The sequence below is a fragment of the Bos taurus genome, chromosome 24, assembly GCF_002263795.3.
Source record: "Bos taurus isolate L1 Dominette 01449 registration number 42190680 breed Hereford chromosome 24, ARS-UCD2.0, whole genome shotgun sequence".
NCBI classification, from domain to species: Eukaryota; Metazoa; Chordata; class Mammalia; order Artiodactyla; family Bovidae; genus Bos; species Bos taurus.
In genome coordinates this window covers 48,582,827-48,652,886 of record NC_037351.1, presented here as the reverse complement: position 1 = coordinate 48,652,886, position 70,060 = coordinate 48,582,827, and the positions used below count along the sequence as shown (strand labels likewise).

General features: G+C 50.6%; 1 protein-coding gene across 4 annotated transcripts; it reads left to right on the top strand.

Moving 5' to 3' along the window:
• The first annotated feature begins 23,879 nt into the window (after positions 1 to 23,879).
• On the top strand, positions 23,880 to 54,189 carry SMAD7 (SMAD family member 7). 4 transcript variants are annotated; one of them, XM_005224232.5, is made up of 4 exons: positions 23,880 to 26,089; positions 27,430 to 27,483; positions 33,160 to 33,231; positions 52,180 to 54,189. In XM_005224232.5, the coding sequence occupies exons 1-4, from the start codon at positions 25,477 to 25,479 to the stop codon at positions 52,716 to 52,718; spliced, it is 1,278 nt and encodes a 425-aa protein (XP_005224289.1). In that variant the 5' UTR covers positions 23,880 to 25,476; the 3' UTR covers positions 52,719 to 54,189. The 4 variants fall into 4 exon arrangements, with proteins under 4 accessions (XP_005224289.1, XP_005224288.1, XP_010817211.1 ...); XM_005224231.5 differs by having other exon boundaries at positions 33,157 to 33,231; NM_001192865.1 differs by lacking the exon at positions 27,430 to 27,483 and adding an exon at positions 28,038 to 28,076 and having other exon boundaries at positions 25,477 to 26,089; positions 33,130 to 33,231; positions 52,180 to 52,718.
• The last annotated feature ends 15,871 nt before the right edge of the window (positions 54,190 to 70,060 follow it).

Genomic DNA, 70,060 nt, shown 5'->3' with positions numbered 1-70,060 from the left:
GAGGCAAAACAGAAATGAGATTTAAGATTAAAAAAAAAAGGTGAGAGCAGTTTGCTTTTCTGAATGCTGTGCTCTGTGTCTAACTCCAGTTATATTTATCACTCAGTCAAGGTCAAGGTAACCTTCACAGGTCTGTGCAGTTCCATTAATTATTTATTACCCTACTTCCATGGGGAAACCTTCCCCTGAGAACTTTGCTTACCACATGGCTTCAGAGCCTTCGGACATTTGTACAATCCTCCCCTAAAGGGACGTGCTGGGAGGGCCACCAAGGGCCTGAAAAGAGGGACTTTGGCTAGAGGGAGAGAAGAGTGAAGGTGGACAGGTGATGTCACCCTGATGGATCTCATTTCCCGGAGCCGCAAAAGGTTTATGGCCCTGTCCAGGGGAGGCCCTGCCCACTGCACCACCATGGCCGGGTGATGTTAGTGGACATCCTGGGCAGCACCGCCAGGAAGCTTCACTACCTGGCCATGTGCTCTGGGAACCTGTCTGACTCTCCCTGGCCCCTCCCCCCTATCCTCTCTGCTCTGTGGGAGGGGTGGGGGCGGTGATGAGAGCTGGATAGAGTCCTTGTTCATTCTGTGCTAAGCAAAGCTAGCCTCACAGCCCCCCAGCTTCAAACACAGGTAGTGTCACTTCCCGCATGGGCCACAGCAGCACTGGGAGAGAAGCAAAGGGTTTAATTTTAAGTGATGGAATGGTGGGGAAGAGTGAAAGAGAAGACGATTAGTGCTCCACTTTGAAAGAAGGCAGGGGAACAATTACTTTAAAAGGTTTTAATTGGTCCTGTTCAGAAGAACTCACTCCTCTTGTGCTAAAACCCCAGGCCAGCTCAGACCTGCATGCTGGATTGCCCAAGCGCCTCCCTGTTCTTTCCCTTTGAACACCAGCTCTCTGAGCAAAGGCCTCTATTGCCCTCCCTGTGGTGCCTTCCCCCTTCTTGGGTGGGTGGGTAGGTATGTGTGTGTCTGTGTGTGTGTGTGTTTGTGTGTGTGTGTGTTTGTGTGTGTGTGTGTGTGTGTGTGTGTGTGTGTGTGTGGAGGCCTGGCAGGAGGAAGACCTCTCTAATTTATTCTCTCAGCTCTGCATCCTGACTCACTTGGGGCGGGTCTACATCACAGTCTCAGTCAAGTGAGAGAGGAAAGTAGCTTCAAGCAAATTGGAAACCATTTGGGAGAAGAGCTGGTAGGCAAAGAGGTTGAACACATACCCGGACTGTGGCAACAAACCGAAATCAGAGGAATACCCCACAAAACATCAAACTAAGTTTCAAATTATTTGCCAACGGCTAGTTTGTGCCACATAATAAAGCTGGGCTATTTCCAAGCATCTTGAGGGGAAAGGGGGTCAAAACTGGCCGATCTTCTCTTTGAACAAATGGCTGATTCTAAGGCCTGGGCAGGAAATGCTCAGAATAAGTCTAGAGAACTTTGTAGTGCCAGAAAGCAGGAAAGTGCTCAAAGATCAAAAGGATGGGGCATGTGAAAGGGGCGCAGGAGCCACCTGAAAACGCTCCTGACCAATGCTCCTGACGGCCAAGGCTGAAACAATTCGAGCAAAAGAGTAAGCAACGTCACAGAGGATTTTAATACAAAGTGTAAAATAGATATCCGTGAATGAATCCATACTGATACAAAGAAATGATTGGTTTAAGGAATGAATGAATGAAGGAGGAGTCAAATCTCCCACACAGATAACTCCAAATAATTTATGTAGACATTCCCCCCTCAAAGAAGTGGAGCCTCAAACCCTTCCCCATGAATGTGAGCTGCGCTTCGTGACTCGCTTCCGAGGGTACAGTGAGGGCAGGACAGTAGGAGAGAGGTACTGCAGTGCAGAAACCTGGCAGACACAACCTCAGTGAGGTGATCAAGATCAAGGGCACCAGGGGGAAGTTATGCCAATATCGTGGCCTCCTGATTTGCTGTGGTGAGAACACTTCATCTCTGCCATCTTCCGCCCCAAAACCCATCGCCATGAGGAAGACATCGGATAAACCCAGTTGAGTTGCAGTCTACAAAATACCTGACCAATATTTCTCAAAACTGTCAAGGACATCAAAAACAAGGAAAGTTTTGAGAAATTGTCACAGTTCAGAGAGCCTAGGGAGACATGAGGATTAAATGTAATGTATGCCCCATCCTTTTGATCTTTGAGCACTTTCCTGCTCTCTGGCACTACACGGTTCTCTAGGCTTATTTTGAGCATTTCCTGCCCACACCTTAGAATCTGCCATTTGTTCGAAATAAATAAAAAGGACGTTAGGGGAAAACTGTGGAATTAGAATCAAGTATGAGGTTGAATTAATTGTAATATACCAATCCAGTTTCTGAGTTGTGACAGAATGGTGTCATAGTAACGTGAGATGTTAACAATAGGGGAAATTGAGTGCAGGGTGTATGGGAACGGGCAGCTGTATTGTAACTGCACTTAATGTAAAACTATCCTGAAAGGAAGAGGTTTTTGTTCTGTTTTTTAAGTTAGCCTGACTTGGGTCTTAGAATCACAGGATTTGGTGATTCTGAACAGGGGAAAGGACACTAACAAAGGAACCCCAGGGACCTCCAGAGAGACTGCTGAGACTCATTTGGTGAGTTGATCAGGCAGAGTAAAATACTTTGGTTTTCAAATCTCTTCATGGTCCATATAGAGTGAATTTAAAGCAGCTTGCGGGTTGCCCAAATGAAAAACAATGGCATCCCCAAATTCCTTGTCGTGTCAATTTTTAGTTGCTTCGAAAGAAAATGCATTTAAAAACGTGGTGATCCCTTTTACAGAAAATTCAAAAGCAGACCAAAGTAATCCCAGGTGTGAGGAGTCAGGAAAATGGTTAGTGACCATGACTGGGGGTGACTGGGAGGGAAAGAGGAAGGGAGTTTCTAAGTACCAGTGATGTTCTCGTGTTTGACCTGGGAGCTGGGTGTGTTCAGCTGGTGATAGTTGATCAAGATGTATGCTTATGATCCATGCACTTTTCTGTACATAGGTTATATGTCAAGAAAAGGTTTATAAATCAGAAAGTAAGTTGATTTTAAGCATTAAATTTAAAAAAAAATTATTACTATTTTATTTCTTTATTTTTGACTGTGCCGAGTCCTCGTCGCTGTGAGGGCTTGTCTCTGGTTGTGGAGAGCAGGGGCTCCTCTCCAGTTGCAGCGTGTGGGCTCAGTAGTTGTGACTCCCGGGCTCTAGAGCACAAACAGTTCTGGTGCACAGGCTCAGTTGCTCCACGGCAGGTGGGATGGTCCCGACCAGGGATCGAACCCATGTCTCCTGCGTTGGCAGGGGGATTCTTAACCACTGAGCCACCAGGGAAGCCCCAAACTTTAATGCTGGGAGAGACCAACACCCCTCTCGCCACCCTCCAGGAAGCACAATCTAGAAAGTCAAATAGTTTGCTGAAGGGCTGACGCAGCATGCCCTCCCAGAGCCCAGCTGTGTGGATGCCTGCTAACCAGGGCTTTCCTGCTGGACTGCTCTGCGAGGCAGCACGACCCCTTTAACCAGAGCACAGGGCTGGGCACAAGCACATCTGTAGGGAGGGCACTGCAAGGAAGGGCAGCCCCAGCACCGACCCTGGGTGACCTTGACCAAACTTTTGTTCTTCTGTGCCTCAGCTTACCTACTGTACAAGAGGATCTCCCACTGCTGCATCTGTAGATGAGTCAAAAATGTTGCCCTGTCGGAATTCTCTGACCATCCAGGCGTAGGACTCTGCTCTTCCACTGCAGGGGGCACAGGTTCCATCCCCAGGTGGGAAGCTAGGATCCCTCATGCCCTGCAGTGTGGCAAAAAAAAAAAAATGTTGCCCTGTCACTAAGTTAGACTAGTCTTGTTCCATCAGCTCCCTCAGATCCCACTGTGTGCTTAGATCCCTGGAAATTTTGTGCCTGGAAAATAGGGGCATGGTAGAAATGCTGGTGACCGTAGCTGTGTCTCAGGGTGACGACGGAGAGAGATGCTGGACCTGAGCTGAATGCTCTGCTTGGAAAAGCTAATATAATCTGAGGTTGTGATGATAAACCTCTGAGCTTCCCTTGTGGCTCAGACGGTAAGGAATCCACCTGCAGTATGGGAGACCTGGGTTCAATTCCTGGGTTGGGAAAATCCCCTGTAGAAGAAAATGGCAACCCACTCCAGTATTCTTGCCTGGAGAATCCCATGAACGGAGGAGCCTGGCAGGCTACAGTCCACAAAGAGTCAGACACGACTGAGCGACTAACACTTTCACTTTTGTGATGATAAAAGGGAGATGATATTTCTGGTATATTATGGTGCTAGTTGGAGAATTTTGTCCATTCATTCATTCACTCAGCATTCATGTGTGGGACTTTGCAGACCCAAAATGCTGTGATCTGGGTACCAACTTTCAATAGGAACGTTAACCAACTGAGAGCGTCCAGAGCAGTGCTTCAGGACGGTGAGGGATCAGAAATGCTGTTCTGGGTCAATAGCCCAAAAGAACAGGGCATGTTTAGTTACTAGGAGAGAAGGTGAAGGAAGACATGGTAAAATCATCAAGAAGAGCTGGCGTGTAGCGGGAGGTTACATTTGTTACATGACTGCTAAAGCTAGGAGTTGCATGGATGAGGGGAAGTTATAAGAAGGCAAACCAGTTCAGTTTGGTGTCAGCCTTTTAACTAGAAAGTTCACCAAGAGAAGAGCAGGTTTCCTTGAAAACAGGAAATTCACAGTCTCGAACGCCTTCAAACAGGCCAGATGATCTGATCTCCTACTGATCATTTCTAATGTTCTTCCTAATCCTGAGCCTATAATTCCTGAGGAATTATAGGAAAGAGATTTTCCAGCATCTCTTATTTCAGGATGTAAAATTCCATCTTTAACTACAAACGAAGTCATCTACCTCTTAGTATAGGAGGTTTTTTTTAATCTATGAGTCAACTTAAATAACAATAACACTGATGATTGTTATTTTACAGCTAACACGGAGCTACGTGTCAGAGAATTTCTAAATGTTTTGCTACATATACTAATAAAAGTATTAATTTATTTAATTCAGAATGATCCTTGATGAAGGTGCCATGATCATCCTCCCTATTTTACAGATGTGAACACTGAGGCACATTGCTAGCAAGGGGCAAAGCCAAGATTTGAACCCAGGTAATCTGATTCCAGAGTTTGTGCTTCTAATTTATTTATTTATTTGACTGCACACTCAGGATCTTCGAACTTTGTTGTTGCATATGGGATCTAGTTCCCTGACCAGGGACAGAACCCCCCGCCCCCTGCATTGGGAGCACAGAGTCTTGGCCACTGGACCACCAGGGGAGTCCCGAGTTCGTGCTTCTAACCGCTACTTCTCATGCCATATGTTTTTTGTATTTTAATTGAAGGATAATTGCTTTACAGAATTGTGTTGGTTTCTGACAAACATCAGGCTTCCCTTGTGGCTCAGCCTGCAATGCAAGAGGCCTGGTTTGATCCCTGGGTTGGGAAGATCCCCTGGAGAAGGGAAAGGCTACCCACTCCAGTATTCCGGCCTGGAGAATTCCATGGACTGTATAGTCCATGGAGTCACAAAGAGTGGGACATGACTGAGGGGCTTTCACTTTTCTGCCAAACACCAGCATGAATCAGCCATAGATGTGTACATGTATGCTGTCCGTTTTGACAGCTGAGGAGATGGTACCCAGTGGGATTTAGTGATGTGCTCACGGTCACAGGGCTACATGGTGGATCTGGATGGAACCCCAGAGTGCTCAGTGTGGAAGGTTTTTATCACCTATGACCTGCACATCTGATTAGAGTCCTGGACAAAGTATTGCACTGAATGAGAGGAGTCCGCCTTGAAGACCGAAGCAAATGCTTTGTTAACATGGTGAAGTGCTTGCCTGTCCTTACTTCCCAGGATCTGAAATACTTGCCCCACTTCCTATCCATCGAAATCCTACCATTCAAGACCTAGCTATTGGCCATGAAACTTGCCGAGTCCTAAACTCTACCAGTACTTAACTTCTGCTCATATTCCTCCCAGAATATACCCTCTCATCTGTAAGAGCGAGTTTCATGGTAGTTTCAGCCAGCAAAGATTTGAGTATTTTTATGTTCAGTAAATTTATCAATCTTTTAAGGTTAGATTTAGAAGATTTTCCTTACTCTGAAATTTTTAAAGAGTTTCCTCTTATATTTTTCTAATATTATGGCTTTAGTTTTTATGTTGAAATCTTTGATCCATCTGGAATTTCCTTTATTATGTGAAGTGAATAACTGGTGTTTTTGTTTTCCATGTCCCCATTGAGTTGTCCTAATGTTATTTATTGGATATTCATTTTCTTTCAAGTGATTTGAAGTACTATCTTTATGTTTAACTAAATTCCATATATATATTTGAAATAATTCAGAGAATGTTCTCTGACTGCTATGAAATTAAGTTGCAAATAGGGAGCTAGAAAGTCCCCCAAATGTTTGGAAACTAGGCAACACGCTTCTAAAATAAACTATGGGTCAAATGGAAAGTAGAAAATATTTTTAACTAAATGACAATGAAAATACATCAAAGCTTATAGGCTGTAGCTAAAATTATACTGAAAGAAATGTATAGTTTTTATGCATGTGTTATAAAAGAAGGAAGGCTAAAAAATCAATGGTCTAAGTATCTAATTCAGTTAGGGGGAAAGAAACACATCTGAAGTCCAAAGGAAAAAGGACAACAGAACTCAGAACCCAGAAATTAGCAAAATAGAAAACAAACATAAAATATAAAAACTTATCAAAGCCATAAGTAGATTCTTTGAAAAAAAAAATATTTAGACTGCTTTCTGACCTCTCTATTCTGTTGCATGGATCTGTTTATGCATGTGTCAGTAAAAACCTGTTTTAATTACTAAAGCTTTATAGTATCTTTTTAATATTTAGTTGGGCCAGTCCCGATCCCTCTTCTTTTTCAAATTTTACCTAGCATTTGCTTTTCATTTGAACTTCAGTCTTAGTTTTATTAGCTTGGCCAGTTCCCCTGCACATCTTTATCTTAAACCCTATTGACATTTCTATTGGGATTAAGTTAAATTATACATTAATCTGAAAAGGATTGACATCTTTGTAACACTGCCTTCCTATCCAAGAACAGGGTGTACATTTTCATTCATGCAGGTCTTCTTTAGTGTTTGAAAAATGCCTTCCTTTAGATCATGCGTTATTTGTGGAATGCTTTCCCTAAGTATTTTTTGTTTGTTTATTTGGTTGGTTTGTTTGCACTGAAAATGGGAGCTTTTCTTCCATTATATTTTCTCCTTTGTGTTATCAACTTCTAATACTTCTATTTAACATATGATGAAGATTATATTTTGGACATTTTAGCTAAACCCATGTGAATCATACTTGTCAACAACATCCTTCTCAAACATGAAATATACATTTGACCTTATGTTTCGTATTTCTGACATATCTTTAGGCAACTGCTTTGTATAATCCCCCAAATTTCAACAAAACTGCTACTGATTCTCCGAAGCAATAAAGTATTTTTGACCACAGTTACATAATCACAGATATTTATCACAAGTATCTCCACTGTGCCATGAGTATTTTGTAGACAATGTACGTTACAGACCTGATTCACCTTCCAGGAGAGCTTTTTGGAAGTCCACCCTATGAAACATTGCTCTCTGCCTGAGCGTACCCAGATCCATAAGGGATCTAGAGACACGTCTGCAAGCTCTATAGTCCTTTTAATATTGAATTACCATTTTTCTGAAATATAAAAGTAATTAATGCGTACTCACCAAAGAACATTAGGAAACACGAAGAAGAACATAAAAATGTGCCTATAATCCCTACCACCCAGAGGTAACCAACGGTTAGTTTCCTTATGACCTTTTTCCTTTTTCATATAGTGGTATTGTATTCCAAGATTGCGATCACTTTGGGCAGATGGTTTTGAGTCCTGTGTCTCATGAATATTTTGCCATGTCATTATATATTCTTCAAAAGCAAGCTTTTTATTGGCGGCATGGTGTTTCCTAACACAGATATTTTATAATCTGTTTGCTCATTCTGCTATTATTTCGCCTTTGGACTGTCTCCAGTTGTTCCAAAATAAGACTTAAGTCAACATCCTTATACAAACATCTTTGCCCTCTTCTCTTATTATGTCCTTTGAATACATTCCTAGATGGATTACTGGGTCAGAAATGGAAACACGTTTTAAAACTTGTGGTAAAACATACGTTACATAAAGTTTACCATTTACACTATTTTCACATGTACTGTTTAGTGGCATTAAGTATGTTCACATTGTTGCGCGACCATCACCACCATCCACCTCCAGAATTTTCTTCATCTTGCAGAATTGAAACTCCATACCCATTCAGCACTAACTCCTCATCCCCACTGCCCCCTGAGCCTGTTGTAGCCTCTGCTCTTTCTGTCTCTATGAATGTGACTACTCTAGGCACCTCATGTAAGTGAAATCATACAGTATTTGTCCTTTTATGACAGTTTATCTCACTTAGCATGTCCTCAAGTTTCATCCATGTTGTAGTATATGTCAGAATTTCCTTCCTTTTCAAGGCTGAATAATATTCCATTGTATTTCATTATGGTGTTCCATACCACATTTTGTTTATCCACAGAAATATTTTTTAAGGCTCTTGGTCAAACTCTCTACTGCTGGCCAGAAAGATCACACCAATTTATGCCAGGAATGCATAAAATTAAATTTCTGAAGTTTGCATAGGTGACAGTGTATTATAGTTTAAAAAAAAAAAAGGTAAATGTAAAGGTGCATGCTCAGACATGTCCGGCTCTTTGCAGTCCCATAGACTGCAGCCCACTGGGCTCCTCTGTCCATGGGATTTTCCAGGCAAGAATATTGGAGTGGGTTGCCATTTCCTACTCCAGGGGATCTTCCCAACCCAGGGATTAAACCTGCGTCTCTCACGTCTCCTGCACTGGCAGGCAGATTCTCTACCACTGTGCCCCCTGGGAAGCCAAATCATAGCCGTGAAGTGAAATAGTGAAAGTCGCTTAGTTGTGTCCGACTCTTTGTGACCCCATGGACTATACAGTCCATGGAATTTTCCAGGCCACCATAATCTAATTATTCATATCAGGTTTGCATAAGGCTTTCTGTATTTGCAGATATATAGCCACCAGTTATTGCAAAAGGACCCTCAAAGTGTGGTCCTTCCTTCACACCTTCCTAGTGTATCTGTGTGTCATACACATATACATACATATAGCTGAAGATGAATGTATTTAGTATTTATCAAAGGGTAGAGGAGCTTGTCAACAGTTTGGATCACAGCCTCAAAATCTAAACTCATGCCCTATGGCACTTGTCAGATTTTGACCTCCCAGAGTTCCACTCTTTCAAATAGCATTCAATTTTTTGTGTCTATCAAGAAAGGCACTGAAGATTTTATGGGAGGAAATATCTGGCATTTGTATGGCATATGCAACTTTTCAAAGGGCGTCACTTGCATGATCTCATCTGGTTTCTACAGCATCCTCAGCCCCAGGAGGCAGGCAGAGTGATACTGTTGATCATATTTGTGCAGACGCAGATTCAGAGAAGTGTTGCTACCTGCTGGGACTTGCACAGCCCAGTTTGGGACCCCAGGACTCAAGCTCCCATTTCCTGACTACTGTGTACTGCCTCTGTGCCCTCACGTCTTTCCAGCTCACTCTTGGTGTTGCTAGAGGATGTTTTCCCTTTCCTTGGCATGCCAACATTCTTGGGTTGTCCAGGAATGTACTTTCTTGGAGAGGAAAGGGAATAGATATTTTTGCCACACACAACACACTGTGCTTGCCAGGCACCTAATAGGGACACCCAATAAATATTAATTAAAGAATGCAGCCACAGTGGCATTCATGCTGGCCAGATCCTTTAAAGTGTCAAGAATACTCCATGAGGGATCGAGTGTTGGCCTAGAAAACTGGAGGCCAGTGATGTTCTGGACTAATGGAGCATGTTCTCTTGGAAGATGAAAACACTCCCTGGGGGCCCCTGCCTATCACCTGGAGAGAAGGAGGAAGGAAGCTCAACATTTGTTCAGAGCCCCCTGGGACCTGTATTTGTCTAGCTGGGGGGGCCTGCCCCTTCCAGGTGGTGCTAGTGGTAAAGAACCTGCCTGCCAATGCAGGAGGCATAAGAGACTCGGGTTCGATCCTTGGATGGGGAAGATTCCCTGGAGGAGGGTGTGGTAACCCATTCCAGTATGCTTGCCTGGAGAATCCCATGGACAGCAGAGCCTGGTGGGGTGTGGTCCATAGGGTCGCCAAGAGTCCTCTACTTCTATGTCTGTCTCAAGCCAGTGGGAGATCCGGGGAGACAGCTGGCTGGGTAAAGGACAACCGTGACTTGAGAGGTATGGGGGGATGGGTGAAAAACGGAATGGTGTGCCCCTCCTCTGGCATTCTGAGGGGATGTAGTGCCTGTTGAGCATCTCTGGCTTGGCAGAGAAGCGGCAGGAGTCTATTTGGATCAGCAGTTCTGGGCACACAGGCCACTGTTGGAGCCTCTCCCTTGATCTGAGACCATGGTGGCTCCCAGAAGGCAGAGCTGGTGTTCCCTGAAGCCCAGGGTCCGGGAGAGGGGACAGCTGGGCTGGGAATGGGTGAGGCAGAGGCCTGGGTCGTTGAGGAGCCACTCGGGGAGGGCTGTGGCCCAGATGGCTGATGTGCCAGGGGAAGGCCTCCTTCTTCATCCTGGGGGGACCGTAAGGGAGGTGCGGACCTCTAACCCCACCCAGTGCCTGTGACCACCCTCTCTTGGCTTCGGATCTGTTAGATGCAAAAGCACCTGCATGGAACTTGGGGCTCATCTGGAAAAGCAAGCACACAATTCATGGTTTAGGACCCTGGGGTGTTTACCAGTGAGCTTGTTTCTGCTTTCCTTTGCTTCTTTGGGTGGTTTTTCTTTAGTTTTTTCAGAAGTAAGATTTGTGAGTTTGTGCAATTTTAGACAAATTATCAATTTTAGATGATTTTGGTATCAGAGAGCTTCCTCGGCATCTTCATCAACAAATTGTACTTAATATATTCCTGTTAATCAAGGAGAACAAGAGGAATGGACATGAGCCGTGTGTGTGTGTGTGTGTGTGTGTGAACCTGCCTGTCAATGCGGGAGACTCAGAAGATGCAGGTTCGATCCCTGGGTCAGGAAAACCCCCTGGAGGAGGAAATGGCAACCCACTCCAGTATTCTTGCCTGAAAAAACCCATGGACAGAGGAACCTGGCAGGTTACTGTCCTTGCGGTCGCAGAGTCAGACAAGACTGAGCACACACACATACCAACATCTATGCTGCTGCTACTGCTGCGTCGCTTCAGTCGTGTCCGACTCTGTGCGACCCCATAGACAGCAGCCCACCAGGCTCCCCCGTCCCTGGGATTCTCCAGGCAAGAACACTGGAGTGGGTTGCCATTTCCTTCTCCAATGCATGAAAGTGAAAAGTGAAAGTGAAGTCGCTCAGTTGTGTCTGACTCTTAGCGACCCCATGGACTGCAGCCCACCAGGCTCCCCCGTCCCTGGGATTTTCCAAGCAAGAGTACTGGAGTGGGTTGCCACTTCCTTCTCCATGTATATATATACACACAAACATATATATTTCTATGACATAATAACAAACTTAATACACAAATGTTTTCAGCAGCAGTTCCACAAATGGAAGGTTTACTGGTCAACCAACTTGTATAAGTGGACACTTTTAGGGCTTGGGTACCACAGAATTGTTCTATGCTGGGTTCAGAAATGCCTGATTGGGTTTTCTTCTTAAATTACAATTCTGTAGACTCATCTCCACAATATTCTTTGACGTACACTATCTTATTTTTTAGTTTTTATTTTATATTGGAGTATAGCTGATTTACAATGTTGTGTTGGTTTCAGGTGTACAGAAAAGTGATTCAGTTATAAGTGTATACATATAAATTATTTTTCAGATTCCTTTCCCTTATGGGTTATTACAGACTACTGGGTAGAGTTGCCTGTGCTGTACAGTTGGTCCTTGTTGACTGTCTATTTTATGTATCATAGTGTGTCTACGTTAATCCCAACCTTGTAATTTATTCCCCCTACCCCTTTGGTGGGCTTCCCTGGTGGCTCAGAGGTTAAAGCATCTTCCGGCAATGCGGGAGATCTGGGTTCCATCCCTGGGTTGGGAAGATCCCCTGGAGAAGGAAATGGCAACCCACTCCAGTATTCTTGCCTGGAGAATCCCATGGACGGAGGAGCCTGGTGGGCTACAGTCCACAGGGTCGCAAAGAGTCGGACCCTTTGGTAGCCACAGTCTGTTCTCTAAGTCTGTGAGTGCTTCTGTTTTGTAAATAAGTTCATTTGTATCTTTCTTAGAGCCCACATATGACTAATATCGTGTTTGTCTTTCTCTGTCGTCCTCCAAGTCCATTCATGTTGCTACAAATGGCATTATTTCATTCTTTTTATGACTGAGTAATATTCCACTGTGGGCTTCCTTGGTGACTCAGATGGTGAAGAATCTGCCTGCCATGCGGGAGACATGATTTTGATCCCTGGGTTGGCAAGATCCCCTGGCGGAGGGCATGACAACCCACTCCAGTATTCTTGCCTAGAGAATTCCCATGGATAGCGGAGCCTGGCGGGCTATAGTCCATAGGGTCACAAAGAGTCAGACATGACTGAGTGACTAAGCACAGCACAATATTCCTCTGTATATTTTATCATCTCATTTAATCTCAAGACAGCTCTGCACTGGTGAGTATCATTGTTATCCCCATTTATCCATAGGGAAATCAAGGTCTTAGGTGACACTGCTAATGGTAACAGAGATGATATTTGAACATGGCATTTCTGGCTCCTGTGCTGGGTGCTGTGTGTTTCCCCTGAAACTGTAATTGTCTCCATTATTCTGTGTTTGGTGGCGCATTCACTTAACAAGCAGGAACGCCTCGGGGGCTCTGCATGATCAACCCCTCCCCACCCCCCTGCCCAGCAGCTCTCTTTTCCGCAGTTCTGATCACTCTGCCCATGCTGTCACCATGCCAGCCAGGCTGGCCTCCCAGCTGTTCCTGTAACTTGCCAGCTCACCTGTCTCAGGTTCCAGGCCCTGGCTCCCTCCCTTTCCTGGAAGGGTCTTACCTGATCTTTGCTTCTCTCCAGACAGGCCTTCCCTGATCACAGACCTGAAACAGCCATTCTCAGCCCATACCAGCCCTGGTCCCTCACTCTACTTTATGTTTTCCAAAGCTCTTGTAACTATGTGTGAGAGTTGGACTGTGAAGAAGGCTGAGCGCCAAAGAATTGATGCTTTTGAACTGTGGTGTTGGAGAAGACAAACTGCAAGGAGATCCAACCAGTCCATTCTGAAGGAGATCAGCCCTGGGATTTCTTTGGAAGGAATGATGCTAAAGCTGAAACTCCAGTACTTTGGCCACCTGATGCGAAGAGTTGACTCATTGGAAAGGACTCTGATGCTGGGAAGGATTGGGGGCAAGAGGAGAAAGGGACGACAGAGGATGAGATGGCTGGATGGCATCACTGACTTGATGGACGTGAGTCTCAGTGAACTCCGGGAGTTGGTGATGGACAGGGAGGCCTGGCGTGCTGCGATTCATGGGGTCGCAAAGAGTCGGACATGACTGAACGACTGATCTGATCTGATCTGTAACTATGTGAAATCATATTTTTGTGTGTGTATATATTTACTTAGTTCTTCTCTGTCTCCCCCTAGAGTGCAGACTCCCCATTGAAGAGACCATGTGCCTGAGCGATGCTTGGCCCATAGTTGGTATGAAGGAGAGCCAAGGAGTGGTCCTTGTTCATCCAGCCCGCATGATAGCTGGTGACAGGGCTCTGGGGGACTGGGAAGCGTGATCCTGCGACTGTAGGGTTCAGACGGTGAGCCCCAGAAGAAAGTCAGAGTGACCAGGCATTCATGCGTTCGTTCATTCACTCATTGAGCACCAACTTTGTGCAAAGAGCCAGGGTCAGCCAGCCGAGAAGAGCCAGATTGCTTCTTTCTGTTTGTTTTCTTACCTGTGCATTTTAGACAGCTGGGACAGCTACACACTGCTGGGCATAGAGACATGTCGATGGAGGGATAGGTGAGTTCTGGACCTGAAGGTGTTACTAACCAAGTGCGCGGTCTTAGTTGATCTTCTCTTCATCTTCATGGAACTCCGGTTGAGAAAATGCATGAAATAAGCCTCAGACAGGAAAGGGAGGGAAGGAGGGACACAGAATGGGGAGTAACTGAGAGTTTTAACTATGCCCCCCTTGACTTTAGGGCAACTTATTCTTCAGGAAGGTATTTAGACTCCCCCAGGATTTCTGGATCTGAGATTCTTTCCTTGGGCTTTAAGTAGTAGTTTGTCAGCTTTAGGGTTTTGCACATCCCTAAAAGACCCTCCCTTCAATTGTCAACATTTAATTTTTCTAAATAAGTCTTTAAGTAAACACTGTCTATTATCATCGCCTTTCATAAAAAGATAGGGCATATTGATTCCTCGAACTAGGAGGGACAGCATCTCAAAAGAAATGGTTTATGGACTTCCCTGGTGGGAAGGCGGTTAAAAATCTGCCTGTTTATGCAGAGGACACAAATTCCATCCCTGGTCCAAGAAGATTCCACCTTCTGTGGGGCAACTAAGCCAGTGAGCCCCAACTACAGAGCAACTAAGCCCGTGAGCCCCAACTGCAGAGCCTGCTCATCTAGAGCCTGTGCTCCACAAGAGAAGCCAGCACACCGCAACTGGAGAGTAGACCCTGTTCGCTGCAACTAGCGAAAGCCCGTGCAAAGCAAGGAAGACTCAATGCAACCAAAAATTTAAAAAATGAAATGATTTATTCTTTCCTTCTGGGTCAGTCTTTTGTTCAGCCAGTATCAGTGAGTGCTTGCTCCATGCCAGTGTTTGATGTGCTATAATACAGGGCTTCTGCCCTTAAGGAGTCATCTGGGTAGGTGGACATGCCTGCTAAGTTGCTTCAGTCATGTCTGGCTCTGTGTGACCCTATGGACTGTAGCCCACCAAGTTCCTCTCTCCACGGGATTCTCCAGCCAAGAATACTGGAGCAGGTTGCCGTGCCCTCCTCCAGGGGATCTTCCTGACCCAGGGTGGAATCTGCGTCTCTTCTGTTTAGCCTGTATTGGCAGGCGGGTTCTTTACCGCTGGTGTCACCTGGAAAGCCCTGGGTAGGTGGGGAGATAAACATGAAGCAAGGACTTGGAATTAAAGGTGAAATTTCCAGTGTAGTAAATGCTACCGCAAGGAGATGCCTGAGGCTGCCAGAGTGTATAATAATGGGGGTGGGGTGACCTCACTCAAAGATAGAGAGGAGCATCCCAGGCTGAGAGACAGCATGTGCCCAGTCCCCGGGGGCGGAAGGAAGGTCCTGAGGTGACCACTCAGGGCTTACAGGTCACGGAAGGGCTGACCTTGTTCTGAGGGCTGTAGGAAGCCTGCTGGGTGGTGGTGCAGTCAGGCCAGCACTGGGACCAGCCTCAGCAGAAGGGGGTTGGTGGGTCTCAGTGAACCAGATGCACAAGTGGGCAGAGTACTGTGGGCAGTAGTCCCCAGGGAGATGCTGATGGCTTGCGTCCTGCTGGCTGCGGTGAGGGGACCTGCAGAAGAGTGGACAGACTGAGAGGCATCTCAAAGGAAAAACTGATGGGATGCTGAGCCTGGTTTGGATGCGGGATGAAGAAGGAGGAGGTTGCTGGTCTTCTGATTCCCACCACTGGATGGAGATAGGCAAGCTCTCGTTTTAGTTATTTTTTGGCCACACTGTGCAGCATATGGGATCTCAGTTCCCCAGCCAGAAATCGAACCCACGCCCCCTGCATTGGAAGTGCACAGTCTTAACCACTGGACCACCAGCGAGGTCCCTGGGCAAGCTTTCTGAGGGTGGAGACCTGGAGAAGTAGGTTCTGGAAGGAAGATACTGAGATATGCCCTGTTTGGAACATAACGAGTTCAAGGTGCCTTTGAGCCATCCAAGGGGAGGTGTCAAAAAGGCAGGTGGCTGTGGGCTGAAGTTCAAACCCGAGGCCTGTCTTTTCACTTGACTCACCTTCTCTGTTTGGCTGTGATGGGGCCATCTCCTGAGGGAGAAGTCAGTGGCCTGAGTGGAAGCCTTACTTTTCTCTTCATGCCCTTTTGTCCTCTTTAAGCTGCGTAGCACTGTGCGTGTATTACATATTCAAAAATCAATAAAACAAAAAAAGCAAAATTATCTAATAATTTCGCATTTGAGAAAATATATTGCATTACGGAAACTTGACCATGGATCACAGGTTTTGAGGCCTGAACTGCTGAGGACGACTTTAAAATCCCTTCTACCTCTCACTGAATGTTACTGCAATTTTTCTTTATGGGTCTACTAGATGTGAGCAATGCTGAATAACATCGTATTCCACAGACTTTGAAAGCCTGCAAAATAAATGTTTATGGAGAAAGGTGGGATGGAGTCTTCACTGGGCAGCTCCTTGCCCCGTCACCTTCCTCCTCGCTTGTCACCATCAGCAGCAAAATTATTTCTAGGACATAAGAAAATATGACTCAGAGTAATTCTAGCAAAGAACTAGGAACACTAGGTCGTGTTCTCACGTACCCCTCTTTCATTCTAAGAAAAAGATGTCCCAGCCTTACTAGTTGGCTTTTAAACTCTGATGCTGGCCGTGTGCCTTTGACAGTATCTCAACTGATCCTGGTAAAACCCACAAAAAGTCCCAGACACTAGAAAGAGTGGCTTCCTTCTTCATTACCCTGTCACTCGGACACTTATCCCAGCAAAAATCCATTTCCTAGGCTTGGAAGGTTAGGCAAAATTAACTTATTGGGTGGCTCCTGCCGCCAAATCCATGATAATCATGACGATTAGCATCTGTATACCAGCTAGTTTACATAGCACTTGTGCTGGCGGCGTGTCCGGCGTGCCTGCGCTGCGTCCCAGCAACCCCTGGGGTGAAGGCTTTGTTCCTGGAGCCTCTCACCGGGTCTGGCATACACAAGACGTTGTTAATTCAGTGTTTGTTGTATGAGGAAGGCAGACAGATGACGGAAACAGCTTTCCTAAAGCCTTGAGGCTAGTAATGGCAGAAGAATCTATTTGATCCAAAAACTGGGCTGAGGGTCCTGTCTGCTCCCCGGGGTCCTCACAGTGGAAATGCCTCGGCCATCACTCATAGGGATGGGCTTCTTTGGTGGGTCCCACGATGTGCCAGGAGCAGCGTGTGTGGTCACCTATGAGTCTCCGCTCTGCTACAGACAAAACATCACCCCTTCTGCAGGCTGCCCAGTTCTGATTCACCATTAACAGGATGTCTCGTTGCTATGAAGCTATCTGGCACTTACTACGCAGAATTTAGCTCCAAAGTCATCCTTTAATGACTTAGGGGAATGGGAAAGATAAAAATAGCGGGGTATGGGGGGGTGGGATCAGAAAAGAGTGAAGGCTAATTTGGTAGCCCAATATGACCAGGAGCTTGAAGTCCATTTGTTGGTGTCTTGAAGTTCAAATGCAGCCTGGATAATGAGGAATATCAGCAGGGCTCCTGGGGTGCCTCTGAGCAAAGCTCAACATTTATTTTCTTGTTTTGCTGTCTTTAAAATCAATTTTTTTACTGCCCGTGGAAATCAGCCAAATTGTATGTCTCTCTGTCTATACTGCAATGGCGAATCCTAATTTTTCATTGTCGGCATTTGAAGCCATTATCTAAGCAGGTCCATTACTGAGCCATCACAGGCCAGCTTCATGCTGGAGGCACTTCCCTTCTCCTTGTGTTAACAACTGGCGTTGTCTCCTGACATGAAGCAGTTTGCTTCAAGTGAGGCCTGACTGTTGGTTTGAGGACTGGCGATCATGGAGATTTTCCCAGTTATTTGAGAAGAAACTTTTCTGTAGTTATAGATGATGTCGTGTCATGCCTGCAAATTCTTTCTACAGGGAAAAACTTCACTCTGAGGAAGGTGAACTCCCTGAACATCCCTTGCAGGAGCCACACCTCCATCTCTGACCCCCTTGAGGCTTAGGAGTGTTTATAAATGAAGTTATAGACTCAAAGTGACAAGCGCGGCTTGATTTTGAAGACTTAACTCAAAGTGGACAGAAAACAAGCAGTTGTTTCTGTGTCACGTTTTCCGTTTGAATAGAGTCATTCATGTCATGCGCACGTCTGCCTGACTGTCAACTCACCCAATCTAGTTCCAAATATTTATACCTTTAGGAAAATTTCTGAGACGCACCCCCCCGCCCCCCTCCCTGACAGAATCAATCCCTTGATTTTCTGTTTTCCCGATCAGGGGCCTCCATTCTTTTTCTTTTTGGCTGTGCTGGGTCTTCCATTACTGCACGCAGGCTTTCTCCAGCTGCAGCGAGTAGGGGCTGCTTTCTCTTGCTGCGGTGTGCCGGCTTCTCATTGTGGTGGCTTCTCTTGTTGCAGGGTCTAGGCGCGAGGGCTTCAGTAGTTGGGGTTCCCGGCTCCAGAGCACAGGCTTCATGGTTGCTGCTCATAGGATTAGTTGCTCCACAGAATGTGGGATCTTCCCGAATCAGGGATCAGATCCGTGTCTCCTGCATTGGCAGGTGGATTCTTTACCACTGAGCCAGCAGCGAAGCCCGGGGCCTCCATTCTTGCTCGAACTGTTCTTGCTGCATTCTTTTTTTTTCCCTCGCTCCATTCTTGAAGGCTGACCATTTTCCTATTTCTAGCCCTCTCTTAAATTACACCCTTCTTGAGGGCAGAGGCTGTTGAATACACCTTTCTGTGTCTCAGAGGTCACGCCTGGGACCTGGCACCACCTCTTGAACCAGTGCTGGTGAAATGGATCAAGAATCACAAGAACCCCTTTCTATTTCCAAAAGGTGCCACTCTCCTCTTCTCAGATGGGGCAGGCTGCTCCTTCCTGTGCCTCTGTGGTCGGGACGCCAGTGTTTGTGAGACTGTTCTCCCGGTTTAGGACTTGCACCTCACTGATATCTAGAATGACTTTTGATTAGGACTGGTGTGTTTCCTCACCGACTCTTGCCAGGGTCATGACGAGGCAGCCTCCGCCCTTGCCGTCTGGGATGACACATTGGCCTCTGTTGTCATCAGCCTTCCTGTAGGAACTGCCCCACAGAGAGAGACGCTGTCTGCAGCCTCACTTCCACATAGGACCTTGCCAACTCGTCCTTTTCTACAAGAACATCAGAACAGCAAATTTCAGGAAATGAGAAAAGCAGACACAGATTAAAAAAAAAAAAGAGCAAACCTTCAAATTTGTATATTTTTGAATAAGTGGCACATTCACAAGGTGCAAAGTTGAAAAGGTACAGAAAGTTACATGCAGTTAAGTTTCCCTTCCAGCCGTTTTCTTCAGCCATCCAATGGCCATCCCTGGAGGAAATTGTGACTGTATATTTGAATGTCTCTGTTGTCCTAGGTCTTTGCTTTTCCTGGATGTTTCTCTCGACTCCTTCATAAGAACATTCATTTCACCCTGCCCCTCCCCTCTGGCCCCCAGGACCTAGCCGAGAGCCCTGGAGAGTCACCTGGCAAATGTTATGGATCAGTTGACAGCATGCCTGTAACACAAGCATATTTGATGAGTCAGGACTTATAGAATCTTTATTTGATTGTGAATTAGATGCATTTCATTCACTTACCTTCTCGTTCTCCTAAGATAAGCCAAGAAGTGTTGATTGTCACGTCGGCCTCACTCAAGCTGTCTTTCTTTCATGAGCCATCACTTCCAGTTGTATTGTTGCCAGTTCAGGATGGCTGAGGGCGCACACATTTTTCAGGCGACAGTTGCACAAGAAATGTCGATATTTTTTCAACACTTTTTTTTGGTGGTCTCTTCAATTGTTTCTTTTTTGGCTTCTGCAAGGAAAAATCCTCATCCCTGCCTTGGTCCTTGGCCCCAACACCGACACACCCACCTGCCCTTTGGGGCCTCTCTCGACCTTTCTTTTTTCCAAGAACCACTGAACATGAGAAAAGGCCTGAAAGGAGGAATCCTGCCTTCCCCGAGACGAGGTATTTATCTTTTTATTTTAGTGTTTGCTTAGTTGCTTGTAGCTGTAGAGGGTTTGCCAGTTCTCTTTTTCTGTTCTCCTCTTTCTCTTTCATGTCAGTTTCCCCGCTGGCAGTTGTGGACAGTTCACCTGCTTCTCCTCCACTTCCTGTATATACTCTGCTGCCCTCCTTCCTCTCGCACCCTGGGGCTCTGACTGCTCAAGACCACGGGCCTTGGAGCAATTTCCCTCCAGCTTCCTCTCTCCTCTAGATGCTTAGCCAGCGGTCGGTCAAATGGCGGGGTTAGTCAAATGGCGGCCCCCGCAGTCCTTCGGGTGCCAGGGGCCAGTGATTAAGTAGCCAGGTCTTTAGCTGACTCCATCCTTGTTTGTCATAACTCCGCTGCAAGTTATTTTGGTCTCTGTGACTTGTGGCCGCACCATGATTAGGGTTTGATTACTATCACCAAAGTGACTAAAAGATGAAAATAGAAGCCACAACAGGAAATAAACAACTGCAAATGAGATATTTTATTCCATATTCCCTGCCAGCAAGTGATTAGAATCAAACTCATTCACAATAGTTTGGTGAACTCCTAAACTTTTTTTTTAGGGATTAGAATAGTTTGAAACTGGGTGCTTGTTGGTTTCATTTGTGCCCATGGAAAGAAAAGGAAAGGAACTCCCTTTCTAGGCACACTAGCCAGCCAGGAGTTCCTCTACAGTCCAGCTTCTTTCTTGGAAAGGAAAGGAATAAGAATGTGAACGGGGTGGGGCTGGCTCTCAGGAAAGCTTGGGATGTTAACTGATTCAGGGGATGCCAAGGAGCTATAAAGCAGCACCAGCCACTGTAGGTACTTGTCCAGCAACCCACCCACTGTCTACCTAGGGCAGTAAAATGGAGGAGGAAAGCCATGCACAGAGGGTAAGACAGGAGTGACGCCTGAATTAAAGCACCGACAATTACACTATATGGGAACATATCTTTGCAAGTATATGCATGTTCCTCCCAGACAAGTTGTGACGTCAGATTCAACTCCTAAAACACCCACTAAATCTACCTGCCTTGTGTGTGCTCCAGCCTGGCATCCCAGAGTGTGAGCACCACTGGCCACATCTCCCAGAATCATCAGGTTCTCTATTTAGCCAAGAAGCTTAAGCAGAATTATGCCGTTTGCTTTCACTGCTTATTTAAGTCCTTCTTGTCACTTTGCAGCCTGGCCTAGCCTCGCTAGGAAAGTGAACATCTTCTAGCGATGCCCAGAGCAGAGAGTGGGAATAAGACCCTGAGAGGGCAGGAAGCTTACCCAGAAACCTTTTTAAATCTTGCCAAGTGCTCTTCTAATGCGAAGATCACCTCTAGTACAAGTTATTTAACCAGTGAATGGTAGAGACCCAGGGGCTTCCCAGGGATCTCAGTGGTAAAGAATCTACCTGCCAATGCAGGAGACGCAGGAGATGTGGGTTCGATCCCTGGGAGAGGAAGATCCCCTGGAAGAGGAAATGGCAAGCTACTCCAGTATTCTTGCTTGGGAAATCCCATGGACAGAGGAACCTGGCGGGCTACAATCCATGGGGTCACAAAGAGTTGGGCATGACTGAGCACGCACACATGGCAGAGTCCCAGGCAGGAATCACATTTTCTGACTTCTAGTTTGGCATTCTTTCTAAGCCTTTCTGAGGTGAGTGTATCATTTCTCAGATACCTCCAAAATCCCATTTCTACCTCTTTTGCCTATGATGGTAGGATAACCCATTTTCTCCTGGGCTTTCTCGGTTGCTATCTTAGTAGGTTGCTTGTTCAGAAAGTTTCACACACATACACAGGTTACAATGCCCTTTTCAATAAGCAATATATTAAAAAAAAATATTTATGCACTGGGTGTTAGATCCTGCATGTGGGATCTTTCAGTCCTGGAAGGCAAACTCTTAGTTGAGGCATGTTGGATCCAGTTCCCTGGCTAGGGATCAATCGTAGGCCCCCTGCATTGGGACATAGAGTCTTAGCCACTGGACCACCAGGGAAGCCCAGCACTATTTTTAATTGTAACAAAACTATGATCTTATATAATTGCAGCCTATGTGGCTTACAAAGTAAATGTTTAGAATCCCAGCTGCTGCCCTGTTCTACACCCTTCTGCCCTGCTTAGCATTTCTGGCTCTTCTAGGTCAATGAGCTTCAGGGCCCCTTGCTTAGAGATGATAATGATTTTCTCCCTTATATATTATATAATATATAATATTATATTATCACATAATATATCTCCAAAGGTGCTCTTGGTGGGTTGGGGTAGGGGGAGAAGGTCCAAATACCTATCTTTCCAACTCTGTTGATTCCTAAGTAGTTATTAAGCCTCTGTAGCATGTAGACAGCTTTTAAGTTGCTGGAAGGGAAGGGGCCAAGTTGAGGTTCATCAGTGCCTTTTCCTTTTATTACCCCCCCCCTTTTTTATTTTGGTGCTTTTTCCTTTAAAGGGGGCATAATTTAGCTGAGAAAATGAAAATAGTTCATTTCATCTTTTTAAAAAGATTCATTTAAAAAAAAGTCATCAAACTCCCCAGTGAGTTTGATTGTCATCCTGACCTCACAATTCTAAATGACTTAAATATATATATATATATTACTTCACTGAATAAGATGTGAGGTTAGACCACCATGCCAACTAGTGGCCTCGTCGATACTGACGCTTATATGTTTAAATCATGACGCTTCTCAGCACCAACAGCTTTCACGAAGTAAACGCTATCTGGTGCTTTGCCCCATCAACGCCTTACCGTATCTATGCACCAGTCGGCCAGGTGGGTCTATGCTTTCTCTATAGCCCGGGGTAAGGGGATAAACTCGCTGACTCTAAGCGCCACAGAAAGCTACGGGGCCGAGGAAGGCGAAGAAACAGGCCCCGCATGCATATGCATGCAGGTCTGCTCGGAAGGTAACCTTCCCGCGCCGGGAGGCGGAGTGGCGGAGGTCTTCCGGGCTCCGGAGGAAACCTGCCCGCAGCGGGCGGGCGAGCACCCCCCAACACACCCCCGCCACCTCCCGCCAAGATGCTGCCCCTCGCAACTCGTCAGGCAGCCAAATGCATTCCAGAGCTTTGCACAAGACACACTTCTCCAGGCAGTCCTAGAAACCCGAGCCCCGAGCGGGAGAGGGCGGGAGGGAGCGCGCGGCCGCCGCTGAGGTCACATTCGCGCCGCCTCCCCGCCCTCGCGGGCCGGCTGTTCCCTCCAGCGCGCACTTCCCAGGGCCTCGGTCCAGTCCGGTGTAAATGTCTTTTACGCGGAGACAGCGCTCTCCTCCCCCTTCCCTCCCGCGCGGCGGCCAGGGGATCCGTCGCCAGGGCCTTTAAAACAAAACGAATGAATGAAGCGTTAGGGTGAGCGCGCGCGGGACAGCCCCCGCGAGGCTCCGCGGGCTGGGTCTAAATCCGGCCACCAGCCCGCTCGTTTCGCTCCAAAACTCGCCGGCGGTGCCCGATCGGTGCTCTTGGGTCTTCCCATTTCTCCTCTGATTCCTCCAGGTCTCCGTCGACCCCGGGAGCTTCTCTGCTCCCCACCTTTATCCACCCCCGCTCCCGCCCCATATCGGTCCCCCCTCTGCAGACCTGGGCGGGTGGCGGTGGCGGGGGTGGTGAGCGGGGTGGGGGGGGGGGGAGAAATAGCTTTTAGAAACCCGATCTGTTGTTTGCGAAACACAATCGCTTTTTTTTTTTTTTTTTTTAAAGCGACAGGGTGTCTAGACGGCCACGTGACGAGGCCGGAGCCGGGCGCGCCACTGCGCAGTGGAACCAGCAGAGCAGAGGGCCCGGGGGGGGGGGGGGGGGGGGAGGCGGGGAGGAGGCGGCGGCGGCGGCTGGGGGGCGGGGGAGGGAAGGGGGAGGAAGGGGGAGGGAAGGGGGCGGGGGCGGGAGGCCTTGCGGGAGGCGGCGAGCCCCGGGCACACTCGCTCGCCTGCTCGGCGCACGGAGGAGCCTGTCCCCGAGCCGCGCCAGCCGAGCCAGCCGGGCGCCGTGCTCGGTCCGCTCGCCGCGCCGGAGAGAGCTGCCCGAGACGAGAGCCAGCCCGCCGGCGCCGAGCTGCCGAGCGCCCGGCCCAGGAGCCCCTGAGTGCGGCGCGGCGAACCCCGGGCGGCGGCAGAAGGACCCGAGTGCCAGGAGAGGGCGGACGGGGGGACAAGGAGGCTCCCGGCCGCGACGAGGAGAGTCTCTCGGAGAAGGCGGCGTGAGGGACAACCGGGGCCTCCAGCCGCCGCAGCCGAGTCGGGGCGAGCAGCCTTTTACGGGGAGCCCCGGCGGCCAGCCGCAACCCGGGGAGGGGGCGCCGGTGGCCCCCGCGCTAGAGAGCAGAGGGCGACAGCGCGCCGCCCGCCAGGGGCCCGCCGCGGCCGCCGCGCCGCCCTCCCCCGCGCTGTCAGCCCCGCGGGGCGCAGCCGCCGCCGCCGCAGCATCTTCTGCCCCTGCGCCCCCGCCAGCCCCAAGGAAGTCCCCGCCGACGACCGGGGCCCCCGGGAACGCAAGAGGAAAGGCCAGAGACTCCCCTGAACCACCCAGATGCGAAGGATTGAAGCAGCCTAGCCAAAGCTTTCTGTGGATTAAAAAATATATATATAGGATTTTTTTTTTTTTCTTGGCAGAAGAAAAGGAGAGGAAGATCAGCGGGGCTCTGCAAGGAAAAAAGGGGGATGTAACTCGTGGATACGTTTTTTTTCCACCCCTCAAACGTCTCATTCTACTTTGTAAACATTTTCTTTTTTTAAACCCCAGCTCCAGCCGGACGCCCCCAGACCTCCGGGGTGCGAGGAGGTGGTGTTTTTCATTTGGGGCTTTGCATGTTTGGTTCTTAGATTTTGAGAGAGCCTCCTTATTTCGCCAGACATCTCATGTGGGGTGAAGTCCACTCAGCCCCCTCCCCCGAGTCTTCGTGTGCACGGAATTCAAGGAGATCCGGTTACTAAGGATATAGAGGAAAAAAATAAATCGCGTGCCTGCTTTTTTTTTTTTAATTGCTTCTCCCCACCCCCAAATTAAGTTGCTTAGCAAGGGGGAAAGAGGTTTTTTCCTCCTTCCAGCAGCCCTGCCGAACGCCTTTCGTTTTTTGCCGCCGCGGATCTTTCATGTAGGCAGCCGAGGCTGGCGAGCCCGACACTCGGGAGCCACTGCGGGGGGGCCTCTTTTTGGGGAGGCGCCGACCCGGGTAGGCTTCGCCGCCCCCAGGGAAGCGGCGGCCGCGTTCCTCCGGGGTGCGCCGGGGCCCGAGAGCGGCGCACGGCGCGGGCCGCGCGGGGTGGGGCAGCCGGAGCGCAGGCCCCCGAGCCCCGGCGGGCGCCCCCGGGCCCCCGCGCGCGCTCCGGCCTCCGGGAGACTGGCGCATGCCACGGAGCGCCCCTCGGGCCGCCGCCGCTCCTGCCAGGGCCCCTGCTGCTGCTGCTGTCGCCTGCGCCTGCTGCCCCAACTCGGCGCCCGACTTCTTCATGGTGTGCGGAGGTCATGTTCGCTCCTTAGCCGGCCAACGACTTTTCTCCTCGCCTCCTCGCCCCGCATGTTCAGGACCAAACGATCTGCGCTCGTCCGGCGTCTCTGGAGGAGCCGTGCGCCCGGCGGCGAGGACGAGGAGGAGGGCGCGGGGGGAGGCGGAGGAGGAGGCGAGCTGCGGGGAGAAGGGGCGACGGACGGCCGGGCGCATGGGGCCGGCGGCGGCGGCGCAGGCAGGGCTGTCTGCTGCCTGGGCAAGGCGGTGCGAGGTGCCAAAGGTCACAACCATCCCCACCCCCCAGCCGCGGGCGCCGGCGCGGCCGGGGGTGGCGAGGCGGATCTGAAAGCGCTCACGCACTCGGTGCTCAAGAAACTGAAGGAACGGCAGCTGGAGCTGCTGCTCCAGGCCGTGGAGTCCCGCGGCGGTACGCGCACCGCGTGCCTCTTGCTGCCCGGCCGCTTGGACTGCAGGCTGGGCCTGGGGGCGCCTGCCGGCTCGCAGCCGGCGCAGCCGCCCTCCACCTACTCGCTCCCCCTCCTGCTGTGCAAAGTGTTCAGGTGGCCGGATCTCAGGCATTCCTCGGAAGTCAAGAGGCTGTGTTGCTGTGAATCTTACGGGAAGATCAACCCCGAGCTGGTGTGCTGCAACCCCCATCACCTTAGCCGACTCTGCGAACTAGGTAAGAAGTTGATCCACGCCCACCCGCCGGTGCCCCCCCTTCCCCCCGGCACTCAGGTGGGGGGAAGAAAAGCCCGATTGGGCTGTGGGTTAGTGCAGCCACCACGCCGGAGGGGTGTGTGTACATTTCCTCCTGGGAGGAGATTTGGGGGACAAAGGTGTAGAGAGGGGACCCGGGGAAACTGGAAAGGCATTCCCTCGGGGTTCCCTTCCAGTTTTCTCTCCTCGGTGGCCCCAAGGGCGGGGGGGTGGTGCCTCTGGGCCCTACTCATTCATGCCCATATTCTGCAGACATGGGGTTATTTCCGGATCAGCCAAGGGGGTGCAGAGAGAAGTGTGTGGGGGGGTCACGCCTCCCCCGCACGGCGAGAGGCGTTGAGGTGTGTGGCCGACTTGGATTCGGTCCAAGCCCGCCAAGGAAGGCTCGGAGAAGAGGTAGTAAAGGCTGGAGAGGAAGGCTCCCCTTTAGGAAGGAAGGGGGAGCGTCACGTCGGGCGCAAGGGGCCAGGAAGCCTACCCTGGCCGGCGCAGCTTTGGGTTTTGAGGCAGAGAGAGCAGGATAGGAGGCCGAGCTGGATACCTGCTCCCAGCTCCGCCAGCCCGGGGTGAGAGAGAACAGGCAGTCAGGGGAAGTTGGGTGTCTCCTACTTTCTTCCAGCGCAGGAGAGAGAGCAGTGTAACCGACTGTTGGATGGTTTGCCCCCAGACTACTGAGTTGGGCCCTGGGCTCCTCCGTTGAGACCCCGGGGTCCTTCTCCTTTATGCTCCCAGCCTTCTCCATTGCATCCCTTTTCTCTGCTTCTTTGTGCGGGGGCGGGGTGCATCTCGGGCGCCCACCGATTCAAGTTCCCCAGCGCCCTTGGGGTGCACCTTCCGGGGAAGCTGGGCAAGGGGGAAGCCCGTGTTCCCCGCGCGGGTGCTGGGCGCAGCGGCGGTGGCGGAGATGAACTGCGCCCCGGGGGGACGGGTCGGGGCGGGGGGTGGCGGAGGGATCAGGGTCTGAAGTTCTCGGACGCTAAGTAGGGGAAGAGGGGGGGCTTCGCCGCCCCCCGCCCCGTGAACTGCGACGTGAGGCGGCCGAGCCGGCGGTTTGCAGCCGGGCCGGCCGAGCGCGGCGGCGGCGGCCGCAGACGTGGAGGAGCGCCGCGCCGAGGCTGGCGCCAGGCGGCCTCTTTTGTTTATCTGACAGCTAAATATCAAGGCAATCACCGCCTCGCGGCCCTGCCTCCAACCCCCACAGCTAAGACAAACAGTTGGGCTAAAAGAATGCCTCTGTTATCATAAGTTTCTATCTCTCTCTCAGGGCTCAGCCTTTATTTTCTCTTTCTTTTTTAATTCCAGAGTCTCCCCCTCCTCCTTACTCCAGATACCCGATGGATTTTCTCAAACCAACTGGTGAGTAGCTGATTTTAAAAATATCCTTCCTGTCTTAAGTTAGAAATGGAGGCTGTAGAACGCGGATTTGTGTGTCTAGGCAGCGGCTTGGGGAGACTCTGGACTTGCCCTGAGGTGGTTATAGGTTTCCTCTGTTGGCAATTTGGTGGATTTTTTTTTTTTCTTTTTCTTTTCTTGTTGTGACTGGAGCTGGAGGTAATGTGTGTGTGTGTGTGTGTGTGTGTGTGTGTGTGTGTGTGTGTGTGTGTGTCTACATATATGTCTTTCTTTTTGCAAAGATGTTTCTTAGGTATGCTTTCCATTTTGTTCATTTTTTTCTTGTATTTGTACTCCATAACCCAAGCTGGCTCAACTCAGAGCGTGGACTCTGGCGCATGCAGGTCTAGGGAGGCAAATGGGACAGGGTGATGGGAAACGTGGGAGACTCTGTGAGTGCCAGAAGTATCAGTGGGGAGATTGGAGAGCCCGATGGGAGAGAAGACTGTTTAGAAAAGTGTAGAGATGACCTCGGTTTGGGGCAAGAGAATAGAAAATTTAAGGAGTAAAGGCAACAGCCCCCTCCCCCCCTCCTAGTTTTCTCAGAATTCCTAGTGGGGGCCATAAAAGTGTTTAGCATAGCTCTGGCCTGCCTGTCGCTTTGTCACTGGATGGCATTCGGCCAGGGCAGAAGCCCCACTTGAGGCTGGCACCAGCCCTGTTGCGTTTGTCTGCATTCAACTTCTGGCTGGCAGTGCAGGGGAGAAGAGAGGAGGGACCACAGAGCTGGGAGGCAGCTCCGATGGGCCCTTGTTTCCTGGAGCCCTTTCTTACAGCGGGGAGGTTCCTGTGCCTGCAAGTCTGAGTTGTAACTGTGGTCTCTGCCGGTGCCTGAGAAATGCAGTGCTTGTGACAGTCTTATTTTGCCAGGGTTCTGGGAGAAGGAGAAATGAAGGGTTGGGCCCCATTTCCCTCTTGGAATTCTACAGGTCCTTCCGCCTCATGAGTTTTGGCTGTTGGGCCTTTCCCCCCACTAATTAAAAGTTTTGCTGGGGCGTTGTCCTAAATTAAATACTTTAATGAATGGTGTAAGCGAAGCCCATGGTCTCCAGCCAGCCCTCCCTGACTCCACACTCCCTCCAGTCGGAAGGCGTTGCTGCTTGCCTGGTGCCTGTCTAATAAGTGGCCTGCGAAGCATATGATATTTTGCTTTCGATTTACAAAACACCAGATAAATGGTCATTAATGAGGAGATAAACCAGCTCTGTATTTGTAACAAACGTTAACTGAGATTACCAAGGTCTGTTTTCTCCAAGAATGTAACTTGACTGGGTTTTTGGCATCAAGGCTCAAGAATTCTTTTATGAGCTTAGTTCTCCAAGGGGCCCTCTCTCTCCTGCTTTTTGTTTTTCCTTCTGTAGTCTTCAAATGTGGAGGTTTTCCTTAAAAGAGAGAAGAGAGAGGCCAGTCATCTTGGCCCCAGGGTTAAAGACGACTGGGGGAACTGTTCCGAGAGAAACTTCCTATCACCATAGGAAAGAAGGCCCACGTTCTTTGGGGTTTCCTGCAGAGATAGTGGGAGGCTCTGTCCACCGGATTCAAGCAGTGACCATCTCAGGCCAGGACCTCATTTTCAGCAAATGGAGTGATATATTTATTCATTAGCAAGTGTTGACATTAGGTAGCAGAATGTGTGTAAACAAGAGAAGCCACAAAGACAGGAATGCGCCATTTCCAAGGGGGAGAAGAGTTCTCCGGATCAGCCAATAGGAAGTGATTAACCTGCCAATCGGAAACTCAGACAGCTGGTTACTCACCCAAAATGTTTGTGTAAAACAAAACAACAACAAAAGAACAAACAAAAAAGTAGGTTCCCCCCCCCAGCCCTGCAAACTCAGAAAACCCTGAAATTAAAAAAAAGCGTAACGAAAAGTAGCATCCTGCTGTAAGGACATGAGGGTGCTAGTAGGTGAAGCCCCCGTGTCTCCTGACGCACTGGAGGACAGCCAGGGCTGGCTGTGCTGGCTGCTGTGGCCAGGGGCACAGATGCGATGCTGCCCCAGGTTTCTCTTTGCCTTGCACATTGCGGAGAGTATTTGGCTGGGGATTTAGATCAGCTGCTCACACTAAAGTTTCCGAGTCCAGGTTGAATTTTCGGCCTTGGGTTACTAGGTGAGAAGCAGCCGTAAGGTTTACAATGGAACGTTATTAAAATCTTAACCAGTTGCACAACTAAGGGAATCTCTTCTGCAAAGTCTCCAGCATGGGCAGAGGCGGTGGGAAGGGGCTGGGGCCTGGTCTCCCTGCAGCCTTTGGAGGAACTGGTGGTCCTGGTTTAGTCATTAAGTCGTGTCCAACTCTCGGCGATCCCACAGACTGTAGCCCACCAGGCTCCTCTGTCCATGGGATTTCCCAGGCAAGCATACTGGAGTGGGTTGCCAGTTCCTTCTCCAGGGGATCTTCCTGACCCAGGGATCGAACCTGGGTCTCCTGCATTGTAGGCGAACTCTTTATGGAGTGAGCCACCAGGGAAGCCTTTGGAGGAATGCCAGGGCTAAAAGTTGGGAGTTCCATTTTGCTATGGTTCAAGCCGTTCCACTGCGGCCTCTGGGATGGCCCGGCTTTGGTAGACCTGATTGCTAGGTGGTTCGAAGTCAGCAGGATCTTCTGAGAAGGGGCGCTCGCCATGGCTAAAGGAAGGAGCACGGTGTCTGTGACATGAGGCTTTCAGAAGTCATGGCACCTATCCACCCTTATCACACCAGGGGTGAGAGCAGGTTATTAGAATGAGATCGCAGTTTATGGAGTGGGAATGCTGTGTGGGCTCTACTTCCTGTTTCCTCTGTATCTGAAGGTCTGAACTATTTGAAGAATGTCTTGGGGTGGGAGGGGGGCTGATGTTGCTGGGTATATGCTCCTTGCTTAGGCCAGGGACCCTGGTGACCAGTGCCTCTTGGCAGATCAGGCCTCCAAAGCCTAGTTGAGAAGTCTGAGACCTTGCTCTGCACTTATTTTTTCAACTCAGGCCGCTCTTTTTCAGGCCTGTTTTTAAATCTAGAAATGATCGAAGCAATTAGATGATGCATTCATTCACTCATTTGTTGGTTTGTTCATTCATTCAGTCATTCTACAGGCCTGATGATATGCCTGCCTAAAATGCACTGCTGATTCCGATGCACCGGTTTCTCCTTCTGTAACCAGGGCTGTGGGTTGGGGCAGAGCTTAGGGTATAGTGGTGGGCGGGGGAACTCCTCTGTGCCAGATGGTACTTAGGAAGCTCAGAACTAAGTTGACAAGACGATGCTGGCTGTCGGGAAACCATTCTTTGAGAGAAGAGGGCGTCCCCAGCTTTGTCACCTTGTATCCCTTGCAGCAGCTCATTCGAGGCCCACGTCTTCAAGGGCTCTCTTGCTGCTGGGACAGGGAAATGAGTCTCCCACAGAACCCAGCACTTCTGGGGAGCAGGTGACACAGCAGAAGCTGACACCCTGACTTGGGAGAGCTATCGCAGCGAAGCTCTTTTTTTTGTGGGTGAGAGACGGAGGTGTGGCCTCTTGGCCCTTTACTAGCCTGGCAGGACCTAGATGATGCTGAAGACTGTCTCAGCCCGACTACCCGCAGGGAAGAGAGTGAGGCCTGCTGGGGAGGAGAGGGCTGAACCCTTGGGTAGGGCCCCGCTCACCGGGTGGCCCCTTGGGCTACTCAGTGACGCCTCAGTTTACCTAGGTACGTGTCAAACAGGTATACCTTGCTCCTTCACAGAGGTGGTAGGGAGACCTAATTAATGTTTGTAAATCCCTCCCGAGATCAAAGGCGCTGCACAAAGGGCAGAGCACCATTTCATAGAAACGCTTGTGGTTGCTGGTGTGGAGCTGGCTTACCTTTGATCTGAGACCGGCTGACAGCCCTGTTCGCGGTCCCAGCTCTACCCCGAGATGCCGGGCCCTTCCTTTGAAACACACCTTGCCCCTGGGATTCAGCCAGCCAGAGTTGGGGGCAGTGGGGGCTGGCCAAAATCATCGTGTTTAAATGTGGGGGTGTCTTCCGTTTCACGGGGAGCCTGTCTCTCCTTCAGGGTGAAGGCCATTGGAGTAGTTTGGAAAGTGCAGGGTATACACTCTTTAAGCAGCAACTCCATTTCCTGCCTGCCCCTATTGTTTTCCATTTGATTAAGTGTATCCTGTAACACTGTATATTCCTGTTAGGAATTAAACTTTACCCTGATACAATGAGATTACCCACATGGTCTTTTCTGTCTCCCCTGCCTGATGCTGCCACTCCTCGGCCCACCCTTCCCCTGTGGAGGAGAATTCTTGGAAAGTTGTTCTTGCACCTGAGGGAGAATGCAAGAGCGGGATTAGAGAGAGAACCTGAGACTGGGGGTGGGGTGGGAGGGTGGCAAGCCCAGCCCCATCCCCTTTTTACCCAGGGAATGGACACAGCTGCTAGGTCTCTAGAGAGCTCCATGGCTCCTTGCCTCTGGGCTCCTCTTTCCCTTGGCTTCCTATTTGCCGTCTTGGCTAAGCGGTTCCAGTGGGAAACTGGTAATGCACACTCCATGGACATCCTGCTAGTGACCTGGAGAAGGAGGGTCTGGGATTTGCACCATCTGACCCGGTGTGACTGCTTTGGAGCCAGGATGCTCCTTTCCTGAGCTGGCCTTTCTCTGGATTTCCTAAGTTTGGCATTGGCAGTAATGCCCGATACACTTATGGGGTCTTGTGTGTTTTTGTTTCATGGGACTAATTAGTTGTGGTTCGTAGCCATTATTTTTTGTTTTAATTGCTTGGAGGGAGGTTGTGGAGTCTATTTCTCAGCTGGAATCGTCATTATCCTCATTAACATTTAGGTCACTATGCTGAGCACCTGAGGGTGACACAGACATTGAAGAGAAGGTTATAGACTAGTTCAGGCAGACAGGATCTGAAGGTAAAAGATCAGGAAAGACATCGGAAGGCAACTCCGCAAGTGCTGGGTGCCAGAAAGATTTTATAGGGATGGAGGGCAGGGAGCCTTGCAGGTCTGGGGTTGCCCAGGAAAGTTTCCACCCATGGGGAGTTTTTGGATTAGGTCTGGAAGGAGCTGGGAGCCTTGCTGAGAATGTCCTCTGTTCTCTTGACTTGAGGGGGCTTCACCCAGGCGCGTACATGAATAAGATTATTTGAGTCGTACTTGAGATTTTCTTGCACTTACTCTACCTCTGTTAGAAAGGGAAACGCAGTCCCTTCAGCCCAACACCCGTTTCTTCTTAAAGAACTGGGAAGTCTGTCTGTAAACAGGTGAGAGTGGTGGCGAGGGCCACTGGATCCAAGCAAAGAGGCCGTGCCCTTGATCTTGCCCCGAGAAAGGTGGCTGGGAGAGAACACGGGCCTCCTTTGACCTTGGGAACTACCTGGTTTCCTCAATGGGGGACTTGCAATAAAAGAAAAAAATTCCAGCAGTCTGTGATCGAGTCTGACTTGACGAATGATTAACTGGCTGCCGGGAGCCCAGACGGGTGACAAGGTGCTGTGGTCTGTCTCATGATGGGTAGCAAAGCCTGAGCAGCACATTAATAATCAGCATCGTGGCTGGGAGTTAGCCGTTTGGAATGTGTGGTTTCTCTTTAATGCTGCTTAGAATGTGCTTAAAAATTAATCTTGGTGTACTTATTTATTTATTTGTGTATTTATTTCTCTCTCCTTCTCAAATCCACAGCAGACTGTCCAGATGCTGTGCCTTCCTCCGCTGAAACAGGGGGAACGAATTATCTGGCCCCTGGGGGGCTTTCAGGTGAGACGCTTTTCTCTTATTTTCCCGGGGATTCCAAGGCCTCCTGAAATGACTGGAGATTTTGGAGGACCAGAGGTGGCCTTCTGCCACCCCAGCTGGTCTAGAGTTAATCCACGTTTTTATGTGCATTAAACTGGACGTTTCTGCGCTGACTCCCGTCGCCCTTCAGCTCGAGGTTCTTGGCCTGCCCCATAGATGTGGAAATGGGGGCCACCTGGGTGTGGGCTGTGTTTCTGAGTTGTTGTTAAGCAGCCCCCTGCTGGAGGGGCTTCGCTTGGTGACTCTGGTGTTCTTAGTTCTTGGGTTTAAGCTCTTCTCTTGCTCTCAGTGCATCAGGTGCCTTGAAGGGAAGGGATCCACCTTTTGGAAACTTGTAGAAGATAGATCCTGGGTGTAGGATGGGAGTTTAGAGAAGACAACCTCGGTGCTTCTCTGCCCATCCTGCCTCCCGGTCGAGCTTCCGGCTGGAGTCTACAGTGTGTGTTGGGGATGGATGGATGGATGGGTCACTGCAGATAGCAGGCGCTGACACTGAGCCAGCAGGGAAGGTGTCCCTCAGGGCCCACAGGTGTGAGCGAGGGGCCTGAAATTTGCCCCGGCTAGAGGGTTATGGAATTGGGTGAGGGGCACTGGGTAGCCCGAGCATCCTTGTCACTGAGAGACGGGAGAAGAGAGTGATAAACTTGGAGATGCTCATTACCTATGTAAGTGGGAGACATTTCCATTTTGTTCTAAAGATGTCCTGTTTCCACCTGCTTTTCCCACCCCAGTATGCATGCCATCACAGGATTTTCTAACAACTAGCTAAAACAAGAGGGGAAGTAACCTGGGGGAGAAAAGAGAAGATCCAGTAGAGTCCTGGGCATTTGCCTTTGGGACATTCGTGTAGGTGGGATCATGGCAGTGCAGATGGAAGCTGTAAAGCGCTTCTGAGAGGGGACTTCTAACTGGTCAAGTGTCAGTCAGTCTTGGTTCCTCCCAGCCAGTTCCCGCTGCAGGAATTGATCTTGCCGAGAATGTCTTCAGGGAGACCCTTGTTTGTTTTGATTTCAGCACAGTATATACTCTGGCTGTTATCTGAGACAGAGGGTATTGTTTACTCAAAGCTCCTAATGAGAGCTGAGCAGGAAAAAAGAGGAACCCAGAGAGGGCAGGGGGCTAGGGGGCGTGAGGATGAGCGTGGACCATGGTGGCGGAGGAGGAAAGAACATACAGGGATGTGTGAGTTGTGTCTCTTCTGCTTTCTAAGGCTGAGAGGGTTCCGGAAAGAAAGAAGGCCAAGGAGGAGGAAGGGGTCTGGGCGAAATCGTGCACTCAGGATGTTGTTAGACGGTTTTATTTTTTAAATCCTGAATGTGCAGGAGGAGTCCCAGCCCCTCCGAACCACATGAAATAAGCAAGGGAAGTGGTAGCTTTTGAAAGGGGGCTTTTCGGAAGGTTTATCTCCTTGATAACATCTTGTCTGTCTCCTCTGCTGGAGGAAGTGACGACACCAGCCTCCTTTCCCGGCCCCAGAGCCAAACGGTGTGACAGTGTTGCCCCTTCTGAGATGGGTGGGCTTCCGAGAGTTTTTCTAGTCCTGGAAAGACACTGGGGGTAAAGCAATGATGAACCCCCAACCCCCATAGTAACTGCAGTCAATGAATGAGGAGCTGCTAGGAAGGAGTGCTTGTCTCTGAAGGGCTAGCATGGTTCAAGGGAACTGCAGAAAGAAAAAAAAAAGTGATGGGGGGGGCTCCACATGAAGGAGCATTTGTTTTGAATTTTAGCTCTTGATTTACTAATTCCCAAGGCTTCAAAGTTTGAGCTCTTTCTTCTTTCCGTTCAGAGTTGGAGCGGTTTATTAATAATGTGCTGTGGGGGGAAATTGAAGAAACTGTTTCTTGGGTTGTTGCCAGTGGTTTGGGGGTATCTGGAGGGGAGGCAATGGGCGCTGAGAAAACCCAGGGCTCCCATCTCTGCAGTGAGAATGTCCCCCCACCCCCCGCAAAAGATGACTAGTGGCCCAGGTCCAAGGTGGAGGGTTTTGCAAATGGAGAATGCCCAAACCTCCTCCTTTCAAAGAAGTTGATCTTTCCATGGGGGGTGGTAGGGTGGGGGTGGCCAGGATGAGGCCAGTTGAGGGGGGGTGCATTAGCTGAATGAGGCAGGGCTGGGTAGGGGAAGAAAGAAGGCTGGAGGGGGTGTGCCTGCCGTGCTGAGGGCCAGGCCAAGTGGGCATCAAGGTGGGGAGCAGGGAAAGCGCCCACACGCCCCTGCCCCCACCTCCCCCTGGAAATCACCTCTCTGAGTGTCTCTTTCACAGGCCCCCGCGTGCTGTTTTCCTTCCTGTCCTGCCCTGGCTGAGAGCGGGCCTAATGAATGGGGCTCAGTTTAGGGTGGGAGGAAGGTCGGCAGCAGGAGCCAGGGCTTGATTCTCTTGGCAGGGGAAGAAGGGAAAGAAAAAACAGTGGTGTGAAAACCTGGTGTCTCGGAGGTGGGGGTGGGGGTGTGCTTGAAGGCACGCCCCTCCTGAGATGCCGGGGTGACTCCAAGGCTGGCCCTTCCCTTTCCTGCGAGGAAGGGGAGTGGGCGGGCAGGCGCTCTGGGAGCCGGCCCGCTGGCTGCAGGTTGGAATTCCAGCCGCGCAGCGCGGGACTGGCCGGTGAGACACAGGCCCGAGCCTCTGGGACTCAGTGAAACAGACCCCACCCCTGCAAGTTTCCTCAGTCTGGGAAAACGGCACACATTTTTAGAAGGCTGTGACTCGGTTCCAGGAGATTGTACTTTCATTTCTGACAGCCGGCTCTTCGAGACAGATGGATTGCTCGGTGCCTGGTTGTGTGTGTGTGTGTGTGTGCGCGCGCGCGTGCGTGTACACGCATGCATGCGTGTGTGCGGGCTGCAGACGTACAGATAGACAGTCCCGTGCACGCACACATGAATGGGCAGATGCCCGTGGGCAGGCTCTGGGTAGGCCTGGGTCCCTCTCACGCGGGTGTCGGTGAATGACAGACAGCTCCTCCTTGAGGATGTGTGCTTGGGGCCCGGGGAGTGTTTATGGACTGGTTCTGAATCGTGATCGTAGGTGTCGTACTTCTTGAAAGACGTGTAGAACAAATCCTGTTGTTGGCATGCATCCTGGGCCAGGCGTCCCCACCTTGGAGAGGTCTGACATCGATGGGAAGCTTCTGGGTTCAGCTTGGTGGTGGAAATGGAAAAGATTTACTTGCAGAGCTTTCTCTGTATCACTGGTAATTGAAAGCATGCGTTTGAAACTGTCATCTTTGCAGCCTCCATCTGCAGTTTGGGGGCGGTGGGGGAGCTTTCATTCAGCTTGTCTGCTGTCCTGATTTGGGGCGGGGGAGGTGGGGGTGTTGAAGGAGTACCGCCTCACTTGTGAGTTGGGGTTGTTCAGCTGCAGAACCTTCATATATTGATGTCTGAAGCTGGTTGGGCCTCCCTGGTGAAGGGCAGGGATTAGAGGCCAGCGTCGTTCATTGTCATTTAAATTTCAAAATGGGGCTTCCCAGGTGGCACTTGTGGTAAAAGAACCCACCTGCCAATGCAAGAGGCATAAGAGATGCTGGTTTGATCCTTGGAAGAGGAAGTGGCAACCCACTCCAGTATTCTTGCTTGGAGAATCCCATGGACAGAGAAGCCTGGCAGGCTACAGCCCATGGGGTCACAGAGAGTCGGACACGACTGAAACAACTTAGCAAGCAAGCAGAACTTCAAAAACGGTGCCACTTTCGAGGAGGGCTTCCCTGATAGCTCAGTTGGTAAAGAATCTGCCTGCAATGCAGAAAACTCCTGGTTTGATTCCTGGGTCGGGAAGATCCGCTATAGAAGGGTTAGGCTACCCACTCCAGTATTCTGGGCTTCCCTTGTGGCTCAGCTGGTAAAGAATCCACCTGCAGTGTGGGAGACCTGGGTTCGATCCCTGGGTTGGGAAGATCCCCTGGAGAAGGGAAAGGCTACCCACTCCAGTATTCTGGCCTGGAGAATTCCATGGACTGTACAGTCCATGGGGTTGCAAAGAGTCGGACACGACTGAGCAACCTTGACTTGGAGGGTGGTGGGAGGCAGTGGAGACCTAGTATGGATGTGTCTGGTGGAGGGGGCTGAGCCAGCCCTCTCTTGCCTGTGCAAAACCATGCTCGTTGGAGACACGGTTCTACCAGCCCAGGGGAGGCCTGCTTCTTTGCCAAGGTCTTCAGATCCATGTATCACTTCTAGTTCTGGGTGATGGGAGTGCCCTTAGGCCAGCATCCATTCCAGGAACGGTTCTTTCCTCTTCTTTGATGCCTGCTGGTGTCTCTGAGAGCCTCAGAGGAGAGTCTTCAAGAACACCTGCATGATATGAAACCGTGGTCCTGGCTCCGTCCACCGTCAACTTGGGCCCAAACCCAAGGAGCTTAGGCAAGAGCGTTCCATCCTGTTTTTAAGGAACGTTATTCAGCTGCGTTTGTTGTCTGGTTGGGAACAGTGATGGCAAACTGGGGATTTGGCCTGGGTGCCTATGTGTGTGTGTGTTTTAATGTCCCCTTCCTGTGCCTGGTAACAGGCAACTTGTGGTTTCTCTGGTATCTGCCATGGGGAGTGGGGTGGGGGTGGGTTGAGTTCATCTAAGTGGCCAAGAGCGCGGGCTTTGGGGTTGTCAGACGGAGCAGCCCATGTGACCGTGAGCAAGCCCCTTATCTACCCACTCCCTTTCCTTCACGCCACTGTGAAGAGTGACAGTCTGGATCTCTGGGGACCCACACATCCCCTAGTGCCAACCTGATGACTCAGGCCCAGGCCAGCTCACCTGGTGCACACCCACTGAAGACCAGTCACAGACAGCAGCTTAGACTCTTGGCCTCTTCTGCAAGCCTTGAGGTCATGCACTCAACCCTGGAGAAGGGCTCACTGTTAAACTCCCTTTGTCCTGAAAAGAATGAGGCAGTCAGGCAGGAGTTAAATGCAGGGTGACAGCATTTAAAGGCTCTGGAGCAAATTGGGGCTGCCCTGCCGGCCAGACTAGATGGGCTGCTGCCTCATGCATCCTGTCACCGAGACAGAACCTGGCCAGCTGTGGAGGGGGAGGGGGTCAGGTGAGGGTCAGGTTTTGGTGTGTCTCTTGCCACAGTCTGGGACACTAACTCCCCCTCCCCAGGTAGGCTTTGCCTTAGCAGAGCCCAGCTGTTGGCCTCTGGACCTGAAGAAATGTCAAAAGAGTCACGATCCAGTTGGGCTCCCTGGGCTACTTCCTTGCTGCTGTTACTGTCCCACGACGCTGCTCCTGCATACAGTGCTCGAATTAACGCTCCCTTCACAGCCGGTGTCTGAAGCCAGTGGGAGAAAAAAAAAAAGCACAGGCGGGGGTCTCCAGACCTGCCTGCACGTTAGGACCCCTGGGGTCTTTCACCTCATGGTCTGCTGGCACGATCCCAGCATCAAGTGTTTTTTGAGGCCTGCCGGGTGATTTCAAGGTGCAGACAAGTTGGGGAGCCTCTGATGTAGGGGGTAAAAGGATCTCTGTTCCCATGGGGAGTATCTCTGGTAGCTTCTCTTGGTGGCTGTGCACAGATTCTGTCTGTGCTCCTATGGTGAAGAATTCAAGTGTCTTGCTTGTTGAGCCTCTTCTCAGCTAAGACATTTGCTCGGTTGTAGGGGTTTCCCTGGTGGCTCAGCGGTACAGGATCTGCCTGCCAATGCAGGAGACGTAGGCTCAATCGCTGGGTCGGGAAGAACCCCTGGAGAAGGAAATGGCAACCCACTCCAGTGTTCTTGCCTGGAGAATCCCAGGGACGGGGGAGCCTGGTGGGCTGCCGTCTATGGGGTCGCACAGAGTCGGACACAACTGAAGCGACTTAGCAGCAGCAGCAGCAGCAGGGGGTTTCTCTGGTGGCTCAGCGGTACAGGATCTGCCTGCCGATGCAGGAGATGTAGGCTCAATCACTGGGTCGGGAAGAACCCGTGGAGAAGGAAATGGCAACCACTCTAGTATTCTTGCCTGGAAAATCCCACGGACAGAGGAGTCTGGCAGGCTACAGTCCATGGGGTCACAAAGAGTCGGTCCTGATGTAGCAACTAAACAACCGCAAGAAATTTGACAAGATGTATTAACTCTGCCCCTTCCTCCTGTTGGCTTTGCTGTAGTGAAGGACATTATAAAAGTGACCCTGAGACAGGGTTTCCTTTCAGGATGATGAAGGTGTTCTGGAACGTGGTAATGATGTTGCTCAGCTCTGCAGGTGCTGTCAGTGTCGTTAATGGTAAATGTTATGTGATGTGTATCTTGCCACAATCTTAAAAAATAGTGACCTGCGGTAGCTTTTAAATACATGCAGGTATTTAGATAGTGCCTAAGAAACACCGGCTCTGAAGGATAAAACACTGGGAGCTATTGGAGGCAGACACTTATTTCCAAAGCATCTCTGAGGTCTCACAGGGTGGGGGAGTGGGGTGCAGGGAGTGGGAGGGATTGATCAAGGGCCTGTCTCTGTGATTTTTCAGCCTTTCCTTTTCCATGCTGGTGGCAGAAAGGAGAGACAGGAAGGTTCCCTGTGGCTCATTTTCCATGGCTGACCTTTCAGCAGGGGAATAGGTCCCCTTCTTCCCTCTGCCCCGGACGCTGTTTTCCTCTGGGCAGCCCAGGGTCTAGTAAGCAGCCCTGCAGGGGCTATCTCCCAAAGCCTGGGGTCCTCCTGGCTCCCGCTGGGCAGTCTGGACCCCTCCTCTGGTCCTGCTGCCCGAGCCTCTGGTCCATGTGAGGTCTTTGCTGAGGCTGTAGGGCTGCAGAGCAGGCTAGTGACTCGTGGGAGCCCTGCCTTTGCAGGAGCCCTGTGAAAGGATACTGTACAGTGTGACCACTGGGAGGTCACCACTGGCCCAGCCATCTCTCTCGCTCAGTACTGAATGGCTAGCCCAGTCTGGCTGTGTGCCTACTGTCACAGACAGGCTTCCTCTCTGGGCTATTTTCAGCGGGAAGATATTATTAACTGCTGAGGCACAGTTCTCAATTTAGTGGCTAACACACCAAGAAAGCAACATTCCCTTGGTGGCGGCCGCTCTACCTAAACACATTGGCTCACGGCGGGGTGCTTCTCCCCGTGGGGATCTGCACCTCTAGCCCACTTTCTGGGGCAGCTGGGACTGTAGATTCAGCAGCTGCCATAGAGAAAAACGAGGCTTTTTCTTAAAGCTGACTCAGTTAGAGGTGTAGACAGTGATTGTGGTTTATCTTCTAAGATGAGGAGTTCTTTGTGACTGGCATGGGGCACTGCACGGAAATAGGAACTTTCTATGGAGTTTAGGGCAGTTGTTTAAACCAGGGTGATAACTTTCACCTTGGAAGTGAACAGGAAATATTGGGACAAGACAGGAAATTGCATCATTCCTTTTATGAGAAGAACTCCAGAAAAAAGTGGTTCATGAAAGGTAGTGGCTGCGAGGAGGCCAGCCGGGTTCTGTTTTGGTTTGTTTCTTTCCTAGCCCCTTCTTTTCCTTCCACTCTCCGAAGAACTTTTAGGCCATTTTCATTTAAGAAAGAGGCTGTTTGAGAACTTTATGTTATTTTTATTATTAAAAAAAAATTTTTTTTTTAACCAGAAGGGTCACCTTCAGTTGAAATGTTAACGGCAGCCTTATTTCCCGGTTTACTAAAGAATCTTTCATGACTTTTTCAGCTTCCTTCCCCAAGTGGTGAAGCTGAGCAGCTCTTGGCTGGAAGCGAATTTTGGTTTGGCTACACAGTCTTCTTCCATGCTGAGCCCCACCCTGTGTCATTAGCTCAGTTTTAACTTGCAAAAAAAAACAACACACACACACACACACACACACACAAACAAACATATTTTGGGGGGCAGGGGGGTAGGTAGAAATCTACTGATGCCCATAGCCTTTTCACCCCAGCGTGGGGTCCCCTTGACCACGGTGCCTGACACCTGGAAGGCTGGGGCTGTCTTTATTTACAAGCTCTGAGCCTCCTTTTGCTCAGGGAGTCCCTGCCTTAGCTTCCTGAGTGTCTAGTGCTGGGGTTCTGGTGAAAAGAGGTGGCAGACAACAGTTCCCCTGGTGCAGCTGTGCCCGGGAGCTGTGCTTTGCCCTGGGGCACGGGGGTATCGTGGCCCTCAGACACCCAGTAGCTTCCCCCAGAAAGAGGGCTTGTGCAGCCCCTTAGTGGAGAAGGTGGGGTTGTGCCGGGTGTGAAAACAGTTGTCATTTTACTCATCTCTGGGTTTCTAAGTCCCCTCTTTGACAGAGTCATTGTTCTCTGACGGGGGTGGGACATGGGACAGGACCCTGACCCGGGCTGCCAAGGAGCCATCTTTAGGATGGAGACCAGGAAGAAAGAAGTTTGTGTGTGGCCGGCTTGCTCCTTCCCCCCCCAGCTTTTTTTTTTTTTTTTTTTCTTTTTCCTTATTGGGCTTTGTTTTGTTTTCATAACACAACAAGGGCCCTGGGGGTGTGTAAAAGCATTGTGGAATACTTGGTGGGGGTAGCGTGTCCAGACCGAGCAGGACGCCAAGGCAGAAGGCTGTGGGCAGGTGGTGAGCCCACAGAGGTGGCCTGGCCGGCGCCTGGCTTGGAAACACCTCCCGGGATCAGCCGCAGCCGGCTGGCAAGGAGCTGAGGACAGGGGCTCTCTTCCTGCCTGCGCAGGGAGCCTGGGGCCAGGCCTCAGCCTTTCTGGCTGACCCCTGCCTGGAAGGCACCCTCCCAAATAGGTGGGTTCACACGGGCCACCTCCTGCCAGTTGGAAGCTGGGGTGGTGGTGGGGGTGGTTGGTGGGGGACCAACTGCTTTGGGAGAAGCCAGCGTGTCCCTGTGGTACAATCACTTAGCAGTAATTTATTGAGCACCTACTGTGTGCCAGGCTCTGCTGAGCACCTACTGTGTGCCAGGCTCTGCCAGGCACAAAGGCTGTGTAGTTCTTGGACTCTGCAAAGGGTTACAGTTCGTCTGAGGGTGTTAGGGGGTCAGTGAGGTGGAGGGTCCTTGGAGCAGAATTTGGCAGCTTCCGAGCTGTGGGGTGAGCTGTTGTTGTAAGACACAGCTGAGGTGCAGGGGCGGGCCTGGGGCTGTGCTTTGCTTGTGAAGTCTGTTGAGAGCCGAGATAAAACAAAAGCTTGTTGATAAACAGAGGTCTGTCTCCCCTGTTCCTGTGTCTGTCCCTGCTCCCCATTATCTTGATGGTGAGATAACAGCCCGTAATAGCAGGAGGTAGGGTTGTAGTCCAGACCCTGGCCGTACCTGGGAGCACAGCTGAGCACGCAGTGGGGGCAGGGGCCATCTGGAATGGTAGCATTTATGTCTTTACAGCCACAGGGGAGGTGGGACGTTTCCAAAGCCCGGGAGTTTGACTTTTCTAACTCTGGGGGGCTTGATTCTCTAGAAGGCCATCTGGGGAAGCAACACTTGGTTTTTAATTTAAAATCTGACGGTCAAGTCCATTTTTGAGTTCCCAGATGATCTGAGAGTTGAGTTCCCAGATGATCTGAGAGGCTCTGACCCGCCTGCGGGTGGGGTTCCACGAGGTAATCTAACACCTAGTTACCAAAGGGTTTCATGTTCGCATGCATCCTGCTCTGGCTGTCCCCCTGAGGCCGACTGACGGCTTCTTGGGAGTTCACTGGTTTCATTCATTCGTTCTTGCTCCTGTGTCAAGTCCGAAGAGCTGTTTTGCCCTAGGGTTTGTTCCCGGACAGTAAGGGAAGGGTGGATTTCAACTCCAGCTTCCCTCTTGCAAAATGTGGAGTTTCTATCTTTTAGACTCAGGTCACCAAGCCCGAACTGGTGGCTCTCGTGTTTACTCATTTCTGTGTTGCTTTTTTTTTTTTACTTTTTAACTTGGGGTTAACAGGAACAAAAAAGGACTAAGCCCAGAAAGGACTGTGCTGTCAGTAAACTCGCCTTTCTGCCTTTGCCCCCTGGAGTTTAAATCTCCATCGCCCTTTCCCACCTTGCGGTTGGTCTGCTGAAGTTGGCAGGTCTCCTTCTCCAGTAGGCTCAGCGAGCTTCTGGGGCTCGAGAGGGCCTGGAAGAGCTGCTCTGCTCAGAAAGTGCCTGGGGACCTTGCCAGCCCCAGGGCAGCCTCCCAGCCAGCGCGGCCCCTCCCCCTCATTAATCAGTAACCCAGAGGGAAAAGCAAGAGATGCGTTCTTCCTATGATCTGGGTGCACAGTACAGTTCTTAAAAACAGATGGGCCCCATCTCCAGCTCAATGGGATCAGAGTCAAAGCCCCGCTGGGGATGTTTCCTAGGGAAGAGACCTGGCATTGAGGGGCTTGCAGAGATTCAGAAGCTGCCCTCGTCCCCCAGCCCAATGTTTGTCAGATGCCCAGGATGGGTTTGGAGAGGTTACAGTGGGAGGGAAAGTGCCCACTCTCCAGGTTTCCGTCCTCTGGGCTGAGGTTGGAGGCACAGCCACCAGCTGGCTGCATGGCCTTTGTGGAGCCATTTTTGTCCTGGACCTTAGTTTTTTCCTCTACAAAATAAGCCAGTGGACTTGGTTCTCACGCCCCTTGCAGCACCGAATGGCATCCTGTGATCTGTGATTTTTGGTTCTTGGATTGGAAGGTGTGTGAGAATGAAACCTCTGTTGCTGAGGTGGTGGGTAGCTCATGGGCTCTTCCTTTGGTGAAGAAAAAGACTGCCGTTCTTCAGGTTTTTTGTTTGCAGACTCTTTCAAGAACGAGTGAAAGCAGAAGGATCATTTCCCCCAGAAAAATGCATATGCATACCAATATTTGCAGGTATTTCCTGGGGTCCTTCCCCCAGCAGCCCCCACCGAGGAATCCACTGTACTCAAGAAGGCAGGGTGAACTGGAGAGGATTAGGAGAAGCCGAGCCTTTTCCCCCAGAAGTGGAATTGCCGGGCACGTGGTCATTCTGTGTTGGGTTTTTGGAGGCAGGGCCAATCCTGACTTGTGTGTCTGTATAGATGGATCACAGATCACTTGAGGCAACCAGGTGGGCTTGAGGCTGAGTTCTGGGGCAGGGGGGTGGGGGGTGGAGTGAGGGGTGCAGTGGAGGAGGAGGGGTGGCCTGGCTCTGCGGTTATCCCCGCCAGACTGGAACCCACATTTATGCGAGGCCCAGAGTCTTCTGAAATGTGGGGCACACAGCACAGAGCCACAGGGGGGCCTTGAGAAGGGTGGTCCAGAGTGGGGGGACTGGAGACTTAAGGGTGGGAGGGCCTGCGAGGAGTGGAGGGTGGGGGGCTCAGGCCCAGGAGGTATACTGGGTGCTTTGGGGGTGAAAGGGCTGAGATCGCTGAACAGTGAGTGTGCCAAAGCCAGGGAGATTAGATTACGGGGCAGACAGAAGTAATGATTAACTTTCCCTGTCTGCACACCGGCTCCTCTCTGTCGAACTGTTGTTTTTCCCTGCAAGTACAGTGCGGCCCTGGCCTGGCCCTGCTGTGGGGTTGTAAAGAAAGAAGGAATGAGGGCTGGGAGTGAGTGGGGGGCGGGGAGCCAGGGAGCTGGCCGGAGAGGAAGGCTTTTCCATCAGATCCAGCATTGGAATTTATTGGCCGGAATGCAGTAAATGTTCAAAATGCCATCCCGTCCAACAGTTTTCATAATTGTTATGGAACAAGGGGAGCTGGGGGAGGGGAGGGATGAAAAGGACTTTTGTTTCTCGCTGGATTTTTCCACATCTTCGGACGGTTTCTCTACCCTCTAGAAAAAAAAAAAATCGAGAGTTGAGCTGAAGGAGGGTGGGGGACGGGGTGGGGGCAGGGCCAGCATCTGGGGCTGGAATACCTTGCAGGGAGCCTAGAGGGTCACTGCGGGCTCCCCGGGCTTTATTAAATCGAGGACCACAGCAAAAGCAGCTCCAGCAGAGCCTCCAGACACGCAGAATCAGACCAAAGAACTGCCCTGCACCTCTGGGGGTTGCGTCCTTTCGGAAAATTGGCTTATTCTGCATCTGTGTTTAAGATTCTTGAATGTGTTAGCCAGCGAAACTTACAAGTGGTCTGCAACAAGAAGAAAATGCAGGGCTTTCTGGTGGTTTAAGAAGAGGTTCTTTATTTGTTGGGCTGCACACCCCCAGTTGAGAATCTTCCTGCGGAATTTGGGGGCGATTTCAGGACCCATTGCAGGTGGGGATGGGGGTGGGTGAGAGTTGTGGGGTATTCCCCTCCTTTTCATGTCTTCGTGGAAGTGGCCAGGATCCTCCCCCCAGGGGAGCAGGTCGGAGAGCAGGTGACAACCGTGCAGGTCTGGGGGGCTCTGTGTGTGCAAGTGTGTGAACCCCCTTTCTGAAGGGAGCTGCTGAGTTATGTGAGGAGGGGGGTGATGGTGGGGATGTGGGCGTTGCACCATGGGGTGGAAGAGACTTGAAATTCAGACTTGCAGGATAAGGCTGGATGCACACTAACCAACCGCCGGGGAGGCCCATTTACTGTAAATATTATGAATGGAGTTGGCCGGGCTGGGAGTCCACACCCTTCCTCTGAGGCCTCTGGGAGCCCAGCAGAGCTGGCCTCCTCAGAAGGCAGGCAGCCGGGTACACGCTATAATTTGCATGGCTGAAGGCTGGGGCACAGGAAGCCGAGTCAGCCGGCTGGCGAGACAGATGGGAGCTTTTGATATGTGTGGCTTCCCGCCCCTGCCCGGCGCTACCCTCAATTATATCCTCTGATGGCAAAACACTGCTCTTAGGAGGGACCCCTGGGCTGGGGGGCCTCTGACTTGGGCCATCTGAGGGGCTCTGGGGGGTGGGGCTGGGGCCCATCGTGGGGGAGCAAGGAAGTACATTTTACCTCTAGTAACGGATTACTCATCACAATTTTTAAGGCACAGTCACGAAATCTTCAAGACTAGCAGGATCTGCCAAGTGTGTAAGCTCGGGGAGTTTGCAGGAGGAAGGAGGGTGACGATGAGTGAGAAGCTTCAGGGCACCAAGCCCGGTGGGCATTGGAAATAAAATAGCAATACAGGCCACCCTCCCCTGAGGACTCACTTCTTCCTGGGGGCCAGGCGTGATGGGAGACAGGAAGAACACAAGTTTGTAACTCTTTGCAGTTAGGGGGAAAAAAAAATTGGATTAGAGATGGACCCAGCCAAATCTGACTCCCATCTCCTTTTCCTTCCAATTTTGTTTTGTTTTTGTTTTATTGTTGCAAATGAAATGCAAAAATGTGCCCCGCTCCTCAAAGTTATTTTCTTAACTCTCCGGAAGGTAGTAAAAATAAAGGGAACCAGTGTTGTTTAATACTGAATCTCCCCGAGTGGAGCCGGAGCCTAGCAGAGCCAAAAGGGGGCCCCTCACCCACCTTCCGGTTAGCTGTGGGCAGGTCACACTGCGACTCTTGACGGGGCAAAGCCACTTGACCAAGGTCACAGAGCAGCGGCTTATAGGCAAAGAAGTCTTTTCACTCCTGGCTTCTTGGTGCAAGGGAGCCGGACCCCACACTTGGGGACAGAGTAGGCATAGCAGTTCCAAAGTGGGCTCTGAAGGACACTTGTTTTCCCCTCTGGCGTTTGGAGAGGACTGGTGTGGCTTTAGAGGCCTGAGGTGGCTGCCCACCCACAGCTCACACAAGCTGTATTCTGGCCTTGAACCCAGCTCTGCTCTTCAGCAGGTGATAGGTGTCTCCACCTGCCTCGTTCCCCCTCCATTAACATCAGGATGCTAACACCATGCAGCTTCACGGGGTCCCCTATCTGTGAGCCCCTTTCCAGTGGGTGTAAAGTGTCACCCTAGAACCCTTCTCCGATTTGGGGTGAGGTGGGGGTGGGGTGGGGTGCGGTCTGCATTTTCTGAGCACTTGGAGAGCCTCCGAGACGATACGCCCCCTAAAAGTTGAGAACCTTCAGTGTGGCTGCTGGCCAGGCCCCGGCCTCTCACGGACTTCTAGCAAATTGTCATAACACCAGTGAAGCCACTACTGGGAGCTCCGTTTTAGGGAGCCTCTGTAGGCAGATTTGAAGGGAGATGTCTGACTCCATAGCTGGGAGATTGGGCCCAGGGATCTGAAGAAGCGCCCTGGCCTTTGAAGGAGAGCCGTTGGGACCCCCTGCCATCCCCAAGTCCAGCCACCTTGGTGGAGAACCTCATTGCCAAGCTCTGGGAAGGGAAAAAAAAAGAAATCCAACCTTTTTTTTCTGCCTTCTTCCAGCCAGAATTCATTCTTGATCCCTCTGATGCAAGAGCTTGGAGGGGTGGTGATGCGTCTCGTCTCAGCATTTGTTGGGTACCTGAGAGTTAACCTGAAGCATTTTGAATTGGTTTCAGCCCCCATGGGGAGCTTGTGCTAACCCCCAGAGCTGTCTTTGCTGCCCCTGGAGTCTAGGGGAGCAGCTCTGGCGTCATCTTTCGAGTTGCAGATGAAGCTGTAAACGTGGCCGATTAGAGCCACCCCAGAACCCAGACTGAGCTCAGATGGCGCAGTAAGCCCTTATGTATTTGTTTTAGTTTGGGGCCATTTGCTTCCCGAAAACTGAAAACCAGTGAGAAACTTTTCGTTAATTGTGTTGGGGGTGAGATTGGATGCGACGGGTTGGCACTATTATCTCAGTCCCTGTCCCTGGAGTGGGCTGGCTGCTCTCAGAACAGCCAGTTTCCTGCCCAGGGTGGGGACCCAGGCTGACGGGAGCTGTTAACCTTTGGGACGACTGCTCAGGGGGAGGACAGGATGAGGCAGCCCTCGGCGGCGCCGGGAGTCCCGAGGAGGGAGGACCCTGGACCTGAGAGGCGAGGCGTGGCCATGTTTGCATCCCAGGGTTGCCGGGTGTACTGCTGGGCCTGCATGGGTGCCCTCCCGTTGCCCTCCTCGGCCTGGGTTCCATCCCTAACCGCCGGGGAGGGTGGTGGCTCGAAGACCCATCCCACTGTTGGCAATGAGAATGTTGGATAAGAGAGGTTAGTTTCTTTATCATCCAAGTGCCTCTCAGAGAAGAGCATTCCAGCTCCCTGCGGCCCCTGGCAGTGGGCACGTAGGGCTCAGTGGGTGCCTGCTGCTGAGACTCTGTGCTATCTCGGTTTCCCAAGAGCATCCTTGTGAAAAGTCGGACCCCCGCCTCCCCCACCCCATCAGCACCCCTTCTGTGTGTGGATCCAGCTTGCATGCAGTGGCCTCACTTCAGATGTTCGCAGAATCCTCCTAGGTGCTTTGGAACAGCTCTGCCTCTCTGGCCTTATGGTCACCTTCCTAAACTGGAAACGACATGGTACCATCAAGGCCCTGACCTTGGCCTTTTCTCTGTCCCTCCAGTTTTTTCTTTTCTTCATCATTTCCTCACATCTTCAATTAAAAAAAAAAAAATTCCCCTCTTACCTACAGTGTGGCCTTGAGGTCTGGTCACCCTGTGCCATTGCCATTCCAGGCATGAGATTCATTCATGAGCCTCTGGTCTTCTAGAAGGGTCTGGTCTGTTCATTCATGACCAGGGTAATTAAATAACTCTTTGTGCGAGGCAGGGAGCTCCTTGTTAAGTGGTCTTCCCTAATGCAAGTGCAAACACGAGGCAAAGTCCTTCCCCTTCTCCACACGGCCTCCCCCCTTTTCCTCTTAAACGGTAGATTTTTATGCTTTAAGGGAAATTGGGAAGTGGAGGGGGGAACAACCTTAAAGGAATTTTAGGCCGATTCAGCACTTTTCTGGGGTTGCTCCAAAAATTCCCTGCACTGTAATAAAAAGAAAAAATTGTGAGCAGGCATCTGATTAGTTCGCTTTTTACAACACAGCTTTTCTTTTGGATGCTTTAAAAGGCACAAATACGGTTTTAAGACAAGCCCCTGTACAGTTTTCTGAGGAGGGAGAAGTTGTTGAAAATACCGGAAAAGGTTATAAAAGCTGAGGGAAATTAACAAGGGATGGAGAGTTGTGCCTTTGGAGGTTAAGTATCAGCCCCCAGGATACGAAGACCCTTCCTCGGTCCTTCTAACGAGGTGGGGGGACTTGTTTTTCTGTGCGCGGCCCTCCTGGCTCCTCACCTTGAAACCTGGGAAGCCCCAGGAGCTGTCTGCACAGACCTTTGTTGGGAGACGCTTGTGGGCTGCGGGCCTGGTTCAGGGAACTGTGTTTCTCTGAAGATGCTGCTGAGGGCTTCCCAGAAATGTGCCCAGACACCAGGAGTCGAATCCGAAGTGGCAATTTGGGGCATTGCACTGCGCCCCTCGACATGTGCTGCGTCCCCTCTGGCGAAGGGTTTGCGTGAGAGCCTGTTTTTGTGCTCAGAGCTAGAGTTCAGGAGCAGCAAGGAGAAGAGGTATCAGGGTACCAGGGGACTGCAAGGTGACATGGGAGGGTTGGTGAGGGTCCTCCTACCCCCCACTTAGGGCACTTTCTGTGGGCTTTCGGGGGGCCTTGTTCACATCCAGGGACACCTGCACGCTGCCGTTTCTCTGGGCTGGGCCATTCACCTCCACAGAAAGAAGCTCTTTGCAGGGGATGTCTGGAAGCAAATTGCTGGGTGGACTGGCGGGCTGCACAGATGAAAGAGAAACCCACCAGAATGCACCCCCCCCCCCCGCCGCCTACTGTCCATACATCAGGCCCCAGCCCCCAACCAACTTCCCCTGCCGCCCTGAGGCCCAGCAGGCAGATGAGGCCCCCACCCAGCTTCTCCTGGCCCCGGGGGGCCTGGTACAGGGGTCACTTGATCTTCAGCCCCCTGTCCTCCTCTTACTCCTCCCCCCACCCCCCACAAGCCCTCTGCTGGAGAGGGTGCCAGGTTTCAGGGGAGCCACGCCAAGGGTCTCCTCAGCCTCCCTCCCAGCAACTCCTTCCTTTCCAGGCCAGTTTGTTGTCCCCAGTTGGGATAATAGCACTTCTTTCGGTTTGAAACACTCTCCCAGCTGCGACAAGCAGGAGGGGAGGGCAAGCGCCCCGGGCCTTGCAGAGGAGTGCCTTCTCCTCCCCAGCAAACTTGGACGCCAGAGCGCTTTTATTTACGTGGCTGTTCTGGGGCTTTGGTGTAGCAGCCGTCAGAGCCCAGCTCCCTCGGCAAGAGGGTTCAAAGATTGCCAGCGCTCACGAGTTTATTAGCAGTTGATGGATACTTTGCAGAAACAAGTTAATGCCTGATGACTCACCTTCTGCTCCGAGCCCTTGTCCCTCTCTTGTTTTTCCATATGTTCCCGTGTGTGTGCACGCAAACACACACTCAAAACACACAGTTGAAACGCACTCACATTCAGGCACATAGCCTCTCTCATGCTTGTAGTTCAGAAAGGCCAGTGAGGGTGGGAGCGGACGGGCCAGGTTTCTGGTGTTGATTTCAGGGGTGGGGGTCGCAGGGAGGCTGGACCCTTAGTCTCCCCATTTTGTGTAGCTGGGGGGGCAGGCCTTTGAGAAGGCTGGGTGGGGTATCTTGGGGACCTCTGCTCAGGCTGTCCCAGGGGGTCACCAAACACATTTGTACAGACTTATTCACGGGACAGCATGCAAGGCAGGCTGCTGCTTTAACAAAAAAAAAGGTAGTGGAGCTGACTGGTTCCCAGGTCCTGACATGCCTGTGAACGTTGGAGGCAGTTGATGTACTGAGCTGCGCTGGTTACCCAGCCTGCCGGGCAGCAGGACACGGGCCCCATCCCTGCTCCAGCCCTGGCCTCTGTCCTGATACCCCGGCATCACCCAGGTGCTAAAACCCAGGGGTTCCACAATCAAAGAGGCCCAAACCAATCCAGAGATGTCTCACACCACCCCCAACCTTGGTGTCCCAAGCCCCCCACCCCAGTAAGTGAGAGGCGAGGACTGCAGGGAGGGCGGGAGGAGGAGGCCGCCTGCCCGGCCTTTCCCCGTTTTTGTTAACAAATACAAGACTTCCGGTCTCCGCCCTGCCACCACAAACCACAGCGTTCCTGCAGCCTGGCCGGGCTGGGGGAGATTTATGGTTCCCAGTCTGAGGCCTGCCCCGCCGGCTCCAGCTTAAGGAGGAAGGAGGAGTTGGAATGCCAGCCGCTGGAGGCCCCCATTCCCTTCCATGGATCCCCCTTTTAAAGACACCCACCCCTACCCCCAACGCCTGTTCAGGAAAAATCACCTTGCCTGAATCACCCCAGTCTCCCCTGCTGCCTGTGGGTAGAAGCACCGTCTAGGAAGGCAGGGGTTGGGCCTCCAGGGGAGGAGGGGGATGGGAGGGGGCAGGGCACAGGGTTGGGTTGCTTCTCGGGAGGGAGGGGGAAGGGGGTGATGCCGGCAAGAAGGGCCTGCAAGCGTGGCTGAACCCACTGTAGACGTGCTGTCTTCTGTCTGGGCTGTGACACCAGGGTGCATGCTGTGATTTGGCGTGGAGACGTGAACTCAGCCTTTGTGTACAGATCTGCTGCTGATGGACACTCTGAGAGTTGCTTTTCTATTAAGAAGCTAGGGTTTTTTTTTGTTTTGTTTTTTTACCCCAAACCACCTCCATTAAAGTTTTTCCTGACAGTGGTCCCTTATGACCAAGGCACTGATCTGAGAACCGGGTGACAAGCTCAGAGACTGTCTAGCAGGTGTTCCTGGCGTCCAAGTCTGGCTCTTTCATCCCTGGAGCCTGAGGAAAAAAAAGCTTTCTGAGTCCAGGTTTTCTCACAAGGATGACTTGAGGCTGGAGCCACTGGCCTTCAAGGTTCCATCCCGTTTAAAAGAACTGAAATTCTAGCCCTAAAACCAGGGCCAGTCAACTTACTGAGTGATCTTGGCTTCTGAGCTCTGCAAGGATGGGGCTTTACCTTTGGCCAGGTGGGCACATGTCCTGTGTTCTTGATAGAGTCGGGGAGGTGGGGGGAATGGAGGGAAGAGACTCCCCAGAGAGCCCCGCGCCTAGAGGCAAGGCTCTTCCATCACGGGGTCGAGCTTTCCAGACTCCCCGTAGGAGGACTGTCCAGCCTGCATCACAGCCAGCCACCTCATACCTCCTTCTGTCTTGCATCGAGAGACAGACCAATCGTGGAGGTGTATGTATGTGTGTGTCTTGGTTTTGGGAGGAAAATGAGAAGGCCAGTTTCCATCACCATTGATCATGTCCGCCTTTTGTTTTCCAGATTCCCAACTTCTTCTGGAGCCTGGGGATCGGTCACACTGGTGCGTGGTGGCATACTGGGAGGAGAAGACGAGAGTGGGGAGGCTCTACTGTGTCCAGGAGCCTTCCCTGGACATCTTCTATGATCTACCTCAGGGGAATGGCTTTTGCCTCGGACAGCTCAATTCGGACAACAAGAGTCAGCTGGTGCAGAAAGTACGGAGCAAAATCGGCTGTGGCATCCAGCTCACGCGGGAAGTGGACGGCGTGTGGGTGTACAACCGCAGCAGTTACCCCATCTTCATCAAGTCGGCCACACTGGACAACCCGGACTCCAGGACGCTGTTGGTACACAAAGTGTTCCCCGGTTTCTCCATCAAGGCTTTTGACTACGAGAAGGCGTACAGCCTGCAGCGGCCCAACGACCACGAGTTCATGCAGCAGCCGTGGACTGGCTTCACCGTGCAGATCAGCTTCGTGAAGGGCTGGGGCCAGTGCTACACTCGCCAGTTCATCAGCAGCTGCCCGTGCTGGCTGGAGGTCATCTTCAACAGCCGGTAGCCACGTGGGGAGAGGGCAAGCGGGAGCCGAGCGGGCCCAGTCCAAACTACTTTGCTGCTAATATTTCCCTCCTGAGTGCTTGCTTTTCATGCAAACTCTTTGGTCATTATTTCCCCCCCACCGCCCACCCTCCTTCTTCTCGTCGTCCTTGTTTATGTTCTGTTTTGTTCTTTGAGAAATAGCTTATGAAAAGAATTCTTGGGGTTTGGAGGGGCGGAGAGTGGTATGGTTGGCAGAACAGTGCGATACGAAAAAGAGGAAGCAAAAAAATCAGTACCACCAAACACTGCGTAAGTGGGGAGCAGGCCCCACCCTTGGTGCCATCACTGCCCTTGTCAGGGGTGTGTGTGTGTGTGTGTGTGTGTGTGCGCATCAGTGCGTGCATGCGTGTGTGTAGACGAGGGAAAGTGGTGTGCTCTGTTTCCTATGCATGTTGCCTGCTGAGAGGTTTGTGTCTCCCTTGCCCTTTGGACACGCTCAGTGGGGCAGCGGGTGTCCCAGCAGAAGGCTCTGTCCCCAGAGCCTGGGGAAGCCCCCACCCCGCCTCGCCCCTTCTCGGACATTGGCCTGTCCGAAGGCTTCTCTGAAGCCACCCCGCCAGAGGCCGGACCAGAACCCGTTTCCCCGTGCTGCCTCACTCCCCTCTGGCCACCCCGCTGCCATCGTCACAGCTGTCTGTCTTGGCCATCTGCTCCTGGACATCTCTGAGATGGGCTTCCCAAGGGTTGCCGGGGCAGCCCCGTCACAGTATTGCTCACCAAGCGCCCTCTCAGTCCCCTCCACCTCTCCCCTGCCCTGGTTACATCAGGTTTTTCCTGGACTCACAAAGCCAGCTCAGCACTTTCCTCCCCTCCGCAGCCTGTGTGTTGAGCTCTGCTGTTAGACCAGCGAGGGGAGCAGCCCTCCACCCCCCACCCCCCACCCCTTCCCACCAAGAAGGATTCGGTCCATCTTAACCCAAGGTACCATCCTGAGCTGACACCTAACCCTATCATTTCTTCTACAACTCATACACTCGTATGATACGTTGACACTGCTCTTAGCTCAATGAGCATGTTTAGACTTTAACATAAGCTATTTTTCTAACTACAAAGGTTTAAATGAACAAGAGAAGCATTCTCATTGGAAATTTAGCATTGTAGTGCTTTGAGAGAGAAAGGACTCCTGAAAAAAAAAAAACAAAACCTGAGATTTATTAAAGAAAAAATGTATTTTATGTTATATATAAATATATTATTACTTGTAAATATAAAGACGTTTTATAAGCATCATTATTTATGTATTGTGCAATGTGTATAAACAAAATAAAGAAAAGATGCACTTTGCTTTAATATAAATGCAAATAACAAATGCCAAATTAAAAAAGATAAACACAAGATTGGTGTTTTTTTCTATGGGTGTTATCACCTGGCTGAATGTTTTTCTAAAGGAGTTTATGTTCCATTAAACAATTTTTAAAATGTATACTTGATTCCATGTTGTCCTCCAGCTCCTTTTTCTTCTGACGAGAGGAGGGTGGGATGCAGCCATCAGAATCCAGGACACTTGGGGGTCTCCCAGAGCTTGGTGGGGGAGGAAGCTGGGTCGGGGGAACCAGAGAAGGGAGAGACATCCAAAACCGCTTGGTCTTCCTCAGATCCTTAGGCAGGTGTCCTCAATTTGTAACGGGCAACCTTGGGGACCCCTCAGTTGCAAGGGCAGCTGATTTTTTAAAGCCTGAAGAGTTGAGAAAAGGGGATGTCATCTCAGATGACAGGGAGGCGGTTGCCCTGAGAGAGGTAAAGCCCCAAGCACTCGGGCCCCTTGCTTCCTACTTGTTAACTTCTCGATTCACATTAAATCCCGAAACTAGTGCAAGTTTCCCAGAGGAAAGTCACTGCCACCCTGGGTTCCAGGACAGATTCCCTGAGGGCTGAAGCCCTGGGGTTGAGATGAGGCGGGGGCTGAATGTTGGTGGGTGGAGGTCTCCCCAAGGTCTGCCAAGTCCTGTACTGGGCACTTGGGGAGCTGGAGTTGGCCGGAAGGAGTGCCAGTCCCACTCTGCCTCTGCAAACACTCTTCCAGATCTCTAATCCCTCGGCCCAGACCAGCTTAGCCATAGTGGCATCTGCTGGTCAACTGCCCCTTCGGGACTGCCCCCTGGATTTCCACTGCTTGATCTAAGCCACATTTTAGGTCTCTCGCACAAGAAATAGTCCAAATCAGGCACCAAACGAGGCTGTTTTCGTGTCTCTGAGACTCTTGAACCTTAAGATTTTGGATATTGCAAACTGATACAGTTTCAGAAAAAAAGTTTTTGGAGGGCCAAAATAGGATGGCCAAGTTTTCCTTTTGCCAAATGACACAAAGCATTACAGCCTACTGGCACCGCTACTTTAATTCAAGGGAATTCTACAATTGTGTAGCGAGAAGTGTGTGTGTGTGTGTGTGTGTGTGTGTGCGCGCACGCGCGCGCGTGCTTAGTAGCTCAGACACGTCAGATTCTTTGCGACCACCAGGCTCTTCTGTCCATGGGATTCTCCAAGCAAGAATACCAGAGTGGGTAGCCAGTCCCTTCTCCAGGGGATCTTTCCGACCCAAGGATCGAACCCAGGTCTCCTGCATTGCAAGCAGATTCTTTACCCTCTGAGCCACCAGGGAAGCCAAATGGTCATCTGGGCCAGCTTGTTCCATGAGGTGATGGGGAACTCACCACCACTTGAGGCAGCTCTTTATCAGTTGAACTGAAACCTGCCTCCGTTTATTCTCGTTCTGCAACCTGGAATAAGTGTAAAATCCCATGTCTGGAAAACACCCAAGGAGGGCTCTAATTAACTCCCGGGTGGTAGTGGTGGAGGAGGGGTGGGGTGGAAGGTGTTACATTAGGGAGCTGTCAAAGGCATTTTTGTTTGCTCTTAACTTGCATCAGCATGCCAGGAAGCTCTTTAATAATAATAATAGCTACCATTTATTGAATGCTTAGCTGGTTGCCAGCCATGATGTTAAGCATTTAAGAGAATTATTTAATCCTCACTAGGACCCCCTGCAAAACTGAAGGCTCTGAGAGGTTAAAAGACTCGCCCAAGGTCACCTGGTGAGGAAGTGCTTGGGGCGGGGGTCAGGGCCCAACTCTGGCCCTACTTTTTAGTCCATACTCTGTAGAGATGTTATTTGGGGTGCCTCAAAGCAGGCGGAGGTGGGCCCCTTGCTGCGGGCCAGGCAAGCTGCATGGTCAGGGCCTCTGGGTCCAGAGGAAAGAGCTGTGGCATCACCTTCACGCCCTCCTCTGTCACCTGGACTTGACTTTCAGCCCATCAGGCTGGAACTGGACTGCTGGCAAGTGGACCCCCGTGGGATTGCTGACTCTGAGTCAGGGAAAGAGGGGTACTTAGGGGAGACCCCATAAGTGCCCCATAGTGCTTCGTTTCTAGTACGAAGCACTGAGCGGCCGTCACCAGAACCAGCCCCTGGGCACCTGCCGTGTGCCAGGATGTTCAGGGGGCACGTGGCCTTGATGGGGCTGGAGGACAAGATGCCTGCACCTGAGGGTGGTCAGCAACACGGGCGGAATGTGTTGAGCGAGGAGCTAGGACCTCCAGCCCAGATGGAGTTCAGATTCGTGGAGGGAAGGACCAGACCAGACGCTCCCTAGAAGGAACGTTTTCCTGCTGCCTGATTCTCCTTCCTTTCTCAGCCCACCAGTCAGATTTGGGGTGCATCACAGGTCTGCCCTCTGCTCTCTTCTCAGGCCACATCCTGTCCCGAGGTGGCAACACCACTCAGGTACCTTCATCTCCCCCAACCTGCGAGGCCTCAGCTGCCCACTCCCATCATGAAGAAACAAACCAGATCCTGTCCTCCCTGCCTCAGTCCGTCCATGGTTAGAAGATGCAAACCTTTCTCACGTATGTTCCCTTGCTCTGTCCCCACTAGCACGATTTAGTTCAGGGCTGTCTAGAGTCTCCTTGGCCTTTCTTCCTCTGCTCCAAGTTCCCCTTCAGCGTCTGCCCCACCAATCTCGTGCTTTAACCCCTCAACACACACACACACCCTCGGTCTTGGTACCCGCATGCAGGGTAACTTGCAGTTCCTCAAATACACCTTACTTGCGTGTTTCTAAGCAAGAGCTTTCCAGTTCATTCTTCAATTGACTTCTTATCCTTCAAGATGCAACTCAAACTAAACCTCCTTCAGGAAAACTCTCCCTTAAAAATTTCTGCTCTAAAGAGACATCAGTGGTATAGGAGCCTCTCTTCCCTATTGAACAGTAAGTTTTTGTCACTCTGGGATCTCAGTTAGGGCCCCTTTTAGGATCCAGTGCCCTAAAAATTTCTGGTATGGTGTTCAGACAGGGCTTGTCCCAACGAGGGAGGGAGAGGCAGAATTGTGGGCTCAGCTTGGAATGGAAATAATAATACCCAGCACTGACTGTGTTCTGATTATGCGTTAAATAGTGTCCCAGGCATTTTACATTGGTATCGTCCCTTATAATTCTTACAGTCATCCTAAAAGGAGCTACATTATCATGAAGCCCTGTTCGACATGAAGAAATGGAGGTTAGAGAACTGCCCAGGTCCCCCAGGTGGTAAGTGATGGTGTCAGCTTTCATCACTTCTATGCTGTCTCATCTCCATGGGCAGGCTTGGGTCAAGAGTGATGGAATAGGGCTGATATTTTTTTTCTAAAACGAGGTCCAGTTGAAAGGACCAGGCTGATCTAATTGCTGAGCACCTGAGTTCTGTACCGGTACAGATCAGTGTTCACCAAGGGTCTTCCCAGTGCGTGCCCTGCCAGGGCCCCACTGTGGCAACCCAGAAGCAGACGTTGGCCAAGCTCTGGAAGAGGCGGCCCTCCCACAGGTGAGTGACTTGCCCAGGACACCCACATATACAGTCTGGGGGTAGGGAAGGATGGAACTTCACCCAGGCTCACAGCAAGCAGACTTCCTGATGGTGAGGCCCCACCCTCAGCCTCCAGAGGATCTTTCTCTCCGCCTGCGTGTTGTCAGAGCAGCTGCCCTGGAAGCACGGCTCTAGACAGTGACCGCACGAGTGCCGGGGCAGGTGGGTGTGGGGTCTGACTCATGGGATGTGACTCAGGGTCCTGGGTGTTGGAGTCAGAGAGACCGTGGCGGGGGTGCTCACTTGGGTAAGTCACTTAATCTCTCTGAACCCCAGTTTCTGAAACATCAAATGGGCATTATACCTGCCTCATGGGACTGGGGGGGCAGTGGGGAATTAGTAAGGAAATGCATTGAAGAGCCAGCCATCGGGTGGTTACACTGAACCAGGTGGGGTTGCTACTATCTGATGGTTTAGACCTCCCCAAAATGGCAATTTCATATCATTTAATCTACTGGATGCTCAATTCAAAGCAGTGGCAGTTAGGAGTCCCCAACCTTCTTTTTCCCTAGGAGCTACAGGCAGGGGCTGTGCAACCAGAGGGCTGAGAAAAGGCAGCGGGGGTGATCAATACTGAGGCCATTCCCTGCTCCTCAGGGTGCCAGCGAACTGCCAAGTCCAGGTCAGAGCAGGCAGTGAGGGCCGGTAGGAGCCCAGGGAGGGGGCCTGGGGTGCCCCAGGCTCCAGAGAAGGGGGCGTGGGCCCCGGGCAGCGCCCATTGATCTGAGCAGCCCGCATTGCCCTGGGTTTCCTGGAGCTGGAGCAGCAGGCTTGAGTTGCCAACTCAGCAGTTTTCCCAACCAGAAGCGCCCCCCTCTCTCTTTCTGAAAGTAATGATTTTCTAAAAATGGATTCCCTCCCCTCCCCCCCAGCTGCAATTAATCCAGTGAATGTGAAGTAGCCGCTGGAGGAGGCCCTCGTGAGTTCAGACCAGCACAAGCGCTTTGATTCAGGAACGACTCATGGCTAGGGACGAGGGGAGGGAGAGGGCGCATGTCCCGGGTACCAGATTGGGCTCACTCTGGGGTTTGTCTAGTGCCCTTTGGAGCCTCAGAGATAAGAGCTGCGGGCCTCTTTCTAGGGAGACTGTGTGAGGAGACTTCCTCGGGATTTGAGAGTGGAAGAATCTCAGTCCCAGGCTCCGAGGTCATCCCATAGACACGCATGCCCGCCCCAGGCCAGCCAGACGAAGTTGATAAATAAACCTGGGCACTTGTCTGGAGCTGCCTTTAAAAAAAAAAGAATTAAGTTGAAGTATTGCAAAGAGTTGGACATGACTGAGTGAGCGACTTTCACACACACACACACACACACAGTTGATTTATAATATTGTGTTCATTTCTGCTGTACAGCAAAGTGATTAAGTCATACACATATACACATCCTTTTAAAAATATTATTTTCAGTAGGAGCTGCCTTTTTAAGGAGCTTGGGGGTAGAAAGAATGTGATTGTCTTAAGACAAGCCCGAGTGTGTTATGTAGAACAATGCAAACGACAAGACACTGGGAGGATGTGTCTTTGTTCCCAGTGTTGCTTTTAGCATGGGTCCAGGCCTGCATGGGCACTTCAGTGGAGAAGGATAAGACGGAATTTATGCCCTGGATTTACAGGTGGGACACAAAGACCCTGGAGGTAAAAACAGAATGTGTCTCTTAGGGCTGCACTGAACTAAAAGAAAATACAGCTGATCTGTAGACAGAGATATTACATTTGTTCTCAACAGTGCAGAGATCCCTTTCACACACATTCTCTTAAGAGAGTCCAGATGGGACCTTCTGGAAGAAGGAACAGAGGTTGGACTTGAGACACCCAGCCAAGAAGTAGCAAGAACACACCTGGCAGTCCTCATGAAGTCTCTCCCAGGGCTTTTCCCCACCCCCCGAACATGGCACTTGCCTGCTCTGTGCAATACCCCTTTAAAACTCCTTTCACTCCATCAGCCTTCGTGGTCCTGGTATCAATAAGTGGTTGTGGCAGAGACATTCCATTCTCAGACATTTTCTCCGTACCCCTGTGGCCCCCATTTCCCAGCCTCCCTTGCAGTTTGTCTGTGGCCATGTGACTAGTTCTGGCCAATGAGCCTCAAGGGGAGGTACCCCGTGCCCACTCTGGGCTAAAGCCCTGAAGAACTAGTGAGTGGTGATCCAGCGTCTCTCTCTCTCTCTCTCCCTCTGTCACCTGGAAGAGGGAGGCATGAGATGAAATCACTGGATCCCTGAATCACTGGCCTGGAAGCCGCTGCGCCTGCAACAGGCTGTGTGAAGGTACTTTTTTGTGTCTCTGACTGAGATTGAGCGGCTTGCCATCCAAATGAACCCATGGCCCATTCCACCCACGCAGACACTGCACCCAACCTGTCTTGCTTTCCTCTTTTCGTGGAGATTCGTCCTGTATCTCTAACAGCACTGGAGTTCCTTGAGGTCAGGCAGCAGCTTACATTCTTACTTGAATCACATCTTTTATCACCCCAAGCCCAGGTTTGGGTGCATAGTAGGTGCTTAGTAATTGCTATGATTGATATGAACTGAGGGGCTTTCCCCACTCGTGTCCCTGGAGGGATTGCTGGTTGCCCTCCAAGGGCACAGTCTCCCCAGGCTCTCCAAAGCTGCATGGAAATTCCCCCTTGCTCACCCTTAACCTCCTAAAACCAGCTGGAAGCCCCTCCCCACCCTCCTCCTCAAACCACTCATCTCCACAGGAGCAAGAAACAGTTCTAGCTCAGGCCACTGTCAGTGTAGATCCTGCCAAGGCCAGAGCCTCCTGGGCTCCCTCACTCAGCCAAGAAGACAGAAATTTCCAGAGCTCAGCTGAATGCATCAGAGAGCATTCCCAGCACACAGTTCCTCAGCCCTAGTCTGCATTATCTGTGCTGTGTGAATTACATGTCTGGGGCTTCCTTGGTAGCCCAGATGGTAAAAGATCTGCCTGCAATGCAGGAGACACGGGTTTGATCCCTGGGTCAGGAAGATCCCCTGGAGAAGGAAATGACTACCCACTCCAGTATTCTTGCCTGGAGAATCCCATGCACAGAGGAGCCTAGAAAGCTACAGTCCATGGGGTCCCAAAGAATTGGACATGACTGAGTGACTAACGCTTTCAATTCCACTTGTCATTTACATATTTAACATTTTGTTATCTATCTGTTAGTTTGGTTGTTGTCTGACTCCCTCGGCAGACTGTAAGCTCTGTCCTGCCACATCCCCAGTGTCCAGTACAGTACCTTGGACATAGTAGGCACTTCACAAATGTTCCTTGGATGAATCAGTGTGGAATGATTAGTCAACTTTCCAAATGAAATACATTCGAGTTTCAGATGAATTCAGTTTTCCCCCAAGAAAAGTAGGTTTGTACTGTACTTGCGTCATAATATTTGTGAAAAGAAAGAGTACATTCTTATATTTTTTCCCAAAAAGGTATATGCAAAACTTTTGCCTCTTGGGGACTTCCCTGGTGGTCCAGTGGTTAAGAATTTGCCTGCCACTGCAGGCAGGCAATGCAACTGTTTCGTCAGGAGTCTGGGAAGATTCCACATGCCACGGGGCAACTCAGCCCAGGCACCCCAACTACTGAAGCCCTCATGCCCTGGAGCCTGTGCTCTGCAACAAGAAAAGCCACCGTAATGAGAAGCCCAAGGACCACAACTAGAAAAACCTACAAGCAGCAACGAAGACCCAGTGCAGTCATAAATAAATAAAAACTCTGCCTCTTCGGTAATGGTAACAGCTGCCACCACAATCATAATAATAACAGCAGCCTGTATATAGAGTTTTTGTACCAGGCACTCTGAGCAGAGCGCTTGGTGTTGTCTCTAAGGTTGTCATTAGCCCATTTTACAGGTGAGGAAATGGAGAACCAGGGAGGAATAGGGCAGGAATCCCTGTCTGCTTAACTCCACAGTTCTTGTTCTGAGTCCTGAGCCCCCATGGGAGGCTGCAACTTTGAAAGAGCAGTTTTTCTGGTTTCTTTCCTTGAGGTTAAGATACATCCTGAGGCCAAGGTTCTGCAACTGGAGACTCCAGGGGTGTCTCTCCCAGGAGACCTGCTATGTAGTCAGGCTGTCCCATCCCATCAGGGTCTGGAATCTTTGCTGCGTCAAGGCCCCATGTCATCAGCACCAGATCTTCTAATGACACACTGCAGCCTGGGAAATTACAGTGCCCAGGAGACTTGTCCCAGAGGCCTTGCTCAGGGTAATTCCAGAGCAGGAGAGAATGCTGGGAATAACAAGAAAAACAGAGTCAGGCTGCCAGCCTTAGGTAATGGAATGGTGTGTTGTGGCCATGGAGCATGGGGGATGGAGAATTTTATTTTCTAAAACAGATTTTTCTCCCTAAATTTTAAAAATACTGAAAAATGCAAAATCAAAAGTAAAAATGATACTCAGTCTTATCATTTAAAATTATGCCTTTCAATGCCACTCCCCAGAAATGATGACTGTTACAGGAGGCTTTGATTCATCTCCTTCTGAAGTTGGCCTCTGCTTCTACATATGCACATGGACAATTTTCATGAATGGAGTCAAGTTTTGCATGTTGGCCTGCAAGCTGCTTCTGTCACTTAATGATGCGTCAGATATTTCTTGCTTGACTAGTATAGGAGCTGAACTTAGAGGATGCTAATATTCATTTAAAAGGTGAGTACCACTTGACACAGAACCGGAGTGAAGGTATGGAGCAACTGGAACTCTCTTCTGAGGATGGTGGGGATAACAAACAATTGGTTTAACCATTTTTGGAAAACTGCTTGCCACTGTCTACTAAAGCTAATCGTACCCGCATCAGAAATGCATACACACATTCACCAAAAGGCCTGGGCAAGAACATTCCCAGCAGCACTATTCAAATAGCCGCAATTCAAAAGTCCATCAAAAATAGAGTGAGTTTTTAAAAATGTGATTTATTTATACAGTGGACGTCATATACCAATGGAAAGGAAAGAACCATAACTGCACACAAGAGCAAATCTCACAGGTGTGGTGCTCAGCTAAGAAGCCAGACACACAAAACCCATACGGCATGATTCCATTTGTATAAAGCTCAATGTCAGGCCAAATGAGTCTATGGTTTTAGACGTCAGGAAGGGGCACAAGAGGAACTTCTGGGGGCTAAAGTGCTGTTTCTTAATCTTAGTCTACTGGCTATTTACATGGGATGTTCCATTTGTCAGAATTCACTGAGCTGTGCGCTTACACTGAAGATCTGTGTACTTTTCTGTATGTGTCATACTTCAGTTAGAGTCTATTTTCTAAAGAGAGGCTCAATGGCATTCAGTCCCTTCCCCTGAAATCAGTCCTGTTTCCCCTAGGTTTGCCCCTTTCTCTCTCTCTTCCAGAACCTTCGGAGCGCACACAGCAGGTGTGGCATATTGCCATCGGTCCTGTGGGGCAGAGAGAGGAAAAGTCGACCTTCAGGTCCTGGAAGCCCTGGTGGGACCCAGTGGCCAGCCTTGGGAGAGCACTCAGGCCGCACCGCCCCCCAGGCTTGCTCCGAAGGTCAGTGGGTAGCAGGGGGAGGAGGAAGCGGAGGAGGGAGAGCTGTGGGAGGAGGAAAAGGGGTTACTGTCCTCGTGACTGTTTTGGGGTCTGACAAAGAGCCTTGTGGCTTGGCAGCATCCTGAGTGCTGGAATTTCTGGGGTCCAAGGTATCATCACAACAAGGTAACTACTTCTACTACTGTTATCATTACAAACAGTAGCTAACACTTCTTGAGCACTTAAAAAGTGCCAAGTGCTTTATATACGTCTCTCCTTTCAATCCCCTCCTTTTTTTTTTCCCATGCCACGTGGCATGTGAAGTCTTGGTTCCCTGACCAGGGGTCAAACTCATGCCCTCTGCAGAGGAAGCACGGCGTCTTAACCCCTGAACCACCAGGAAAGCCCCCCTTTTAATCCTTTCAGTGTAGAGTTATGTGTACCCCATGTACATGTGAGAGGCTCACATATGTGCAGTTAGGCCCCTGACTACGATATTCCCCCAAGCTCTGCCTAGTTTGGACTCCCTAGTGGTTCATTTGGGGGCCTGCGTGGTGCCAGGCTCTGTTGGATCCTGAAATATACAAATTGGTGTGGTACATTCTCTGCACTGTCTCAGCAGGTTAGTAATCAATCGCCTGCTTATTCAAACCAGTGTTCATTGTTCTATGTCATATTTTAAGGTGCTCCAAATAGGTAAATGTGTAAATAAAATTTCATTTGTTTTGCTGCTCAGCAAAACTTGGCAAGTTAGGTTCACTAAAATTCAGACTAAATTAACAAAAAGGAAAAAGAGCTTTAAAAATTATCTTTGGTTCCACCATTACATTGAACCTGTTGACATCTGAGCACACGACTTTTTACAGAATACATTCACATGTGACCACCATAGAGTAGGTACTCAAAGAAAAGTTAAATTGTTATAAAATAACATATTGTTTTGTAAACTGTACCCTCCTTCACACACTTGATAATTAATGAGATCATGTTCCAGGTCCATGAATGCACAGCTATTTCTAATGTCTTTTTTCACCATTAGAGGGTGAGGTGGTGTGTGTATCAATTTTTTTCCGTATATTTTGCATTTCTTTTGTGAATTGCTTAATTGTATCTTTGGCCTGTTTTTCCTTTGGTTTGTTATTCTTTGTGGCCACTTATTTTTTAAGGAATTAAAAACTTTTTTTCAAGTTTATGCACAAAATTTTTAAAGTCAAAGATAATTGAAAGTTTTACAATGAAATATAGCAGTCCCTCATCCTTTCTTTCTTCCTGTGAGTTTCCCAGAAATAGCCCTTTCAACTCTTCCAGCTGTTTCTTTTGTTATTTATCACCATATCTCTTTTTTATTTTAGTTTTTAAAAGTATTTTATTCATTTAAAATGTAAAAATAATTTATATTCATTATCAAATATTCAAAAGCTACAAAAGTATGTTAAGAAAAATGTTAAAGCCCTTTACAGCATTTCAGTGCTAATTTTCAGGGGTAAATTACATTACCACTATGATTTTATAACCACATCTAAATAATATTATGATATTTCTTGATGCATTAATTTCAAATATTATTTGTTAACTTTCTACTAACTTTCTCGGTAGAGATGACTGTCTTGACTACTTGTCTTCTCATCAGTAGTCAATACTTACACTGTTGGAGCTATGCCTGTCTTGTTCACGGCGATGGAGGGAGGGCACTATGGTTGCCTTTCTTTCCTTACACCCCTCTGGTATCCTTGGAGTTAGGCTTTGCCTAGATTCTTTTCATTGGTTTAGACTTCACTGTGGTTCTTGCTGTTGCTTTCCACGCTCTTCAGGCACTTCTTAGTGTACTTCGAGCCCTTCAAGACTTTTCCTCAAGGTCAAAAGTATCAGACAATTTGCCAGCACAATGTTTTTTCCCCTCAAGTCTCCATCCTTCTGCTCTGTCTGGACAGGTTGCCTTATGGACCTGATGGATGCATAGCAGTCATCCCGAATCATCTGTCCACCTCTGTGTTGGCTTGAGTCTCTTGTTCCCGGATCCCATGAGGGCACCTCCCTTGATTGAGTCCCTCATTTGGGTGCCAGTTATCTTTGAAAACTGTACCATGCTTTCTTTCTTTCCTTCCTTCCCTTCCTCCCCAACTCCCCCCCACTTCCTTCCCTCTTCTCCTTCTCCTCCTGCCTGAGGACTATACGGCAGAAGGACAGGGAAGGGCTCCCTGACAACCTCAGCCTTCTCTCTGTTGTCTCAAGCGCATCCTACAAAGGGCCCCTGAAAGTGGAGTTTAGTCCTCAGATCCACCCCCAGAAAGCAGAGTCACCTCCTTCCCCTCTGTTCCTCCCCATCTGTTTTTCTCTTGCCCTGGACTGCTAGTTTCTGGGTTTTGTTTGTTTGTTTTTGGCCATACCGTACGGCTTTTGGGATCTTCATTCCCTGATCAGAGATCGAACCCACCCCTCATCAGTGAAAGTGCAGAATCCTATCTTACTGGACCTCCAGGGAATTCCCTGGGAGTTTCTGGACCTCAATTAGTTTTCCTTTCTCTGCCACTCCCTCAGCTTAGGCACTCCTGGCCTCCGAGCCATCGTCCCTGTACCCACACTTGTCCCCCTGCTGACCGATCCTCCTGGGTATGGCAGAGGGCACTCTGTAAACCCAGATCTGAGTGGTTTTGTGTGTAAAAGCCGACACTGTCACATCTCTATGCTGTTGCACAGACTCTTGGCCTGAATGCCTTTCCCCCTTTCTCTAGCTGATGAACTCTCTTCTTTCAATGTCTGGCTCAAGTATCTACTCCTCCAATAAGCCTCCCAGTCTGTCCTGTTGTCATGAAGCAGATTCTGCAGCAGTTTATATGATGCTTTTTTGTAATCCCCGTTCTTGTCTGCCTTGGGCCAGATCCTGACACCAACTAGCTGAGTCCCAGGTCACCTTCCCTCAGCTCCTGCATCTGCACGCTCCCTGGGGAGAAGAACCCGGCTGTGCTCCACACCGACTGTGCGCCATGCCCTCTACTGAGAATTTTCCATACACAATACAATTATACACAGGCTCTAAGTCCTTCAGCAACATCCCTCTGTGCTGCGTGCGCTTTTGACAGTCTGGGCAGGGCGTGGGGTGAGCAGTGACTTGGCGGAGATGGGGGAAGGTGAGTGAGAGGGCATCTGTTACTGATTTGCCCATAGGTCCCCTGGGCTCTTTACCTGGCTTGGGAAATTCTCTTCCCCTGAGGCTTCGAGCGATTAAAGAGCAAGACACTTGCTTCCTCAGCTTCCCTAGCGGCCAAGTATAGGCACGTGACCTGGGATCGGCCAATCAGATGCCCCTGCTCTGGTCTTGGAGTCAGGATGGGGGAAGGGGAATGACTCTAGGGATGGGCAGTGGCTACATCCTGTTTCTGGGGAACAGCCGCCTCCGTGGGGCCAATAGCACAGTCCAGTGTTTGGAGTCCAGTTCAGACGTCAGCGGGGAGAAGAGAGTCATCTAGGGTTCCTGGGGGCCCTTGGGTTCTCAAGAAGCAGCTCTGGGGTGTGGATTTGTCAGCCTTCCTCACAGTGGAGTTCTCCAGCCCACTGTCGATTCTACGACCTACCCAGGGTCCTGTCAGAACTTCCCTTTCGTGCTTAACTCAGCTAGACTGGCTTCCCAGGTGCTGCAGTGCTAAATAATCCACCTGCCAATTCAGGAGCTTCAAGAGACAGCGGGTTCGATCCCTGGGATGGGAAGATCCCCTGGAGGAGGAAATGGCAACCCACTCCAGTATTCTTGCCTGGAAAATTCCATGGACAGAGGAGCCTGGTGGGTAGCTGACAGCCATGGGCTCTCAAAGAGTCTGACTCGACTGAGCATGAGCACACACAGCTAGAACAATCTTTTGTAGGTTGCAGCTACAGGAAGGGCATAGGGCATGGTTGGCTCCCAAGCCATCCCACTGGGACAGGAGACCTGGGCGTCTCTGCCCCTCCTGACAGTGACCATGGCCATGGCATGTTCCCGACCTGGGTGCTCACTCAGATCCCTGAGCCAGCAGAGGCCACTCAGCACGGGCAGGGTGGTAAGGTTACAGAAGCCCTTAGGGACACTCCAGGAGGACCCAGGCTCTAAATAGAATGTCCTAGGCAATGTCCCTTCATCATAAGAGCCACGCAGCTTTAGAGCCTGGGCCACCCTTCAGAGCAGCCGGGGGCTGGCCTCCCCAAGTCAGGAGGCCTGGGTTCTTATCTGGCTGCAGGTAACGCCGTGTGTGGCTTGGGTCAGTCACGCCTGTTCTCTGAGCCTCAGTGTCCATGTCCTGCCCGGGAAGCCTGGGAGGGGGACAGATAACTGAGAGGTCCCCTCTAGGACTGGTGCTTCCAGAACGAGCACCCGGAACCTCTGGGACCTCATCATCCCCACCCCACCCCCTGCCTCAGCCCCTGAACTCCTGTGAGCTCCCTGATAGCAAACCCCTGCCATACACATAGTAGGCACTCAAGAAGTGTGAGTTGACAGCACCAGGGACAGGCTGGCTCCATTAGGAGTGTGGGTGTGTGGCGGGGGTCCGTGGTGACGCTCAAGGATCTTTTCCTGGGAACTCCAGCCCGGCCTCTCCTGGGTCTTTGTGGAGGTGGAGGGGGAGGAGGGAGGGGTGAGTGGCAGCCTCAGCAGTGGCCCCGAGGCAGCCTCCGCAGGCACTTTCTGGGAAGCCGCCCCCAGAGCCTAGCCTTGCGAAGGCTGAGGAGGCCCGTCTCCAGCCCCGTTTCCCTTGAACTGGAGCCAGGCAGTCCTCACGCATTACTCACTGGCGGGGCGGCCCTGGCCCAGGGCCAAGGCAAACAAGGCCTCCAGCCTGCCTGGGGGCCGGTTGGCTCGGGCTTGGGCGGGGAGGGAGGCGCCCACGCCTGGCCCCTGCTGTGGCCAGCCTGCTTGTGTCCCCCAGCAAGCCCAGCCCCAGCCTGGCCCAGGGGTCAGGCTTTGGGCCCCCCTCACCCCCAAGGTTGGGCCTGGCTGTCCCTCTGGAGCTGGTGCTGCTGAGGGCCCTTCTCCCTCCAGCGTCTGGATTCTCCTTCTCTGCCAAGGGAGACGCTAACTCCTACCTGTATGGCCAATGTGGAGGCTTCATCCAGGGCCTGCCATTGACCAGACCCTGGGACGGCGGAGGAGGAATAAGCCAAGACCTTTACCCTTCCTGAGTCCCAGGTCTGCATCTCAGGACAGGGACATCAGGGAATGATCAGGGATGACCAGTCCGTCAAATATTGTACATTAGACAGTGTAGGAAAGGGTCAGGCTAGGAAGACTTCCTGGAGGAAGTAGAGCCTGACAAGGCCATGAGAAATGGGGAAATTTTGCATAACCTTGATGGAGGAAGAGAGAAGAGGCTGTACAGTGGGTGTCGGTCTCTGAATGTGATGGGTCTGAAGACGGCACGGTGCGGGGGGTGGTAGGAAGAGAAGGATTGCTAGGTGAGGAGGATGAGCCAGGTACTAGTGGTCCTGAGCAGGACCAGTCAGCTCCTTTGTCCAGAACCAACCTGTCCACCCATCTAGACATTCATCCACCACGCCATCCATCTATCCATCCATCCGTCTATCCATCCATCTGTCTATTCATCTATTCATCCATCCATCCATTTACTCACACACACACCCATCTACCCGTCCACCCATCCACCCACCCATCTATCCATTGATCTATTCATCCATCCATCCATTCTTCCATTCAAACTACAAATATCTATTGAACACCCACAATGAGCCAAGATCTGTAGTAAATATTTTCACTGACTCTTATGGCTTAGGTAAATAGGCTCCATAAGTATTTGTTTAAGTAGATGGAGAAGTGATGATCAAAAGAAACCTGTCTCTGGCCTCAAGGAGTTTATTGTCTTGTAGAACAAAAAATATAACATTAGAAATTGTGACAAGTGCTGCAAAGGCAAAGACCAGGGTGCCAGGAGAAACAAGGACGAGGTAAAGGCTGTGGCTGTTAAACTGCTGTGAGGTCCTTGGCAAGTAACTTGATGTCTCCAGGCCTCACCTTCTGAATCTGTGAAGTGGGAATAATGATAGTGCCTACTTTACAGAGTTGTTCATCAATTTTTTTTTCAGTTATCAAAGTCTGAAATCTTTAATATTGACCAATTTTCTAATCCATGGTGTATATTTAGTTTCAATTTTCTGAAAATGTTTTTTTCTTAGTAGTTTTCTTGAAATATATATAGTTCATACACCACACCTTTTCCTGCTTGTGAATAATGCTGCTATAAACATGCATGTAGATATTTCTGTGTGACGGTATATATTCATTACTCTTGGGTATAGACTTATCTTGAAGATATTGAGGGCTCAGTTCCAGATCATTAAAATGAATATCAAAATAAAGCAAATCACACAATTTTTTGGTTTCCCAGCACATACAAAACTTATGTTTTGACTTCTCTGGTGACACAGTAGATAAGAATCTACCTGCCAATGCAGGGAACAGAGGTTCGATCCTTTGTCCAGGAAGATCTCCCAAACTGCGGAGCAACTAAGCCTTGGTACCACAACTTCTGAGCCCACCCTCTACACCCTACGAGCCACAGCTACTGAAACACACGTGCCTGGAGCCTATTTTCTGCAACAAGAGTACCCACTCCAATGAGAAGCCTCTGCTTGTTGCAACTCGAGAATTCCCACTCACAGCAATGAAGACCCAGGGCAGAAAAAAAAAAATCACAATTGCTATTAAAAATATTTTATGTTATGATGTGTCTATTAATTGTTTAATAGCATCATGTCTAAAAACAAAGTGCATACCTTAATTAAAAAACACTTTATCGACTAAAAAAAGGCTAACCATCACCTGAGCCTTCAGTGAGTCGTAATCTCTGATCATTGATCACAGATCACCGTAACAAATACAAAAATGTTGAAAAAGTTCAAAATATTTTGAGAATTACCAAAATGTGACACAGGGAAGACAAAATGAGCAAAGATTGGAAAAACAGTACTGATAGACGTGCTCGATGCAGGGTTGCCAAAAAACTT

What these genes read in the sequence shown, in the direction of transcription:
- SMAD7 (NM_001192865.1), top strand. Translation starts at nt 25,477, where the DNA reads ATGTTCAGGACCAAACGATCTGCGCTCGTCCGGCGTCTCTGGAGGAGC. An exon ending in TAGCCGACTCTGCGAACTAG is followed by an intron (nt 26,090 to 28,037) that starts GTAAGAAGTTGA and finishes TAAAGGCAACAG; the next exon opens with CCCCCTCCCCCCCTCCTAGT. An exon ending in TTTTCTCAGAATTCCTAGTG is followed by an intron (nt 28,077 to 33,129) that starts GGGGCCATAAAA and finishes ATTTGTGTATTT; the next exon opens with ATTTCTCTCTCCTTCTCAAA.